The sequence below is a fragment of the Arachis hypogaea genome, chromosome 2 (genome assembly GCF_003086295.3).
Source record: "Arachis hypogaea cultivar Tifrunner chromosome 2, arahy.Tifrunner.gnm2.J5K5, whole genome shotgun sequence".
Classification (NCBI taxonomy): Eukaryota; Viridiplantae; Streptophyta; class Magnoliopsida; order Fabales; family Fabaceae; genus Arachis; species Arachis hypogaea.
In genome coordinates, this window is record NC_092037.1 from 94,976,928 (window position 1) to 95,049,016 (window position 72,089).

Sequence of the window (72,089 nt, forward strand, 5' to 3'; positions counted from 1 at the left end):
TATGGGGAATGGTATTAATTATTGGAAAAGAATAGATGAACCAGAAAATTTTTTAACAATGTTCCCCTAGCACCTAGCACTATCCTAATTAAATTACTCTGTTAATGTTATTATAATACATTGTTCAGCCGTTCTTAAACAAAAGTTGTAAATATGGGTTTATTTTTGTTAAGCTGTTGTTGTATACATTATTCCACGTGCAGCTAGTAGAATGTTAAAGTTTCGGGCACATACTTAGCCGTTTAATATATGAATAGTTAATCGTTAATTATTTATGTAATCTGCATAGTTTACGGTAGTTTAATATCACGTATTTGAACCTCGTGTTTTTGAAATTTGTTTTGTGTATCACATAGAGAGGAGATGATGCGACGCGTTTAATGAGAGATAAAAAAGCGTTCAACATTTGGTGGAGGGTGGGAAAAATGGTTAGGTCAGGTTAATGCATTTATTACCGAATTTAAAGCCCTGGGGAAGCGGTGTGACTGTCGAATGAGATAAGTGTGTATACATAATTGGATTGGAGAATGTGATGGGGCATGTCATATATAAATATAAATAAGTTTGATGTTTGAGATTACTTCGTTGTTGAGGAATTTGTTAATAAGATCGAAGGTTGTTATACATCCTTCAGTGAGTGAGTCGTTGTTCATTGGGTGGGAACAATGTGGAGCCCCAGCGTTGGTGATGCAAGTGGTTCTTCTGGAGGACCTGGCCCTAGCGACCCTCTCCGCGACGACGGTAGGCGGTTTCACATTATCTTCTTTCCCGGTTTTCCTTTATGTCTGCTCATTGTTATTGTTTTTTGTCATTTCGAATTCTAGAAGTTGTCCCCACCGTGAGTCCTGACCAGTTTGTGATCATGGAGGACCTTGAGCAGACGCTGCGGAGGGCATGCGACGCCCTTAAGATAGAGCCTCCAGTGTTTAAGCCCCGCGATTGCATATCTGTCCAGGGCGTCCGCTACTATGGGTTTGTGGTTCATGTGGTGGGCCCACCGGACGGAGTCAACTTTGTGGCCTACGGCAGGTTCTCCCGCGATCAACGCATGGCCAGGCAAGATGCCGCTTTATCATCCCTGCAAGCGGTTGTTGGAAGTCTGGGAAGGAGATCCTCGACTACAATTACTACGTGGCTCAGAGTTGCAGGGAACGTGTTGTGGAGTTGGAGCGGATATGTAGTCTGTCCGTCGACTCCCGTGTCGCTGAACTGGAGGCTGAGAACGCTCGCTTAAGGGAGCGTCTGGCTTCTTGGGAGACCTTGCACGGCCGTGGATAACGTTGGTTTGGTGTTGGGCATACCCTTAACTGTTTCTGGGGATTCGGGTTTGTTGGTTAGGGTTCGTGGTTGACAGTTTTAGGGTTTGTGGTCAAGGGTTTCTTATCCATGTTTTTGGTTCGTGACTCTAACATTTATCTCGTTATTACAATATTATGTAATACTTACAATCTATATGATATATTATTTTCAGTCCATATATAGTCATGAAGCTAGGCGTTATTTTGTTGTAGATTACAGTGCATTGCTTTCAAATGAAGTTAAATTTAAAGTCATTCCAGTCATGGTTGAAAGTTTTGTTAAGAAACGAAGTGTACCAATTAATACGGAGTAATTGAAGAGCATACAACTTATTATCATAAATGTGGAAGCCGAGACGGTAGAAAGTGTTTAGTTGAAGTTTGTGAAAACGGTTTATGGACAATTATTGTATTTATTATGGAATTGCAATAACTCCCTCGTGAACTGGTATCATTAGGCAGTTCCAATTGGAATGGAGACGGTTAGGACGTGGTCTGCAGTTTGCTGTTTGGTGTTTGGTGTTTATGTTGTCAACATATCCCTAGTTTTGTTATTAGTAATTTTATAAATTAAGTACTACGGTCGCTAATAACAATAAAATTGTTTTTAACACGTTGTCTACCTCACAATTTTGTAAACAGCTGCTGCACAAATATTTTGAAAGTTCAGATATTTTCCGCGTTTGATTTTTAATAATGTGAAATGTGTTAGCAACATGAAAATGATTAGGTTTGTTGAGTTTATTGTTATTTGATTTAAAATTTGTTTTAAGAGATGGATAGTAACGATGGTTGAAATTTTTTATCGATGAAAAAATAAAGTTAGAATTAGTATTCTTATTGCAGTGAGAAAACAGTATAACTATGATGCGAAATGGGTAAAGAACAATGGAAATAAATAATTAAAAATAACACGCAAACATTACGTAACGAACCTTAAATATTAAATATCGAAATTGGGTTGCATATTTTGATTTTTAAAATTTAAACTGTTACGATTTATGTAGATTACCTCAAATTTCAAAAATAACAACCTAAGAATAAAAACTAAAATTTAAAAATACCAACCTAAATAAAAAATGTCTATAATTTAAAACAATAAGTTGTAAGTAACTTAAAATTTAAAAAAGTTACAACGTAAGCCACTAACGCAAATCAATTTTAAGATTTTGTTGTCTATAAGCTTGCTAATAAAAAATCGATGGAATAAAAAAAATGTAAACGAATCCGTGATTATCGAGATTGTAGAAACTGAAAGAGTTAACTATATATTATAGGGTACTTAACGATCCAAAAAATACATGCATATCGCTACGTTTGCTTAAATCTATAGTAGTTATAATGTGAATTTAGTTTCGTATAAAACTATAATTTATTTCTCCCGTGTTTAAATAAATGGTGATTTATAACATAATAAGAGTAAAAAGAAATTCTAATTTATAAATAGTCCAAATTACCAACATAATGTCTTCATTTATTAGTAATTTTTTATTTAATTCAATAACATTACAAATTTTTAAACATAATAACCTAATAAAGCGTAATTTCAAATTAAAATTTTTTCATATATCCGAAAATAAATATTTTCCATTTAAAATATTTTGTTTTAATAAGTTTGAGTGGCAACTGGCAACACCTTAATTACTTCTTCTGTCCCATGAGGCAGGAAACCAATTGGCTTCTAGCAGAAGACTTCATCAAAAGCCGACGGCACATTCTTCTAGGTACTGCAATTCTCAATACATTACTTCCCTAATGAATTAGATAAGATCTCGACCTAATATCCGCCTGATTCATACGCTATCGACTCTGAACAGGTTCTTCTAACTCAGAATATCCCCTTCATCCACTGTGTTGGTGCCCTGACGAAGAAATGGCCGAAGCTCACGCCAAAGGTGACGCCCTTAGGGTTATCAAAGCGGCAGGAGAGATGTCGCGGCCGATGGTAGGTTGTCGACTCCGCTTGTTATTTTTGCGATTTTTTGTTACTCTAATCGCGGGATTTTGTTTTATCTCTTACTCGCACTCCTCATGTTCCCTTTTATGCAGCGTCTGCCTATACCGAATGGGCTCCTCCCCAAAGGTAGCAACCATCTGTACATTACGGTCGCCGATGGGTCAAACCATTCTTACAAGATTGCATGCACCCCCAAGGGGTGGAAAGAGATCGCTCTCGGCAGGGGATGGCAGAGGTTCTATCATGAATACAAGCTACAACCATCTAACATTCTGCTGTTCAAGCACAAGGGCAGAGACGACTTCAGCGTTCGCATATTTCAGTCGCCGGGTGTGGAAAGGACGTATGATACGTCCGGTGATGACTCCGGTGACGAAACACCCCCCCAGGCGCCCAGGAAATGCACAACCCCTACTCAAGCGCCCCGGCGTCGAATGGGATGTATCAATGTCCCCAGGAGCTCGGCTGCAGCTGAGGTGGAGCAGACATTTCAGTCCGAGCACCCCTTTTTCATCATGCACATCACAAAAAGGCTCTTGGGCATCCACTTCCTGGTAATGGCTTTGTCTCTACACTCTATATACACCTGTTTCTTTGTTTAAGTTTGGGAACCACATAATCTGTTTTATTCCCCTTAATTACATATGATTCTCCGTTATGGTTTGGCCAGCCAAATGTCCCGCACTTTGGAGACGACGTCAAGGATGATGCCATTGTAAATCTGAGAGCGGGGGAGATCTCCGTCCAGGCAGTCTACGGAAGATACGTCGGCAAAAGAAGGCGCAATTGTGGCAGCATTAGTCAAGGGTGGGGGTTTTCTTGAGGAAGTGCAACATAACTGTCCCCAAGCTAGCCGTCTTCGAGATCTCCCGTACCCAAGCTGAGGTGGAGCTGTTGGTCCAATTTGTTGATTTTGAATGAATCAACATGGGTTAAAGAGGATGTTGACTTTGTTATTTTGGATTGTCCTGTTTCATTTGTCAAAAACTTTTTCTCTTGGGTTGTGAATTGTGATGTATTGCAACAGCTACGCTTAACTCCTTTTGTTCCTTATAAAATGTTCTGTCCTTTAACTAAGTAGTTTTGACATAATCTGTGTGCCTTAGATTAGTGTACCATATCAATTTCTCCAGCGCGATGCAATCATGTCTTTAGTTATTGTATTTGACGTTACTCTCCATTTTCATGGACTGTGTGCACTTTTGTGGGGAAGAGCCAATTCTTCTGTTATGTTATCTTTTTGGCATTGAAACCTTTGTTAGCATTGGACAAGCGTTGCATATTTCTGAACTGTTTTGTCTTCGTGCTTCACTATTACTGTTTAACATGGGTAAAAGAGGAAGCTTTTCATCTTTCTCATCGGTTTTTGTTCTTTTACATTCGTGGAGGGTGCAGGTTCGGTTAATTGTTGTAATGGCGTCACCATTATTTGGTCTGGATTACAAGGCATGTGTTTTCTGATTAGTTTACTTGCATGCAAACAAACGGGTTCCTCGGTTGGAAGTAACCCATGTTTCTCTTATAATATCTATTGTTTATCGTTTTGCAGGTTTCACTTTATTATGCACAAATTCATCTCAGCTTAGTTGTTGTAGGTGTCAAACGTTGGGTTCAACACTACAATGTTTATTTGGCACACTTGCATAGTTGCATCTTGTCTTATTAGTTCATAGAGCATTAAGCAGCAGCAAATTCATGTTCTTTTTTTGCAACACAAGAGTTCAATGAACGATCTTTTAATCAGAAAATTTTTCGGGAGAAACTAATACACCAGTAATTACCGTTGCACACCATGATCGTTTCACAATCTAAGCACGGGAATTCATTATCAGATTAACCATAACATTAGGTGTTTCTCAATGCCATGCTTCAACAGGACATAGAAGATACACCATGATATACAAAATATCTCAAACAAAATAGTCTTAACAACCCTACCTAAACCTCCTCTTAGAGACACGGAAATAACAAAGTTTTAGGTAAGCAAGGGATTAGCAGGAATAAAGCAACCTTTATCTCTGGGTTGTTGCCATGATTTTAACTTCAATCTATGGGGTGATACAATCAAGTCTATTGTCGCAAATAGATTCAAGCATGTGTATCTTAGACTCCAGCCTCGTGATCTCTTCCCGAAGATCCGCGTTTTCCCTCTGCAGAGACTTAGCACGAAGATAGTTGAAGTCTCTGATGTCATTACCCGTGTATGCTAAAAGAACCCACAACATGCTGAACGCAGCGTCCTCCCTCGCGTCATCCTCTAGTACCGTGTAACGACCCTTTGCCCGTAGGTTTGGGCCAAACGGGTTTCCAGGGATTATAACATTGAATGCATAAATTGGTCCCAGATCCCGGTGGAATTTTTCCTCACGAAAGAAACACGGGCTGGGTATTTTAGTGTCGTAGCAATACATTGATAGCCAGAGCTCCATGCTGTTGCTAAGGGCGAAGTTATGCGACGCACACTCATCCGCTGGGATCATTGGTGCTCCTGTAAATGAAAAAAAAATAGCCTGAATATGGAATTGTTTGTCTCTCAACAAATGTATGCGTTGGTTGTTAATAAGCTAATTGTGAATATAGTGACATTCATGGAAAGGTCATTCTGCACTTTACCACCAACAACACAGGCAACGCGTCCTTCGAATGTTGGTAGGGTTCGGGGCGTCCGCATCGGTGATTCGACTGTGCCCGTCTCGGACATCATTTCCGCAGTTGCCTCCTTGTCCGCCTGCAGTGTTTCCATCCTTGATTCGTAGGCGTGAAGTGCCAGGACGTAACTATTGAACCCGGTGTACTCCGGTTCGGGGTGGCTGAGAATCTGCTTGTTGGCTTCTTCAAAGGAGATGTATACTCCCGTGTTGTGACCCTTCGTGACAACGAAAAACGTGAATTGCTTCATGGTCTCCTCCATTGGGTCAGGACAAGCTAAGGGTGGCTGATTTAGTTTTTGGGTTTTTACGGTGGGAGGATTTGGGGATTCAAATTTTGATTGGTTTTGCTTCCGCCCCCGTCATCAGAAATAATGTCTTTGTAGGGTTAAGCAGTCTTCCTGGGGAAGCTTTGAAATTGATATTTTGGGTAACAACACCCTCAAAAGCATGAAATCAACGCCTCCTCTCTTCAATCGCGTCACATCAAAATCTTTATCTGATTGATGTGTCACTGGTATCGACAGACGTACCCTTCCCGGATCATCTAACTTTTGGGCAAGTTGATACAAGAGTATGTGCTGACGTGTAATGAATTTTAATGCCTACTGCTCCTGCTCCCTTAAAAGTACCGGGTTGAGTTCAGGCCTTGGCCACTAGGTTGGTAAAGGCTTTCAGAGTTAATTTTCCTGAATGGAAGCTACGGTACGTGAGTGCAGACGATGTTTGCTTGCAAATCCATGCTTTTTGCTGGGCCACAGAGTCGTGCTAGGAGGAGGGATTTCGGTTCAAATCCGGTAAATGTATTGAAGGCAGGAGCCACTTCATCACGGGAAATATAAGAATGTGACACGATTAAAAAAAATTCCAGATTTATATACATTTATAGAAATAAATTATACAGAATTTCAAATGATTTTGTGACAACAAATTGCATATTGATATTTACTATGAGCAAAATGTAATGTATTCTTTAAATTGCAGTCTTTATTCAGGCTTGAAATAGAAAATATGTATTTCAGATAAAATTTACTTAAAAGACATCCGTAACTTGTAACTTGTAGGTAACGATGTTGGTAATTTATATTAATTCCCATTTCAAATACTAGATATTACTTTCTGTTTTCTGTTTGTCCTTCTTTAATAACTTAAACGTTATATCTACACTCAACAGAGATGACCACGAAAAGAAAAATTAATGGTTAGCAACGATTTTTTTTAAGTAATATTTTTTATTTTTAGATTGGTTCTTTGAATATTAATGGGTTTAATTTTATTAAAATGTTTCGCCGAAAAAGACATTTTTTTTCCAATTGTAACACATCTAAAGTAATGAAGCCGGAATTTAAATTTAAACCTAAAATAATCAGGATTTATAATTTGTATTCGAATAAAAACACAGGTTAAATTTTTTTATTTATTTTATTATCTATTTCTTTATTGCAGTGAATCATGAAGCCAAATTCGATAGATTTCATTCAATAAATGTATATCAAACATATTAGTTTTATAACGTATTTGTTTGACGGACTTTACATGTGTGTGTTAATATTTAAAACCCTTCAAATTTATTATTTGATTGTAAATTTTTTAGTTCCTTAATTTGACCTTCTTTTATTTTTTCCAAATGTGCTTTTCAAATGACAATCCGTTATTAATTAAAAATGGTAAAACTTAAATAGTTTTTTAAACCCTTGATTTTAAAGTTTTTGTCTGCGAATTTTAGTTTTATTTAGTCTGATTTTGGATGTATATATAAATTTAAAACGACATTAGATCTACTTGGATATGTTTCTTTTTGTTTCTGTGTAACTTTTTTAAAAAAATGGGTGATTAAAGTACAGCTTACAAATGAAACTTAATCGGACTGTATTTTTTAATAGGAGAATGTTGGCATTAACTGTGATGTTACGGTAACAAATGTTAATTTCGTTACTGTAACGAAATCAAATTTAAATTTTAACCTAAAAAAACCAGATAATGTAACCATGATATTAAAATGGTTATGATTGGAAATTTATTTATAACGAGGCCTGCAATATTATTTTTTTGGAAAGTGGCAAGGCTTCCGGCTAGGGAGCTGCAGCATGGCCTGTGTTTGGCCTGGCATGTTCCGGTCTGTTATAAAAAAGGTACTGGGCCCGACACTTTTAAACGCTTTAAAACGTTAATGGGCCAGACCCAGCACAAGTAACTGTATAACAAGCCAGACGTGTTAAGATCAATGTCTCGGCTGGCATCTTCATAATGTGGGCCGTAAATAGCGCTTCAACGTCGATAAAAACTACTGATCAAATACAACTTTTTTAATTTAAAGTATCACCTCTTTTATCTTACTATGTATAACAAGTAGAGTCAGCAAGGAACACAAAATTAAAAAATAATTTGAAGATGTTAAACACGACTTATGTTCAAAAGTAAAGTTCGCCAAACGTGAACAAACAATTAGTAACGTTTCGCTGTTAGTGTAGATATATGACATATATGATTACGGTTTTTGGCCGTTTAGAGTAAGATATTATCGGGTGATTCTGTTGGTTTGTAGCGTATTGCCCGCCAATTAAGGGTTAAATTTGAAAATAGCCCAACCGTACTGACAACCCGACTGAAATATTGATATGTGAATCGAGTCTCTTTTCTATAATGTTCCTCCCAAAGTTGCCAGAACCAAACCTGGTATCGAACCGGTCTGGTCACTGGGTCACTGGCTCACTGCTTAAAGCAGTTGTGTTATATAATATATATTAAATTATTTTCAAATAGAATCACAAAATAAAACCCCAACATGGTGGCGTAACTTATTCGAACCACCCAAGCAGAGCCGCGTTGAACAATGCGAGCATTCATTTTTTGAGATTGGAAACACCATAGCGCCGGCAGGTTTCATCGAGTTTGTCACGTGCTGCCAGAGTTTGAGCGGTATGAGTATTTATTATAATAAAAGAGGCAACCGAACCGAGGAGACCAAACGTGCTTTGGTGTTTTCTAGCCCAATAGGGCGATCCGGTCCAGTTATTACAAATGTTGTTTCATTTATGTCGTTGCGTTGATGAAATTATCTTTAATTAACTCTACAACCCTAAACCAATGACATGTATGCCGAATAATTTTAAGCTGTGCTTAGGGGTGGAAATAGGCAAGGCGGCCTGCCAGGGGCCTGCAGCCTGGCCTGTGTTTGGCCTGGTCTAGCCTGATAGGAAATAGGCCCAGGCTGAAGCTATTAAAAAAGTCTATATTCTTTAAACGGCCATGCCAAGTCATTTGAGATAGCCTCTTGGGCCTGTCATGCCGGCATGTGCCTGCAAATATATATAGAGACTTTTATTGTACTAGTTGAAATGCTACTAAAAAGATTTGATCTTGGGTTTGTTTTCTTATAATAATACCTTTGTCCAGTAAGCCATTTGTCTCTTTAATTATATATGTGTATTTTGCATCAATGTTATCCATATATTTATTATTTTATGTTCTATAATTTTAAACATTAAAATATTTTTTAAATTTAATTATGATAAAAAAAAACAGGCATATTGACATGCTTCAGGCCAGGCCAGATTTAATAACAGGACAGGCATAATATTCATAAAAAAAGCTGTACCAGGCTACAGGTCAGGCTATGGCCAATATACTCTAATACAGGCCTGGCCTGTTAAGAGTAAACCCTGACCTGAGCCCGGCCTGTTTCCACCCCTATGTGCTATTGATTTTATAGGCAGTTCGTGCATAGAGTTGTCACATTCAGTTAATTTTTCCACACATTTAGTTGCCGGTCGAACCAGTCCGCCCCGTTCGTCTAGATTGTATTCGCGTGGCTGCATGGGTTGGGAAGGGTTGGCCCACTAAGCCACTCCTTGTTAGCAGGGTTCTTAACTTCTCACTCGAGTTGTTGCTATCCTCTGCGAGAGCCAGGTTGGCGGAGGGAATAGGTGAATGACACACGTCCAGAGTTTAATTTCTTGTGAAATGTATATACTTTGTTCGGATAACAAAAGTTCAATAAAATTCAAAATATCAATTACAATTAACTTTTATTTGAAAATTTAATTATTTTAAGGATTGTTAGTGTTCAATACGAACCGAATCAAATTGTAGTATTTATCCACGCTTATATTGAATTTAGTACATTGAATAAAATGATAGGGATGTTTTTGTTAAATTATGACTTTGGATAAAATTAAATCCTTTGTTGAACTACTTAAGGTATTTAACCAAAAGGAAATATATATTTCAAATTATACATTTGTCTACGATGTTGCTGCACCTTCATCCATAAATTAATTATCGTTGCATGGAAAGCATCATAACATCTATCCAATACTCATTTATACAGAACTGCGTCAAAAATTCTCTTTATATCACTAATTGGCCCCAAATAACTTTCCAACAAAATCATTTTTTTCTTATTAATAGGTGAATAACCGATGAAATTCAATACAATGAAACTGCGAAAAGTTTATTTATTACTATAGTTAAAACCTTTGCTCGAAGGTGTTAAACTCAAAGCCGAGCCAAATGAAACCGCTATTCCAATTCCACCCAAACCAGAACCGATTTAAACCGAAATAGTTTAGATATGATCGGATTGGAATTTTTTACAAACGGCTGAATTGGAGCGCATTTCGGATCGACTATCCATAACAATTCCAATCCAATCGAAACCGAACAATGTCTGATTATGTTATTATGTTAACATTTTACTTAAGATTTTAATTATTAAATGTTTAGCTTAGTAAACCTGTGTTTGACATTATTCATATATAATAATTACTGAATTAAAATTTTATGTTAAAATTGTAATTTAATATTTAGTTTTACTGGAATATATTTTTGTTCTTATGTTATGTTATCGTTGGAAATGGCAACCTGTGGAAGCCAAGACTGTTCAATTTCTATACAAAATTGCAAGCGAATCAAGAAATATATTGTGAACATTGAGTGTTTCCACACAGATTGTCAAGGGGTGGGTAGCACAAAAATAGGTGGGTCAACTTGAAAGGGTCACATCAATCAATGTTGGCACCAACGCTTCAGTGATGGGATCTGTATAAAATCAAATCTTAGCTGAAGCAAGAGTGGAACACACAACCAAAAAGAAAGCCTAACCACGGTACTTCAGCCAATTACCAAAGGCAGACATTACCCTAAGCGAACAAATGGCGAGAATGGACGACGGGGAGAATCAGCCGGAGGAGTCCCAGGAGACTGAGACCAATGATGCGTAAGTTACATGTTGCTTCGTCTATGTTGCTTCTCCCCTGTGGGTCTTCAGAAGCTTACACCTTTTTCGGCCTAAAGGGTTTCTCAAAATAGTGTGTTTGTTCTTGTTTAAGCACTTTGTTTAATTTACTAACAATTTTGACCTTGTCTTCCAGAGTTGTTCCCGCGATAGATATGGGAACCCTTCGAAGGGTCTCGGTCGCAGATGGAACGTCGACCCTTAATCTAGAGCTAACGATGAACGTGGTACGACTAAACCGTCTCTCTAACATTGTTCTACCCTCTTACCTTTGTGCGAAACCGGAGTGTGTTATAATGTTTTTGTAACATGTTTTTTGGTACAGAGCCCTAATGGTGGTCAGGGAGAAAACCTAACTGAAGATCCCAAGACCCAACATGATGGACTACTGCTCCTCGCAGTGAAGCTGCTCGAGGTACGTGAGCCATTTTTTTTGTCTAAGTAATTTTAATCCAACTATGTTCGAAGAGATATTAATGAAATGTGCCTGGGTTTGGAACAAAGGCACCACCTTTCGTAACATATATTTCACATGCCCTGTTTTAATGAACATGTGGTGATCCATTTATCGTCCAAAATTTTTACTGTCTATTGTTTGACCCGAGCAAAAAAAATTTCCCACGTGACCATGTCTTACCAAGACCACATTTGACCCATTCTAACATGGTGGTTAGGTCCAAAATGGTATTCAAATGCGGTGTTATTTGATGTTTGTGTTTTTTGCTTTCTTGACTGTTAACACAGAAGATCGATGCGCGGACAGTTGCTTTGGAGGATCGCATCTCGGCACTGGAGCGACCAACGTACCAGACGGGGAAGTCCGTTACTGAGATCCATTCACTACTAACCACCCAAGGGGCGAGTCCAACTTCAGCAGCCGCTATACCATCCACAGATACGACCACAAAGCCAGCTGATGGTTACCCGGATATTGAACCCAACATAATAGGGCAAAGACAAAGTATAACAGCTGTTAGTAAGGATATTGGGTCACCAGCAGAACAACTGAAAAGCTTGGAGAAAGGAAAGGGGTTGGCCATGTCGACTGTTATTCCGTCGCTAGACATAATCGTGCCAAACTCTCCTGGTTTTGACGACGACGTCATCATAGACGAGGCACTTTCAACTCCTCGCCCTATTAAGGGCGTCGACAGTTCAGGAAAGCCAAAGCGACCACTTGCGCAGTACTGGTGCTCTGGTGTGCCTAAAAGGACCACCCACTCTGGCACCATTACACTCGACTCAGTTGACGGAGTCTGTGAAAAAGTTAGTAACACACTTGATAGCTTACCTAACAGCCTTTCTTTGTCTTATAAACAAACGACTAACAAATGACACCGGGGCTGTGCAGATTTACAGGGACCTACCGAGCATGTCTAAGCTTGAGTGCACAACAAAAGTATGTGAGATGTTCTCTCCCCCAGAAACATGCGACATTCCACTGAAAATTCCAAAACTGGAGCCAATCGATTCTAACCATATCGTTGGGGAAGCACAGCCTGACTGTAGGAAGCTCGCAACGACTCAGCAAAATAGCCAGGCGAATGTTAATGTTTCTTCTATAGGGGTTGGGAGTGCATTCAAACCGTATGGAATGATGAACGTAATGGAGTCTCCCGTTCTATTAATTCCACTGGCAAGAATCCCCACCGTTGAATGCTCAATATACTACTAATTACGCATTTAATTTATTAGAACCTCGTATCCTGTGGCTAACTAACATTATATTGCCTTTTCTTAAGGGATTCCAAATGGTTTTTAGGCCAACCGTTCACATGGACCTGACACTTGACGAATGCAAGATGGCCGCTTACATTTTTGGAAAAAATGATCAATATTTGTAGGGATAATCTGTGGTTATTAGAATCTTTATAATGTACCTAATATCTTTTTTGTAGATAACGTTGTAATGGAACTGAATCTTGTTTCCCAAATTTCAGGGAAATGCTGTTCAAGTTCTCAACATTGGAAGTTCCTAGAGCAGGATTCCACTCGTTATCGCAGGTTTATATGCCCAATGTTGATGTGAGTACAACCCGACGGCGCCGTTAATATTAGAAAAATGAGATAGATAAGAACGCTGACACAGTTGTTTTCCTTTGTGCACAGATTATGAACATAATCCTCATGAGCGCGTCCATGCGAGCCTGCTGCGTTCTGCCACCTCGTGTTTGGTACACACCTTCGGTGTTTGCCGATGACGTCATAGCTATGAGGCCATTCGAGGTCATTAGGAGAAAATACATGAACAGATGGATGCCGGCAACTAGTCGTCTCGAACACGTTGTTAACGTAACCTTTAACTCCAAATTTTACCATTTTTCATTCAACTTATAGCCTAGCATTCATTTTTTCTGTGTTGACAGGTTTTGGTCCCGGTGTGCGAAAAAACATACACCTGGTACCTCATGGTGGTGGACGTTAAGCATGGGAGGGTGTACTGCCTAGATGTGACAAGAGCTCCAGAGCACAAGGAGCGGAGGGAACGCAACATGCGAACCATTGTTAGTCTAATAGAATTTGCACAACATTCTACCTCACTGCAAATTTTCCATAACTTTTACAGACGTGAATGCGGTTATCATTCCGTGCCATGTGACAACTCTGCTTTTCTTGAATGCAGCTACTATTGCTCGCCCAGTTTTTCATGCTGGAATCTAACATGCTGAGCTTTTCCCATGTTAGTGCTGATCCGACCACTTGGGGACCAATTAAGTATCCCGATGGAGTCCCAAGTTACCAGGAATGGTAATGATTTCTTTTATAACCTGTCATCTCTACATGCCCGAGGGAATTCGTGATTGAAATGACATGTTCCGAATTTGCAGCGACGATTCATGTTTGTGGATTTTGAACTGGATCCAAACAGAAGGCAAATTCAAAGTTTCAAACCTTCCCTGGCAGGTTCGTCCTCCATTATCTAAGCATGTTGTGTCTCTACGAAGGAGTTCATGCATTTTTACCCTATATTTTCCTTACAAGCAGATGGACCCGTTGAAATTAAGGATGAAAACTGCAACAAAGATTGTCCTTTTGGATTGTAACGAGGTGAGGGCAACAGTGGTCTCCAAGGCAGATGCAGCGTGGAGGAAGGTTATTCGCATGAAGGACTGAAAAACTTTCCAAATCTGGTCGAAAGACAAATCACTACTGCATTTTGTTATAGATTAACGTTTGATTACAAGCAGGAAACTGTGATCTAAGTAGAAATCCTATTAGTTGTTTGGCTAACTTCTATTTCGTACTGTGTGGTATATGTATGTCTGCTTCTATATGTGTTTGATGGCTACTTTTGAGTGTGGATACTAGTGGTCCTGTCGACAGACTAGAGCACAACATCCACACCCCCCGAGGTACACCTACTGTTATTGAATGGGGATCTATGGCCAAAACGTATTTGTACGTAGGTTATGGCAATTTGCTTGCCCTTGATGTTATATATGGCTGCTGCCTGCTTTTGCTAGGAAAACTATGTGAACCGTATGGAGTTTATTAGTGACTGAAGTTATAGCTATTTTAGAAGTAATAGCAGCACCTGTGTCATTTTGCATTTGTTACATGCTAGTCGAACAAGAAAAGGGATCAAAATCTGTCAGTCGATTTTATTCCCCTTCATTAAGATAAGGTATAACGATGATATCTAATTGTTGCTATATCCACTCTGAAGCAATATTACGGTATGGTATGAAATGATAATCATAAAAATAGTTTTGGAATAAATTTTATATCTAATTAAAAAGACACAACACTCGTTCATCCATACGAGTATTGATTATATGAATAACATTTAGGAAACAATAAAGATTGGTTCACTATTAATAATCATAGCTATAATCTGTTTAGAGTAATAATAACGTAAATGCAAGCTGTGATAGATTAAAGGTTTTTTATTCTACTAAAGTTTTAATATTCTTACATTTCAATTTCATTGCTTTGAAACTGTAACCTATTATCATATTTAACAATAACAATCATCTCTTTTAGGCTAAAGCTTCATTATTTTTGAATGTTATAGATATACAATTTTTGAAGCCAATTAAAATAAAATTTCAGATTATATATGTTTGCAACAAGAAAAAATAAGCCATATTAGAATATCTGTATTTAATGAATTGTTCACATCATTTTTTTTCTAACTATAAGGGTATGAATGCATATAGTTAAAATACTGAATCTGGATCGGTGTACTCGTGGACCAATGAAACACCGATCATTAGGTAACTGGACAAACCCCATCTGAAACGGTTTACCGGATATGACGTTGAATATATAAATATTAATAACCCCAAATGGGTGAAAGGGCTTGACCTTCATGCACGATTTATGTCACTTTTGGGGCCATATGGGAACACATCACGGTTTACATTACCTAAATCAATACCTTCATGCATCAATCCTCAACGCAGAACGTCAAAATCATGGGTAATACAGCACATAAAATACAACTAATCCGCATAATCCCGTCGATTATGGAATTTATAATAAGAAACCACAACTGACCTAGTGTTCTTACGAATAAACGTCAGTACGAGCAGAATCTAACATTGTAGCCACCAAATAACATAGAAATTAGATTTACCAGTTTATTATTAACAATATCCTTATCTGCAAACATAAGAACTCAGATAATAATCGGTTTCAGGCTAACATGTCGTCCTTAACATCGTAGTTGGAATAACAGCTCACAACTAAGTCGACCGTCGTCATGGGTCTGCAAGCGAAAATTGTTCCCATATGTCGCTTCCAGCTTGACATGCATTTTCAGGCGGACAATTATCTGGGACAACGACGGGTACCTGTTGCATATTAACAAGCATGTCAAACCACATAGCTGTTAACACACTAATTATGCAATGATAAGGGAACGCCTTGCAGCATGAACATTGTAGTGGATAAATCATACTTATGCACACAATGATTAGCATGAACGATTTGTAAAGACGCTGCCTTAATAAAAAGCCCAGTAGTATCTTGTGAGTTTAATCTTATTAAAACGAGGACTGCCTCTTCACCATCGTCGGGCATTGCATATACCGGCAAAACAGGTAACATGTTAACACACAGTTCAGTGGGAATCAAAAAATTTACACATAGAGAATGGCCTGCGTGCATTAATCACTAACTGTATTTTATTTACACACACACTAATTATCTAAAATTTTTAGAAAAAATATGTGCAGGAACATAATAATGAAATAACTACTGCTGCTCCAAAAACACCGTTTAGTTGAGTTCAGAGATTTAAATGCCATTAATATTAAACCGTTCCATACAGTTAGTTTTATTGGTCACGTTGTATACTAAATAGACCATGCAGGAATAAGTTAGGTGGTAACCTTCGTTCGCTTGCGTTTATTTCTCCCAGCAAGTGATTCTTTGTTCCTCGTTGAAGGTTGCGCGGCTCCGTTGGGGCATCTAGTCCTCCGGTGCCCGAGCTTCCCGCATGTGCTGCACTTTCTTTTCGTTTTCGGCGCAGAACCGCCTGCTTGACTCATCCGAGCCGTGCCTTTTGTCCTGACACGAATGGGGTCCTTCAGCCCGCAATCATTTCCTGTTGTCATATTATCCGTTAATGGTCTTAAGCCGTACTTTATTTCAAGGAACAGAGCATCGCTCATAAGCTTGTTTGAGTAAAGCTTGAAGTCTTCATCGCTCATGCAAGCAACGCGCCCTAAACGCTTACACAGCTGGGAGAAAGCACCCAATCGTGTCCTATAGGTCACACTTGGTTCAGCAGTGTGTTGCTCACCACATTGGTTATGTATCTCCAATTTGGCTGCCCTAGACCACCTACGCAGCACCAGGCTTTCAGGGATTTCCACCAAGTCTAGCCTTACACAAACGGAAAGGATATGCACACAAGGAATGCCAAACGACTCCATACGCATGCAGCTGCAAGTAAATCTGTTCGAGATATGGTCCCTATAAACCTTCCAATTCATCTCAGGCCTCCGATACTTCTGAAGAGTATATGCATGAGGGTTGTCATTGTCATCAAATTCACATATTCTAACACGAACACACCGTTTCAGGCTATCCCGGTATCTGAGAAACATTTCGCGGGTGAACATAGTCCATCCAAACTTTTCCAGCTCAACGAACTCCGTTTGTAGCACAGGTGTTCCGTACCATGAACGAAAGTCTAGCTCATCCTCGGTGTCACGCAGAAAATCCACACACCTTTGAAAATTTCTGACAAATTCTAACACCCCGTACCTGCTCTCAACAAACCTCCCTAGTTTGGCGTGTAGTGACTCGCACCTAGAGGTTGTCTGTACTCCAGCAAAAAATCTACCACGAATGTATGCGGTTGCCCAAGCGTGCTTTTTGGTGTACAAGTCCTTAACCCACTCAACCTCCCTGACACCGCACTCATTGACCATTGACTCCCAATACGCTTCGAACTCTTCGATTTCCATATCTGCCAGCATGCAGTGTCTAAACATTTGTGTGAATCTCGGGTCACTTATGTTAGCAGTCGAGTTCCTCAGCAGATGCCAGGCACACAACCGATGATGTGCGTCAGGAAAAACGGTGCGGATTGCTATACGCATGGCCGGGTCGCCATTCGTGATGACTGATTGCGGTGCCTTACCTTGCATGCATTCCAGAAACTGGCGAAGAACCCAAATATATGACTCCTGCGATTCGCATGACACCATTGCTGTTCCGAATACGCATGTCTGGTTGTGGTGGTTTACTCCGGAAAATACTACAACAGGTAGGTTGTACTTGTTGCGGCCATAGGTAGCGTCGAATGCTAGCACATCGCCGAATATCCCATAATCTTCCTGACAACGACCATCGCTCCAAAACAAGTTGCATAGGTGTTGCCCTGATCCCAACTTGTACCGCCAAAACATTTTCCCATCCATGCGTGCCAGACCTTCCAAGTACCTAACAGCTGCACTTACGTCTCCGCCTTGCAGACCTCTCTGTTTCCGTATCTCATTATACATATCTTGCTTTGTGAATGTTACCAGGTTAAAACCCCCTAGTTGTGCTGCGAAGGACTCATAAATCTTAGGTATGCTAATCCCAATCTCTCTCATGCTTGTTAGCTGAGCAACTTCTACCTCAGATATCTTCCTGTGTGACCGCAGATAATCAACAAGCTTCCCATACGCAAGTTCGTGGTTATGCTCCTCGACAAAACGCGACACATACCACCTCCCACTACCCTCTTTCCTCTTTATCCTCATCTCCGCCATGCATCCACATCGGGTTACAGCCTTATGCTCCCTTTTGCGATCAACCTTTTCCAACCATTTCTTCTCTCGAAATCCTTGCCTATTACAAACAAACGTGTACCGCACTATCTCTCCGGCAGTGTTTCTAACCGTCTTGCCTCGCCTTGATGCAAAGCCCTTTAGTCGGCTGTAATTGTTATAGAAGCCGCTAGCCTCCTGAGGTGAAGAGAACTCCATTTCAAGAACATCTTCAGCTCGCAACCCATCCAAACCCAAAAAAACGGGCAACATTGAAGCCCCCTACCTTCCCAATCGGATGACTCAGCATCTTCCTCCACTCTGGTATCATACATTGTGTCCTGAAATAAGAAGACAAACATTATGCTACCAGCTGGCATTATGTGGAATGCGTTCTGTTTAAATATTGCATATCCATGCATATTAACACTAAATAACATCAAAGCCTTGCATTTTAAATTAGTCTCAATGTATATTTTGCAGATGCAATGTTCTACGCATCAGACTCGTCACTTCATAGTCACCACATAGAATATAACTTCTCACAGCATAACCCTCACACCTGCTAAGAGTAAAACCAACTCCATGGACAATACCACCCAGATGGTGTAACAGACCATTCCCATCCAACTCGATTCCACTCACACACTATACAGATTGGCACGTATACGCGTCGTACCTGTGGATTCGACACACCAGCATTGCCCTCCATCCAGTTGTCCACAAGAGGCTCATTCCACATACACGCATCCTTGCAAAAGTTGCTACTTGATGCCATTATTACCTGAAAGCCAAACATGTCAACCTATAACAAACAATAAACTAGGGATTGCACAAACTTCTTTGCCACAGTTACTATAATCAACTTGCCCGAATCAAAACTGACTCACCCTATCAACGAAAAATTATGACACTTACATACATCAAAAACCCTTACTTTACCACCACATCTACTATCCAACATGCTTCCAACATCCTCACAGCCTCCACTTGCCTACTACATACACAAACTTCCAAAAACACCACATGCATTACAACTACGACACAAAGAAGCAAACACGTTCACCGTTAACTCCTAACATTACTAACAATACAGGTAGGTACAAAGCAATTTGTAAAAAAATAAATACCAAAGGCTTTTTCATAAAAAAACAAAGTACAATAACGCATTCTTTGGAGCAGCAAATTCAAGGGTTTGTAACCGGATTAAGCAACAAAATCAATTACCTCAACTTTTTTCAGACGACAATTTTTGCTCAATCATCTCATTAGATCAAGAATGGGGTTAAAACAACATTAACACATCACACAAATTTTCAACAACATCATACAATATTTTTTCATAATTATCAAGAACAACAACAACATCAAATTAGAGTAGTAAAAACTCCATTATTTCAGAGACAGGTTAAACTTTCAGCAACAATGTCACAATGGAGAAATTAAATTGAAAACAAAACGGAAAATGGCAGAATGAGTTCCACACGTCGACGGACTTACACAGGGCGATCGGACCCACGCGTCGACGAACAAAATTGCGCGATGTCCACCGCCTTTAATTAACACGATCTGCGATCTATGGTGCGAACTCGTGCGATCGGGCGGGTGAGATAAACAAGGCCTCCGCTGCGATGACCATTTACTTAGATTCCAACCTCCGCCGTTATCACGGATCCACAAGTCGAAGGCCACAGTCACTTTAACTACATACACAAACAACACAAACGATGAGGGATGAAGACGACCTCCAAGCCTCCATGGGTGAGAGCACACTATCAGATTAGGACATCTGGGGTTTTCCAAAACGACAGCGTATTACAGCCCAATAACTCTAACTCGTAAACCGGCTTGCTGAGGGGCTACTCGGCTTCATTTTTCCTTTCAGCTGAGCACTTCTCCTCTCGTCATTTTTGTCTTTGTTCAGGGACAGAAACGTAATTTCACTTTTCGCTACAGGACAAATTAACAAAACGTGACCGGCCGTACATGGATCATCAGAGTTCCAAAAAAGTGGACTGGAGCATCTAAAAACTTTCCTAAAATATTATCATCAAACAGCACACTATCTTTCGTAATTTAAATTTATAATTTTTTTTTTTTTACAAAAGGATGAGGTTGTAAAGTGATCAAGTTTATATATAAACATTTAGTATTTATATACACCTAAAGTCTCGCTTGTACCGATTGACATTTATTATACTATATATTCTTTAGATTTTAGAACAACTCTCATTTCAATATATAATTTAATTGTTTGCCTTTTTCTGCTTGGTAAATTAAGTTCAATAATTATCCCTGTTAGTTGAAAAATATTTTCGATCAGGGTAAGTTAATTTGAAGTAGTGAAAAGGTCGATCGATTGAGGTATAAGTAGTTATTGAAAAGATGTACGTGCAGGTATTGGTTGGAGGTACTTAACGTGGATTCGATTTTAAAACACTTTATTAAATCGGACAGGTCTAGTTGAACAAATATTCGAAATAAGTAATCGAATAGCAGCAATTACGTAAGTGAAAAAGTTGAAGGCTTTTACCATGTGAGAGATTTATGAGTAAGCGTTTATCAGCTAAAGGACGAAAACGGTTACCAAGGAGTGCGCATACAAGACTGCACCTTGTAATTAATTATCAGTTACAGAAGTAGACTATAAATACTAGAAAGTTTTAGGGAATAAGGAGGGTTGGAACTTTAAGTCAGAAAACACTCAAGCACACTCACATTCTCTGCGAATTCCTGAGTCTGCGATCGAGTTTCTTTTCTGTAGGGTTCCTTCCATGTTTTATCTTTTTAATTTATCTTTCAAGCATTTTTTACTTTCAATGTCCAATTTATATTTCAGCATCTCTAAGTTCCATGCCAAAGTCCTTTGACCCAGTCGAGAGCACTTTACTGCTTTCTTTAAATTTCAACGCAACTTTTTCGATTTTAATACTGTTTCTTTTTGAAAACTTTATTTTTCAGTTTTTTTATTATTTTACAAATTTCAATTTATCTTTTATCTCAATATCCGTTAATAAAAAATATTTTGATACACTTATAAAAAATTAATACCTACAAAAAAAGAGTAAATTTCACTTCCAAACTATTAAAATTGAACCACTATCGATTTGCTAAAAATGGACAAAATAATCCCCATACAAACAAAATAATACATTTCCTTTTCTTGTAGCCGTATTTTGTCAAAGCGTATGCGAGTAGTTGGTAAACTATTTTTCCTTACTGAGGTCCCATCCTAGCTATAACGATTGTATATTATATTACATGTATGATGTATGATGTATTGTCTTAAATCTAATAACATCAATACAAGAAGACGAGGGAGCACAAGCCAAAAGTTTGACTGTTATACTCAAGATTCGAATAAACATCATGTAAAAGAATTTCTTTTGAATTTGCGAAAATTTTGTATAAATTTTTATTTTGTGGGTTATCTAAAACAAAGATGGTAAAAATGGGTCTAGATGTCATAATCCCAATGTCTTTAATTGAACATGTTTATGTCCACTCCTTAGACAATAGTGAAAAATATATGTAAAAAATTTTAATGCCTAAGTTAACAAAAATTTTAAATAGAGTCTGTATAAGTTGTACAAAAAATATTGGAAGTGGTAGTTATCATAAGATAAATCTCTTTTATTAGTAAGAGATAATATATTTTTTTAACTGTGAGAAAAGTTATGTCAGGCTTTGTTGATTATCACCTTTGATTATCATCTTTGTAGTGATAATTAAAGAAATAAAAAAAAATTTAACTTATTTTTTAAGTTGAATTGAGTCACGGGTCCTAAGAATAATTTTAATGGAGAATCTCTCTTTTATTTTTTTTGACACAAAAGGACTCTAACTATTGGAGAAAAGGATATGATAGTCCTCCCACAATTCTCAAAGAAGACGAGTTTACAAGGAAGGAGTCTATCCTACCAATGATTACTTGCCATAGTTATCTTTAAAATAATAATTAATTAAATAATTATAATAAATAATTAAATTATAATTAATTAATTAATTAATATATTTAATTAATTAATTATAATTTAATTATTTAATATAATTATTTAATTAATTATTATTTTAATAATTATATTAAATTATAGTTAATATTATTAAAATAATTAAATTATAATTAATCATAATAAATAATTATATTATTATTTAATTAATAATTTAAATTATAATTAAAATAATTATACTCAATTATAATTAATTAAATTTATTTACATAAAAAAGTAAATTTAATTTTTATATATTATAAAATAATTTTTAGTGAGTTATTTATTTTTATTTATAAAATTTAAATGTTAACCACATTACAAAATAATAGAGTTTAACTATATTTTTTATATTAAATAATTTTACAAATTAATATAATTTTGAATTATATATTGTGTATTATTTTTATATATGAATTTATTTAATATTAATATTTTTTGATAGTAAATTTTTTAAATTTAAAAATTTAAATTATATTATTGAAAAAATTAATTACATTAATTTTAAGAATTTTAATTAATTAATTAAGTGAGACCACAACAGGGACTACAGTTAGTTTCTTCTAATGGAGAAGGGAGAGATGCTTTGAGTTCTTAATTACTGTTTATGACGCAAAAGCTAATGTGGAGTTATTTTTTTATGATAGATGGACCATAAACAGAAAGTAGGATGGGTTCCTATTTGAGATAGTCTAAGACCCGAGTTAGTGTTCTTATTTGTTTGGTTTGGAAGTGAATGCTCCTTCATTGGAACAGGTTGCATGAAAATGGGTTTGGAGTTTGGACAAGGTTAATTTGAATCCATGTATGAATAATTTTCTTTCTCTGACTCTTTTATTTGTCTTATGTTAAAATATATTTTTTTGTCAATAAAAATCAAATTTTAAATTTTTTTATTACAAAAATTTTAATATTATATCATGAAATTATTTATTGTAAAAATTTAAATATTTAATTATTCTATTGGTTTCTATAATTTTTCTAATTTGTAATTAAGTCTTTATATTTTTTTTCTTTTCAATTAGGTCTTTATATTACTTTTAATTTTATAATTAGATCCTTCTTAGTATAAAAAATATTAGAGTTAATTGAATATTTCTTCGCAAATTGAAAATATTCATAATTAAAAACCTAATAAGATTTTGACTGTATTTATATTGAAAAGAATATTCTATTAATTTTAATGTTTTTGACATAAAAATGACCTACTTACAACAATTCAACAAGAGGGTTCAATGTGATTGATGACATCAAAGCCATGGTGGAGAAAGAATGCCCTGCGGTGGTGTCATGTGCTGATATTCTTGCATTGGCTACTAGAGACTCTGTAGTTTATGTAATGTACACCAATCAAATTTTAGTGATGAGTGTTATAAGTGAAATTGTGGGCTTAAAACATTGATAATTTTGCAGTTGGGAGGACCATCTTGGGAAGTAGGCTTACGAAGAAGAGATTCTACTACAGCAAGCAGACTCGATGCTAATAACTCCATTCCTGCACCCTCCTTCAGTCTAAGTACTCTCAAACAGAATTTCGCTAACCAAGGCGTTTCAGAGAAAGACTTGGTGGCCCTTTCAGGTAACTATTATTTGAAGATGGTTATTTCTATGAAGTCGTCTTCATGTGAAGATAGATGATATTGTAAATCGTTAGATGGTTTAGTAAAATATGTCAAATCATTTAATGTATTGCAAATTTATCTTCACATGAAGACGTTATTATGGAAGTAGTAACCTTACTTGAATAATGCCAGCAATTATATATAATAAAATTTCAATTAATAAGGGTAGATTTTCATAACAGGGGCACATACCATTGACCTAGCTCAATGCAGACTTTTCGGACCACATACCTACAATGACACCAACATTGATGCCTCTTATGCCAAATTCTTGCAGAGCAAGTGTCCCAGGACTGGAAACGACAAATTGCTCGAACTCCTCGACCGTCAAACTCCCTTCCCTTTCGATAACCTGTACTACAAGAATTTAGCTCAGAAGAAGGTTCTTCTTCATTCTGACCAGAAGCTGTACACCGGCGATTCTACCGACCATCTAGTGGGAAATATGCTACGGATAGAGTTGCAATTTTTTAATGACTTTTTCGAGGACATGGTGAAAATGAGAAGAATCAAGCCTCTCACAGGAGGGAAAAAAGGGAGATCAGACTCAATTGTGCTAAAGTCAACTAAACATCAACTACTTAAAATTATGTAATAATAGTTATTTTTCTTTCCAAAACTATGTCTGAATTTCGATAATTTGTTCTTGGTGTCAAGGAACCTGGTTTATTTCATAACAAACTTTCTTGAGTTTATATGAATGTGCACATGATTTTCCCAAGCTCTTCAGTTTCCCTGTAGACATATTTACATCAATGTAAGTTTAATTATTTATTACATCTATTTGGTTATAGTGATCTTGTAACTATAAATTTGTCATCAATGCAATAAAAGGAATCATAATATTTATTTAGCTTATGCATACAATTTGCATCACTGTGAAATCAGGAATTCATCATGATCAAAAGGTTTACAAGAATATTATATTTTGTTAGAGGGGTTGAAGCTATCTCGTTTAGAAAACTGGTATATCATTACTATACAACTAGCTAAACAAAAAACAACGTTCTAGCTGCTAGTTACACTTGGATCGCGTCTTTGCCACTTCATCCGGTTCATCATCTGTTTCAACTTCCTCTTCCATCAGTTCAAATTCATCAATCATTTTGAAGTAGGCTTTCTGTTTTTCAATGTAATCTTGCAGCTCGGAATCCTTCAGCGTATCTTCTGATGATGTGGTGCGCTGCTTCTGCAAAAAGCAAAAAAATGAACCCAAAAACTTCAGCATTGTATCTATTAGACATGATTCAATCAGGAATTCGAAATAATAACCATACAAAAAAATATGGCATATGTAGATAAGTACTTCAAAGATTTTAATCACATTCTACTTCAAACTGAACTATTTAAGACTTTTTGTAGAAGAATAAGTAATGACCAAAAGAGTTCTGACATTTTGTCAATCGCAAATTATGCAATTTACTCGAAACTTAAACACGACATACTTAAGAAATTTGAAAAACAACTAGAAAAGCATGAGTACTCTAACTTTAACTATTATACACACACTGTATGCAAAATTCTTATTGCAGTATTTTCAGAATGGACCATTTCAGGAAACAACAATAACTTGCAAACAATAACAATCAATCAATACACATATACATAGGAGTTTGACAGTCCAAATAAATCCATTGAAACAGAGTAATAATCAATCTATTTACCTTTCTCAAAGGACTTGTCAATGCCTTGGCTTTAGGTAGATTTGCACTTTTACCACCATCAGTCTTCGGGCTGCTTTTCATGACAACAGAACATACGTGACAAATAATTATATGGTATGCTTTCTAGGAAGCTGCCTCTATTAAGCCCATAGTTACTGTGGATGTCTATAACATATATATCAATATCAATAAGGAATTAAGGAAACGAACTTAGAGAATTTGACGGATTCTATTTGAAAGCTAAAACAGATGAAACAAAAAGGAGAAATCTTAATCATTAATAACTTCAATATAGCATCACAATAAACCATGATAGACTTTCCAAGTTTTCAATCAAGACCTACACGCCTAACTCAACCAATCCACGTAGCACACAACATTCATCAGAATATCTTAAGCAAAATTCTTCCAACTTGCAGGACGTGAAACTATCATGAGAAAAGCAGGACAAAAATTCTTCGTGTGGAACTATATCCCTATTTCTTATCTTTTTTTGCTTTAAAAATTTTCTTATCTCTTTGTTAACTATTTCCCTATTGAAGCACTTCATTCATACTTTACCAAAGTGATCAAATTATAAAGGTTTGCAGCATAATTTCTTTTCTATTTCTACTACTCCATGAACCTTACTCAGCCCAAGTACTAATTTCTTCAACCAATGTTAAACACACGGTTACACCTACATCCAAGTTCTAGAGCAACACTAACAGTGACTTAGTAAAACAGGAGGAAGAATTACCTTGTATCAGAAAGCTTCAAAATGGGTGTGCTGATGTCAGGAAATGCCAAAGCCTTCCTTTTATCCTTCCTTTTATTCGGAGCACCTCTTCGGCCGTAGGTTACTGAAATAGGCTCAAAATCCTCAAGATCAACAAAATTCCCTGAATTCAAAAGCAAATAAAATTGCACACTCAATAAATTACCCTAATCCACAATCAATTACTAACAATCACAGTTTATATATCATTGTAAATCTAGCGTTGCTCCCAAGCAACTTGAGCTTAACTCAAATTGAGCTAGAATCTATCCTAATTTGTAAAATCATTGCACTGCAAGCGAATAATCCTAAAAGGCGCAAATTATAGATAAAAGCTGAAATAATATTGGAAACAAATTCAAGAAATTGAGAGCAGAATAATTGAAGTACCGGGAGGAGACGAGGTTTTTGGCGACGAAGGCGGAGGAGGAGCAATGGTAGGGTTCGAAGAAGTGCTTTGGAGATTTGGGGAAGCGTTGGTAGAAGAGGCGCATGAAGAAGGTTTATTAAGGCGAGGTTTGGAAGAAGTAGAAGGAGGTTTGGATTTGGGTTTGGGTTTGATAGGGCTTATGGAAAGTGGAGAAGAAGAGTTAAGAGTGTTGGTGCAATCGGAGAGAGGGTTTCTGCGTTTAGTGGTTCGGAACATGAGTTGATCCATAAGCGCTATTCGCATCAACTGGAGAGTGTTGGGCATATTGTAACCAAGCTTCGATTTCTTCTAGCCTCATTCCAGGTTCAGATTGCTGAAGTAGTAACTTAACCATATTTCTCTAAACATTTTACTAGAAACTCATTGACGTGAAACAAATATAGGCAAACAAAGAATTTATAGTGCACATAAAAAAAAGTAAAATTGCAACTTCAAAAAATAACAAAACAATCAAGGTAGAGCTACACATGTTCATAAAGTGCAAAGAATGGAAAGTGAGAATTGTACCTTGCCATGACACTATTACTTTTGTTTTGACAAAATCTGCTTAGAAGCTTCAACCAAAAGTTTCAATCTGTTCAGAATAAACCAATTATGTTTAAAAACACAAACTAAACCAAAATGAAGCTTCTTTTCTGTAATAATGAACTCTAGAAGTCTGTATATAATTATCTTAGATACGACAAAATATATAGTCACTAAAATATATAGGATCATGAGCTATTCTCTGTTTTCTGAAGTACTGTTTCAATTCAGAAATTAAAAAAGAAGACCTACAGCTACATGATATGTTAGAAATCCCTGAATTCAAGGATGCTAAAGTTCAATTTGATGCTATTTCTAACAGGTTAATTGCATTTCACTAATACGTTTATTAGCATGGCATGAACTATTTTCTAATATATACAATATTCATATTTAACACAGATATACACATCTACTGATACAAATTGATGAAAACACAATTTCTTGATATTACAGGTATCTTGTAATAAGAAATCTACTGATACAAAACGAGACAAGAATAATGTCATAAGTAGAAGATTATAAGACAAGAATACTGTTTATCACAAAGCATGATGATCATCACAACTCATAAGAATTCAGAATTTTCCATAAAACTAGCTGGCAGCCAATGACAAACTCTGCATGGATAAGAATACTATCATCATTATTACCGACTAGAAAAGGCTATACTAACTATAATAAGTTATTGTGCAAACTCAAACATATAGTTAATTACTCAAATATGAAGTCCATAATTGAACTAATACACATAGTTGAAACTGAACTACAACAAAAACAATAGTAATAATCAATTTAATTTTATCAAGTGTTATGTATGAATTATATATTAGATGAAACTGAACTTATGAGTAACACAAAGCTAGCTAGCCTTTTATATTAATGGATGAACTTAATTTAACTGCTGTAATAACTGATGTATTAACTCAGATCTATATATACAAAAACTCTCAAGTCTGTCAAGTTGAAAGTTGAATAAAGAGTGGCAGAATGAGAAATAGAGGAAGAAAATGAAATAGAAGAGCGAGGAACAAAGTTGCATAAAAGGACAAAGAAGTTTCAATGAGGGATCTGTGTGAAACATATGATAAACATAATTTTGTTACTTATCTTTTCGAAAAATATTAATTCTGTTCTGTTCCACATTCTGTTTCATTTTTTCAAAAAACAAGAGCTTAAGATAATAAAGTGGAGTTTATTACAAGAAAAATTAAGCTAAATATACCATTATCATCAACCAAGTATTATAGGTCCATTCATTCAAAACTTTAGATCGGGAACTAATTAAGCTAAATACACCATTATCATCGACCAAATATATATAGTGAAAATTAGAAATCAGAAAAAATATGTATGTAGTATATATTTATGCTCTCAATGATACACTCGTACACTTTTCAGAAATCAGAAAATAGTATACGACCACATTATTTTTATCACATGAATGCTGAATCCAAAAACAAACAAAACCCAAAATTAGAAAACCTACAAACAACAAAATTAGAAATAAAAAAAACCCTAAAAATCCACAAACCTCTAGGTAGCATATCCAGTAGCTGAAATCCTAGTATATCCTTAGTATTCAGCTTCGACAAAAAAAAAAAAAAATACAACAACAACCACCACCACCATAAAATTCTAATTTCACTATGAAACCCTAAGATACACCAAAATTGACATTGAAAGAACAGGGCCGAAGGAAGCTCACCTCGGACCGACGGTGAAGGAAGCTGACCAACTGAACCAACAGTCGAAACAAGAAGACGAAGACCACCACCACCCGAGGGATCAGATGCTGGTTCCCTCTGCTTCTGCCGCCGGCGAAGCGAGCGCAGGGGAGGCGTCGAGAGGTGAGAGAGTGACGAGAGAACAGTGAGTGCGAGAGCGACGAGAGAACAGTGAGTGCGAGAGTGACGAGAGGTGAGAGCGACCGCAACGACGAGTGAGTGCGACGACAGGTGAGAAGTGAGTGCGAGAGTGACGAGAAGTGAGAGAAGAGAGACGAGGCGCTGGAGTTGGATACGACGCCATTTTCGTTTTCTTTATGTTTTTTAAATAAGCATGAGAGATTATATATGAATTAAAAAATACAATCCAACTATATATTTAAGTGTTTTTGACAATTAAATTTAATTAAATAATCCAAACTCAATAAAAATCACTTTTATCATGCCATCGTATATTACCCGCACGTTTCAACAACACATCTGGACTTCGTCGGGTGCTGCAGCTTATCACTACTATGAGAAACGAAGCAGCGACATTGCTATGGCTAATAATAATAAACCAAATATCACAAAGTTATTTATGGAACAAAAATATTATATGAGAAATATTATAAATTGTTAAATTATTCAGTTAAATATGTTAAATTATTTAATAATTTATAAATTTATCTTCACACTAAGATGTTATCATAAAAGTAGTAACTTTATTTGAATAATACTGCTAAATTATATATAATAAAATTTCAATTAATAAAGGTAGATTTTCATAACAGCGGCACATACCATTGGCCTAGCTCAATGCAGACTTTTCAATCACAAAATCATATATCTACAATGACACCAACATTAATGCTTTCTATGCCAAATTCTTGCAGAGCAAGTGCCTCAGAACTGAAAACGACAGATTGCTTGAACTCTTCGACCGTCAAACTTCCTTCCATTTCGGTAACCTATACTATAAGAATTTAGTTCAGAAGAAGGTTCTTCTTCATTCCAACTATAGGAGCTGTACATCGGCCATTCTACCAACCATCAGGGGAGAAAATATGCTGGAATTGCATTCTTTAGGATGTGTATGGTTTAAGGATTAGTTTTCATTATTAAGAATATTATTTCGAGAGTCACCTGAAACATTGATTTAGATTTGGACGTGAGGTCCAGATTCGTAGTGTTTGATCTCTTTGGTTCCAAAGTATCGCTTGTCCGAATTTTTCGTGAGGAGGTGATGGGTGATACCTGCAAGAGATTCCGATACTTAACTTAGCAAGGAATTTAGTCAGGTTTTTAGTAGATTAGAACGTGAGTTATATCTGAGGGTTCTAGTGTATTTATAGTAGAGCTGCTAATCACTTTTGTTGGAGTAGTTATATCTTTTTTGATAGATAACTATTCCTTTTATCTTGGGAGTCTGTTAAGATCTCCCTTCTAAATGTAGCGAAGAAATATCCAAAGCCATTTACTCGTTAGATCAAGTAGAGCTAGTCCTCTTTGTTGATGTCCAACCTTTTTAAGAGGTCGGGCTTTATTGCAAAGTGCCATTTTATTAGTGGGCTTTTTGTCTTATTGGGCCTGACTTTTATTTATTGGGCCAAGATATGAACAGTGCCCTCTGCTTGAGCCCAAATATTTTTATCAAGTGGGGTCAAGCATTTTGTGACTTCTGTTGTGGACGTCGGGTACTAACACTTCAGTTTACCCAACGTGTTTGAAATTTTAAATGTTGATTCTTTAATGATGGGCAAACGTTGCGCGGCAGTTTTTTCTCGAAATTCGCACACGTTTGCAGAGAAATAAAGGTTCCGTTTGCTTTCGGTCTCTTATAAAAGACATTTCAGCTCTACTTCCCCTTTTTCCGTTATTTCTGAAAAAGTGCTTTGCTTTTCCTTCTCAAAAAACTTCTCTGCCATTTCGGTCGCTTCTGTTTCTTCCAAGATTTTTTTTATCTTGGTCTTTAAATAATTTTTCTTTTGCCATCGTGAAAAGGATCATCCATGGTGTTTGCTGTTTAGACGTGCTTTCCCTCTTTAACGCTGTCTTCCTCGAGGTTGGTATCTTGTCTTCTTTCTTTTCTTGTGTTCTTACTCTTGCTTAGGATTATTTTTTTGTTTCCATTTATGTCGTCATCGTCTTTTTTCCTTTTGTTTGAAAAAAGGTTTGCTTTTGATTCTCTAGCACTTTTTGTTTGAAAAATGTTTACTTCTAAAAAGATTCTGAAGATTCTGTTTTATCTGAAAGAGCCTTTGTGTGTTGGCATAGGTATGTTTTACTGTTTGTGTGTTGTGTTATCCCTAATGGTACTGCTTTGATATGACATCATTGTATAAGAGAAGCACTATTTGGTTATGCTGTAGGAGAAGTTTTGAAAAGAGCATCTTTCTTTTTGGTTTTGATGTTTTACCCGACTTACATTGGATAAGCTCTGACTTCTTTTAGTAACGACCTTCTTTACCTTTGCGTTTGTAGGTGTAGTATTTATGTCTCGCTGTATTATCTTGAATATGTCGACTAGGGTCCCTCCTGCTCTTCGGGTTTGGGTAGATAGTACTTTTTTAGTTGTGTCTCGGTGACCGATAAAGAGTACTGTGATGAGTTCCGTAGGCACCATAGTATATGCGAAAATCGGGGGATGAGAGAAGCTATGTTTTAGAACCGCCCGACCCAGAGGAGACAGTGTGTTTCCCCCCTTTAGAGGAATCTGAACAACCTTTCTTTTATGTCTATGATTGTTTCTTTACTAGGCTAGGTGTCCGACTTACTTTTACAGATTTTTGAAATGGAAGTGATGTGGTCTTCCAACCTTACTCCTTCTCAATCACACCTGAACTCTTGGGCTTTTATGAAAATGTACCAGCTTTTATGTCGGAAGTTAGATGTTCGACCTACTTTAAACGTCTTCTTTTACTTCTTTGTTGCCATGAAACCTTATAGTTTCACTAAGAAGTCGGGGTGGATATCCTTCTTTCTTTCTATCTTTGATTATTCTTTCCATGATTTCAAAAATCAGTTTTTTAAGGTCCGGGGTGCTGTGGGTGTCCGATTTTTTTTTTTGCCCGAGAACTAATAACCTCCTATTTCGGATATTGGCAAGATACCCTTAATACCGTTAGGTGTGATCTAGCCGAGTTAGACGACCTAGAGAGGGGTGATGTAGATTTTTTGTTGGGTACATGGGGCCAAGCTCCCCATTTGGATACAAAAAGATATTTGGAAGATTCCAACCTTCTGAAGTCCGATCTCGGTAGTTCTTTCTTCCTTTACTTGTTGAATTCTATTATTTGTAAGTGTTATTTCTGAGTATGTTTGTTTTGTTTTGCAGAAAGTATGGCTCTGAAATCTACTATAAAATTTCTTCGAGATACCAAGAAGACAGTCGTTGCTAAGAATCTCCAATGGCAAAAAGAGGTCGAGGTCGGATCTTCTGTCTGATCTTCCCCTAGGAAGTGGGATTGGGTCCATCTGAGAAAAAGGTCGTCATCCCTACTCCTCTCTCTAGGTTTATCCCTTCTGAGCCTTCTCCCCCATCTCCTTCTTCTACCGATCCTCCCTTCAAGAAACAGAAGGTGGATGACGATGAGAGCATTTACTCGAAGAGCTTTGACGCCTTGGCTTGAGGGGAGAAGAATGTTCTCCCTTACCACCACCTAAGCACGGAGGATGTGACTCTTCAAAATCACCTCCAGCACTTGGCACATGGAGGGCTTCGTTCGATTGGGGTATCTACTACTCTAGCCAGGGAGTTCAGGAACTCTCCCGTTCAAGCGACGGCTAGTGCTTTGGTGTCGGCCCGTGTTGATGTGGAAAGGCTGAATGGGCTGAAGAAGGAAAGAGCTACCAAGTCGGAGGCTGCTGCTGCTTTGACCGAGGGGAAGGCCAAGAAATTCCAGGAGAGCTATACTCATGTATTTGGGGAGAAATTGGCCCTAGTGTAAGACCCCTAAATTTTTAAAAGTTATTAATAAATTATTATGATGTATTATATTTATTTAAGATTACATTTTAGATATTTTTATATAAAAATTGAGTAAACTATTATTTATTATTTAGAATTTTTATAATTGAAAAATAATGAGTAATTTATATGCCTTAATTTTAACATATAGATTTTAACCTTATTTTATAAATAAAGGAGGATTAATTTACTTATCTCTAATTTTCACTAAATTGGTATTTAATTGAAAATTATTTAAAGATTATTAATTAGAAGATATTTTTAAAGATAGATATTTTATGTTTACTTTGATTTTTATTATTATCCTATTTTTTATTTATTTTATAAAATTACACTACTATACCTAAATTTTAATAAAAATATCTAACCTAATCCTAATTTTATCTAAACCTAATTTTACCCTAATTTTTATCCTAACCCTCACTTTTGCCCTCCTTACCACCGCCACTCATATACTCACTTCAGGAACAGAAAAGAAAAGAAAGGGAAGAGAGAAAGAGGGGAAGACGATTGGGGAAGAGGGGGAGAGAGTGAGACCCGAGAAAAAGATAGAGCTGAACGGAAGAGAAAGGGAGATCCAGGGGAGGCGCCGCTGGGAGGGTCCTTGCTGCTGCCGCCTGGTGCGCGAAATTGTGATCAATACTTTTCACAAATCAAATAATCCCCGGTAATGAATCCAAAAACTTGGTGTTCAATACCATGGCATAAACACAACTTCGCACAACTAACCAGCAAGTGTACTGGGTCGTCCAAGTAATAAACCTTACGCGAGTAAGGGTCGATCCCACAGAGATTGTTGGTATGAAGCAAGCTATGGTCACCTTGTAAATCTTAGTCAGGCAAACTCAAATGGGTATGGTGATAAACGCATAAAACATAAAGATAAAGATAGAGATACTTATGTAATTCATTGGTAGGAATTTCAGATAAGCGTATGAAGATGCCTTCCCTTCCGTCTCTCTGCTTTCCTACTGTCTTCATCCAATCCTTCTTCTTCCTTTCCATGGCAAGCTTAAGCAAGGGTTTCACCGTTGTCAGTGGCTACCTCCCATCCTCTCAGTGGAAATGTTCAACGCACCCTGTCACAGCACGGCTATCCATCTGTCGGTTCTCGATCAGGCCGGAATAGAATCCAGTGATTCTTTTGCGTCTGTCACTAACGCCCCGCCCTCATGAGTTTGAAGCACGTCACAGTCATTCAATCATTGAATCCTACTCAGAATACCACAGACAAGGTTAGACCTTCCGGATTCTCTTGAATGCCGCCATCAGTTCTAGCCTATACCACGAAGACTCTGATCTCACGGAATGGCTGGCTCGTTTGTCAGGCGAGCACTCGGTTGTCAGGCGATCAACCATGCATCGTGTATCCGGAATCCAAGAGATATTCACCCAGTCGAAGGTAGAACGGATGTGGTTGTCAGTCACACGTTCATAGGTGAGAATGATGATGAGTGTCACGGATCATCACATTCATCAAGTTGAAGAACAAGTGATATCTTAGAACAAGAACAAGCGGAATTGAATAGAAGAACAATAGTAATTGCATTAATACTCGAGGTACAGCAGAGCTCCACACCTTAATCTATGGTGTGTAGAAACTCCACCGTTAAAAATACATAAGAACAAGAGTGATCATTGGCTTCGGTCCCAGAGAGGGAACCAGAAGAACCAAGATTCCAAATACAATAGTATAATGTCCTACTTATAGATAACTAGTAGCCTAGGGTGTACAGAGATGAGTAAATGACATAAAAGTCCACTTCCAGGCCCACTTGGTGTGTGCTTGGGCTGAGAAATGAAGCATTTTCGTGTAGAGACTCCTCTTGGAGTTAAACGCCAGCTTTGGTGCCAGTTTGGGCGTTTAACTCCCATTCTTGTGCCAGTTCCGGCGTTTAACGCTGGAATTCCTGAGGGTGACTTTGAACGCCGGTTTGGGCCATCAAATCTTGGGCAAAGTATGGACTATCATATATTGATGGAAAGCCCAGGATGTCTACTTTCCAACGCCATTGAGAGCGCGCCAATTGGGCTTCTGTAGCTCCAGAAAATCCACTTCGAGTGCAGGGAGGTCAGAATCCAACAGCATCTGCAGTCCTTTTCAGTCTCTGAATCAGATTTTTGCTCAGGTCCCTCAATTTCAGCCAGAAAATACCTGAAATCACAGAAAAACACACAAACTCATAGTAAAGTCCAGAAAAGTGAATTTTAACTAAAAACTAATAAAAATATACTAAAAATTAACTAGATCATACTAAAAACATACTAAAAACAATGCCAAAAAGCGTACAAATTATCCGCTCATCACAACACCAAACTTAAATTGTTGCTTGTCCTCAAGCAACTGAAAATCAAATAAGATAAAAAGAAGAGAATATGCAATGAATTCCAAAAACATCTATGAAGATCAGTATTAATTAGATGAGCGGGGCTTTTAGCTTTTTGCCTCTGAACAGTTTTGGCATCTCACTCTATCCTTTGAAATTCAGAATGGTTGGCTTCTTTAGGAACTCAGAATCCAGATAGTGTTATTGATTCTCCTAGTTAAGTATGATGATTCTTGAGCAAAGCTACTTATTGAGTCTTGGCCGTGGCCCAAAGCACTCTGTCTTCCAGTATTACCACCGGATATATACATGCCACAGACACATAATTGGGTGAACCTTTTCAGATTGTGACTCAGCTTTGCTAGAGTCCCCAATTAGAGGTGTCCAGGGTTCTTAAGCACACTCTTTTTACCTTGGATCACAACTTTATTTATTTCTTTTTCTCTTTCTTTTATTTTTTTTTTCTTTTTTTCTTCTTTTTTTTCGAAATTTTCTCTCTTTTTCTTTTTTATATTCACTGCTTTTTCTTGCTTCAAGAATCATTTTTATGATTTTTCAGATCCTCAGTAACATGTCTCCTTTTTCATCATTCTTTCAAGAGCCAACATTCATGAACCACAAATTCAAAAGACATATGCACTGTTTAAGCATACATTCAGAAGACAAAAGTAATGCCACCACATCAAAATAATTAAACTGTTATAAAATTCAAAATTCATGCAATTCTTCTCTTTTTCAATTAAGAACATTTTTCATTTAAGAAAGGTGATGGATTCATAGGACATTCATAACTTTAAGGCATAGACACTAAGACACTAATGATCACAAGACACAAACATGGACAGACATAAGCATTAATTTTCGAAAAACAGGAAAATAAAGAACAAGAAAATTAAAGAACGAGTCCACCTTAGTGATGGCGGCTCTTTCTTCCTCTTGAAGATCCTATGGAGTGCTTGAGCTCCTCAATATCTCTTCCTTGTCTTTGTTGCTCCTCTCTCATGATTCTTTGATCTTCTCTAATTTCATGGAGGATGATGGAGTGTTCTTGATGCTCCACCCTTAGTTGTCCCATGTTGGAACTCAATTCTCCTAGGGAGGTGTTTAGTTGCTCCCAATAGTTTTGTGGAGGAAAGTGCATCCCTTGAGGTATCTCAGGGATCTCATGATGAGTGGGGTCTCTTGTGTGCTCCATCCTCTTCTTAGTGATGGGCTTGTCCTCATCAATAGGGGTGTCTCCCTCTATGTCAACTCCAACTGAATAACAGAGGTGACAAATGAGATGAGGAAAGGCTAACCTTGCCAAGGTAGAGGACTTGTCCGCCACCTTATAGAGTTCTTGGGCTATAACCTCATGAACTTCTATTTCTTCTCCAATCATGATGCTATGAATCATGATAGCCCGGTCTATGGTAACTTCGGACCGGTTGCTAGTGGGAATGATTGAGCGTTGTATAAACTCTAACCATCCTCTAGCCACGGGTTTGAGGTCATGCCTTCTCAATTGAACCGGCTTCCCTCTTGAATCTCTCTTCCATTGGGCGCCCTCTTCACATATGACTGTGAGGACTTGGTCCAACCTTTGATCAAAGTTGACCCTTCTAGTGTAAGGGTGTTCATCTCCTTGCATCATGGGCAAATTGAATGCCAACCTTACACTTTCCGGACTAAAATCCAAGTATTTCCCCCGAACCATAGTAAGATAATTCTTTGGATCCGGGTTCACACTTTGATCATGGTTCTTGGTGATCCATGCATTGGCATAGAACTCTTGAACCATTAAGATTCCGACTTGTTGAATGGGGTTGGTAAGAACTTCCCAACCTCTTCTTCGGATCTCATGTCGGATCTCCGGATATTCACTCTTTTTGAGTGAAAAAGGGACCTCGGGGATCACCTTCTTCAAGGCCACAACTTCATAGAAGTGGTCTTGATGCACCCTTGAGATGAATATTTCCATCTCCCATGACTCGGAGGTGGAAGCTTTTGCCTTCCCTTTCCTCTTTCTAGAGGTTTCTCCGGCCTTGGATGCCATAAATGGTTATGGAAAAACAAAAAGCAATGCTTTTACCACACCAAACTTAAAAGGTTTGCTCGTCCTCGAGCAAATTAAAAAAGAAGAGAGTAGAAGAAGAAGAAATGAAGGAGATGGGAATGGCTTTTGTTTTCGGCCAAGAAGGGGAAGAAGTGGTGTTTAGGTTGTGTGAAAATGAAAGAGTGAAGATGGGTTTATATAGGAGAGGGGGAAGGGTAAGGTTCGGTCAAGTGAGGGTGGGTTTGGGTGGGAAAGTGGTTTGAATTTGAATGGTGAGGTAGGTGGGGTTTTATGAAGGATGGATGTGACTGGTGAAGAGAAAGAAGGGATTTGATAGGTGAAGGGTTTTTGGGGAAAAGGTGTTGAGGTGATTGGTGAAGACGAGAGAGGGTGGTGGGGTAGGTGGGGATCCTGTGGGGTCCACAGATCCTGAGGTGTCAAGGAAAAGTCATCCCTGCACCAAATGGCAAGCAAAATTGCGTTTTTAGCCAATTCTGGCGTTAAACGCCGAGCTGGTGCCCATTTCTGGCGTTTAACACCAGCTTCTTGCCCTTTTCTGGCGTTTAACGCCAGTCTGGTGCCCCTTTCTGGCGTTAAACGCCCAGAATGGTGCCAGACTGGGCGTTAAACGCCCAACAGCTAGCCTCATTGGCGTTTAAATGCCAGTGGGTTCTTCCTCCAGGGTGTGCTGTTTTTCTTTCTGTTTTTGCTTTTTTCATTGATTTTGTGACTTCTCATGATCATCAACCTACAAAAGACATAAAATAACAAAGGAAAATAGTCAAAATATAATATTGGGTTGCCTCCCAACAAGCGCTTCTTTAATGTCAGTAGCTTGACAGTGGGCTCTCATGGAGCCTCAGAAATGCTCAGAGCCATGTTGGAACCTCCCAACACCAAACTTAGAGTTTGAATGTGGGGGTTCAACACCAAACTTAGAGTTTGGTTGTGGCCTCCCAACACCAAACTTAGAGTTTGACTGTGGGGGCTCTGTTTGGCTCTGTTTTGAGAGAAGCTCTTCATGCTTCCTCTCCATGGTGACAGAGGGATATCCTTGAGCCTTAAACACCAAGGATTCTTCATTCACTTGAATGATCAACTCTCCTCTATCAACATCAATCACAGCCCTTGCTGTGGCTAGGAAGGGTCTGCCAAGGATGATGGATTCATCCATGCACTTCCCAGTCTCTAGGACTATGAAATCAGTAGGGATGTAATGGTCTTCAACTTTAACCAGAACATCCTCTACAAGTCCATAGGCTTGTTTTCTTGAATTGTCTGCCATCTCTAGTGAGATTTTTGCAGCTTGCACCTCAGAGATCCCTAACTTCTCCATTACAGAGAGAGGCATGAGGTTTACACTTGACCCTAAGTCACACAAGGCCTTCTTGAAGGTCATGGTGCCTATGGTACAAGGTATTGAAAACTTCCCAGGATCCTGTCTCTTTTGAGGCAGTTTCTGCCTAGACAAGTCATCTAGTTCCTTGGTGAGCAAAGGGGGTTCATCCTCCCAAATCTCATTTCCAAATAACTTGTCATTTAGCTTCATGATTGCTCCAAGGTATTTAGCAACTTGCTCTTCAGTGACATACTCATCCTCTTCAGAGGAAGAATACTCATCAGAGCTCATGAATGGCAGAAGTAAGTCCAATGGAATCTCTATGGTCTCATTTTAAGCCTCAGATTCCCATGGTTCCTCTTGGGGAAACTCATTGGAGGCCAGTGGACGTCCATTGAGGTCTTCCTCAGTGGCATTCACTACCTCTCCTCCCAAAATTCGGCCATGTTGATGGCCTTGCACTCTCCTTTTGGATTTTCTTCTGTATTGCTTGGGAGAGTACTAGGGGGGAGTTCAGTAATTTTCTTGCTCAGCTGACCCACTTGTCCCTCCAAATTTCTAATGGAAGACCTAGTTTCAGTCATGAAACTTTGAGTGGTTTTGATTAGATCAGAGACCATGGTTGCTAAGTTAGAGGTATTCTGCTTAGAACTCTCTGTCTGTTGCTGAGAAGATGATGGAAAAGGCTTGCTATTGCTAAACCTGTTTCTTCCACCATTATTGTTGTTGAAACCTTGTTGAGGTCTCTGTTGATCCTTCCATGAGAGATTTGGATGATTTCTCCATGAAGGGTTATAGGTGTTTCCATAGGGTTCTCCCATGTAATTTACCTCTTCTATTGAAGGGTTCTCAAGATCATAAGCTTCTTCCTCAGATGAAGCTTCCTTAGTACTGCTTGGTGCATTTTGCATTCCAGACAGACTTTGAGAAATCATATTGACTTGTTGGGTCAATATTTTGTTCTGAGCCAATATGGCATTCAGAGTGTCAATCTCAAGAACTCCTTTCTTGTGACTAGTCCCATTGTTCACAGGATTTCTTTCAGAAGTGTACATGAATTGGTTATTTGCAACCATTTCAATTAGCTCTTGAGCTTCTGTAGGCGTCTTCTTCAGATGAAGAGATCCTCCAGCAGAGCTATCCAAAGACATCTTGGACAGTTCAGAGAGACCATCATAGAAAATACCTATGATGCTCCATTCAGAAAGCATATCAGAAGGACACTTTCTGATTAATTGTTTGTATCTTTCCCAAGCTTCATAGAGGGATTCTCCTTCCTTCTGTCTGAAGGTTTGGACTTCCACTCTAAGCTTACTCAATTTTTGAGGTGGAAAGAACTTTGCCAAGAAGGCATTGACTAGCTTTTTCCAAGAGTCCAGGCTTTCTTTAGGTTGTGAGTCCAACCATGTCCTAGCTCTGTCTCTTACAGCAAAAGGGAATAGCATAAGTCTGTAGACCTCAGGGTCAACCCCATTAGTCTTGACAGTGTCACAGATTTGCAAGAACTCAGCTAAAAATTGATGAGGATCTTCCAATGGAAGTCCATGGAACTTGCAATTCTGTTGCATTAGAGAAACTAATTGAGGCTTAAGCTCAAAGTTGTTTGCTCCAATGGCAGGGATAGAGATGCTTCTCCCATAAAAGTCGGGAGTAGGTGCAGTAAAGTCACCCAGCACCTTCCTTGCATTGTTGGCATTGTTGTTGTTTTCGGCTGTCATTTGTTCTTCTTCTTTGAAGATTTCTGTTAGGTCCTCCACAGAGAGTTGTGCTTTGGCTTCTCTTAGCTTTTGCTTCAAGGTCCTTTCAGATTCAGGATCAGCCTCAACAAGAATGCTTTTGTCTTTGCTCCTGCTCATAAGAAAGAGAAGAAAACAAGAAAATATGGAATCCTCTATGTCACAGTATAGAGATTCCTTGAGGTGTCAGAGGAAAAGAAAAATGGAAGGCAAAAGTAGAAAATTCGAACTTATCAAAGAAGATGGAGTTCGAATTTTGCATCAAGGAATAGTGTTAGTCCATAAACAGAAGGATGTGAGAAGAAGGGAAGTAATTTTCGAAAATTAAGTAAAAGATTTTGAAGACATTTTGAAAAAAACTAATTGATTTTCAAAAATCATGATTGAGAAAGAAGTGAAGTGATTTTTGAAAAAGATTTTGAAATTAGAAATCAAAAAGATTTGATTGAAAGCTATTTTGAAAAAGATGTGGTTAAGAAAATATGATTAGTTTAAAAAAGATGTGATTGAGAAGATATGATTTGAAAAAACATTTTAAAAGGATTTGATTTTGAAAATTAATGACTTGGCTATCAAGAAAAGATATGATTCAAACATTAAACCTTTCTTCAACAGAAAAGGCAACATACTTGAAATGTTGAATCAAATCATTAATTGGTAGCAAGTATCTTTGAAAAAAGAAAGAAATTGATTTTGAAAAAGATTTGATTGAAAAGATATGATTTGAAAAAGATTTGATTTTGAAAAATTTTGAAAACTTGAAAAAAAAAAATTTGCATTGAAAACAAAATCTTCCCTCTTGTGCCATCCTGGCGTTAAACGCCCAGAATGGTGCACATTCTGGCGTTTAACGCCCAAAACTCTACCCTTTTGGGCGTTAAACGCCCAACCAGGCACCCTGGCTGGCGTTTAAACGCCAGTCTGTCCTTCTTCACTGGGCGTTTTGAACGCCCAGCTTTTTCTGTGCAATTCCTCTGCTGAATGTTCTGAATCTTCAATTCTCTGTATTATTGACTTGAGAAGACACAAATTAAAAATATTTTTGGATTTTTAATAGTGAGGAATAATCAAAATGCAACTAAAATCAAATAACAATGCATGCAAGACACCAAACTTAGCAGTTTGTATACTACTGACACTAATGAGAATGCATATGAGACACATAAACACTCAAGTCGAGAGAATTCAAAGATCAGAGTAAGAAATCATCAAGAACAACTTGAAAATTAATGAAGACACATGCATGAGTGCAAGAAGAACAAAAACATGCAATTGACACCAAACTTAAAATGAGACTCTAGACTCAAACAAGAAATTTTTGGATTTTATGATTTTGTAATTTTTTTGTGCTTTTTCGAAAATTAAGTGGAAAAGAAAATAAAGGTATCAAAATTCTTAATGAGAATTCCAGGAATCATGCAATGTTTAGTCTAAGACTCCGGTCCAGGAATTAGACATGGCTTCTCAGCCAGCCAAGCTTTCAAAGAAAGCTTCGGTCCAAAACACTAGACATGGCCAAAGGCCAGCCAAGCCTTAGCAGATCACTGCTCCAATAGCAAGATTGATAGAAATCAACAAGCTCTTGTGATGATAAGTTGAAACCTCGGTCCAATGAAATTAGACATGGCTTCACAGCCAGCCAGACTTCAACAGATCATCATGAAACTCTAGAATTCATCTTCAAGAATTCTGAAAAAAAAATACCTAATCTAAGCAACAAGATGAACCGTCAGTTGTCCATACTCGAACAATCCCCGGCAACGGCGCCAAAAACTTGGTGCGCAAAATTGTGATCAATACTTTTCACAAATCAAATAATCCCCGGTAATGAATCCAAAAACTTGGTGTTCAATACCATGGCATAAACACAACTTCGCACAACTAACCAGCAAGTGTACTGGGTCGTCCAAGTAATAAACCTTACGCGAGTAAGGGTCGATCCCACAGAGATTGTTGGTATGAAGCAAGCTATGGTCACCTTGTAAATCTTAGTCAGGAAAACTCAAATGGGTATGGTGATAAACGCATAAAACATAAAGATAAAGATAGAGATACTTATGTAATTCATTGGTAGGAATTTTAGATAAGCGTATGAAGATGCCTTCCCTTCCGTCTCTCTGCTTTCCTACTGTCTTCATCCAATCCTTCTTCTTCCTTTCCATGGCAAGTTTAAGCAAGGGTTTCACCGTTGTCAGTGGCTACCTCCCATCCTCTCAGTGGAAATGTTCAACGCACCCTGTCACGGCACGGCTATCCATCTGTCGGTTCTCGATCAGGCCGGAATAGAATCCAGTGATTCTTTTGCGTCTGTCACTAACGCCCCGCCCTCAGGAGTTTGAAGCACGTCACAGTCATTCAATCATTGAATCCTACTCAGAATACCACAGACAAGGTTAGACCTTCCGGATTCTCTTGAATGCCACCATCAGTTCTAGCCTATACCACGAAGACTCTGATCTCACGGAATGGCTGGCTCGTTTGTCAGGCGAGCACTCGGTTGTCAGGCGATCAACCATGCATCGTGTATCAGGAATCCAAGAGATATTCACCCAGTCGAAGGTAGAACGGATCATAGGTGAGAATGATGATGAGTGTCACGGATCATCACATTCATCAAGTTGAAGAACAAGTGATATCTTAGAACAAGAACAAGCGGAATTGAATAGAAGAACAATAGTAATTGCATTAATACTCGAGGTACAGCAGAGCTCCACACCTTAATCTATGGTGTGTAGAAACTCCACCGTTGAAAATACATAAGAACAAGAGTGATCATTGGCTTCGGTCCCAGAGAGGGAACCAGAAGAACCAAGATTACAAATACAATAGTATAATGTCCTACTTATAGATAACTAGTAGCCTAGGGTGTACAGAGATGAGTAAATGACATAAAAATCCACTTCCGGGCCCACTTAGTGTGTGCTTGGGCTGAGCAATGAAGCATTTTTGTGTAGAGACTCCTCTTGGAGTTAAACGCCAGCTTTGGTGCCAGTTTGGGCGTTTAACTCCCATTCTTGTGCCAGTTCCGGCGTTTAACGCTGGAATTCCTGAGGGTGACTTTGAACGCCGGTTTGGGCCATCAAATCTTGAGCAAAGTATGGACTATCATATATTTCTGGAAAGCCCAGGATGTCTACTTTCCAACGCCGTTGAGAGCGCGCCAATTGGGCTTCTGTAGCTCCAGAAAATCCACTTCGAGTGCAGGGAGGTCAGAATCCAACAGCATCTGCAGTCCTTTTCAGTCTCTGAATCAGATTTTTGCTCAGGTCCCTCAATTTCAGCCAGAAAATACCTGAAATCACAGAAAAACACACAAACTCATAGTAAAGTCCAGAAAAGTGAATTTTAACTAAAAACTAATAAAAATATACTAAAAACTAACTAGATCATACTAAAAACATACTAAAAATAATGCCAAAAAGCGTACAAATTATCCGCTCATCACCGCCATAGCCATGCAGCCGTCGTCTAGTCGTCATCGTCGTCGTGCTCACCAAAACCGAGGCAGAGAGCAGCGTCGAGAGGAAGCCCGTCAACCCAATCGCCGCCGTTTGTCCTTACTACTGCCAGCTGCGCCGTCGCAAAGGAGAGACACGCGAGAGAAGGGTCAATTCTGTAACCACCGCCGTGCCGTGCTCCACGCCGTCGTCGCCATTCACACCGTCAATCTTACGTAGAGCAACCATGGCCGTCAAGGGTCCATCCATGTCGTTGCTGAAGCTTGAACGCTGTTGTAACCAGCAACCATCGTGTGCCATCGTCTTCAGATCTGCTGCCATTGGAGCGGAGCTCGGCCGTCCTCGCTGCAGGAATTTGTCGTCAGAGGAGGGAAGGTGACGGTGGTGGAAGTTGCTGTTCTGCCCTGCTCACTGAACGACGCTGGAAAATTGCGGCTACAGCCGCTAGAGGATGCCCCTACAGCTGCCAAACCCTATTCCACTTCAATTTGGGTTCTGGCTCTGGTTTGTCTATGCCAGGTTTTGTTCTCCCGAATCTCGAAGTCGCCATCCTCTTGGTAAGCATTTTTTATTTCCAGAATCTTTGAAATTAGCAATCTGGTATAAGTTGTTAGAGATTCTGAGCTACTGGTATCGTAGGGTTGAGTTCTGATGACTTCATGTCAAAATTAAGGTTGTTGCTGAACCATCAGAGCTTCCGGCCGCTATCAGAGCGGCTGTCCGGTCGACTTAGAAACTACTTCTGTGTCGTTCTATTCTGTTTATCGTGGTGAGATTATTCGGTTCCGTTCTTATTTATTGCAATACTCTATTATCAATTATGTTCTAATATCGCTATCCATTCCATGTTAATTCTAAATTATATCATATATGTGATTATCGGGATTTCTGCGGTTGCTGCCGATTAACATGAGAATAAGGATTTAATGGGTTTAATTATGCAACTTGCGACTAATCGAGGTATGGGTTTTCTTAAAATCTATTTTACATTACAGAGTTGTGATAAATAGATATTGACGCAGAAGAAAGATATTCTTCTGTGATTATATTTGTCTTGTGGATGTGATGGTTTGCTGGATTGGAATATGGGGTGCTTGATTGCGTGAGTGGTGTATGGTTGTTGATAAGAAATGAGTTTGAAAAGTTATTTACTTGGTTATTATGAAAAGTGGGTTTTCTTAGCTTGGAGATAAAGAGGTTTGATTTTGAGTCGGTCTGATTTTATGAATGATTTCATACTTGAGCTGGTTTGATTTTAAAAATTGGAATTGGTGTGATTTGAAAATAATTTGATATTGGAACTGGTTGAATTTTGGAAAGTGATTGAGATGTGGTAATGGTTGAGAAAGGGTTTGAGAAATGTTTGGATGGACCCGAAAAGGGTGGCAGCGTCCGAGTTTTAGAGGAGATGCTGCCGAAATTTTATAAAATTGGAAGTTTTATTTGAATTAATTAAAAAGTTTTGTTTTTAAACATTATATGTTTTAAGATTGACTTATTTATCAAAGAAAGAATTATGTTTTGAATTGGGATTGTTAATGAACAGAATGTAAAGAAGGATGATGAGGATCTTTTTTGAAACATGGTTTTTGAATGAATTTGGAAATGAGATTTCGATTGATGAATGTTGATGATGTTGAGAATGATGAGAATGTTGAGATATGGATTGAGAATGTTGAAATATGATCTTTGAATTGTTCATATGGCTTATGAATTTGAAATATCTGAGATACGAGGTTCCCTGGATTAAGTGTCGTGGCTTGCCACCACGTGTACCAGGTTGAAAACTTGATACTCTGTTGACCCTACGACGTAAGTGGGAATGTTACCCCCATTGAGTAATATTTATTATTTGAGAAAAAGCTATGCATAGACTCTTGGGGATGCACGTCGGGGGACAGTCTAAGGACAATTCAGACTTGTCGGGTTGGCTGGATAACCGACAGATGAGCCTCATCAGCCATAGGACAGGCATGCATCATATGCATTTGTATGTTTTGCTTGGGTTTGAACTTGTTTTGGTTTGCCTAATTGCTAAACTGTTCTTAACTCCTACTTGAACTGTTTGCTGTAACTGCTACCTACTTGTGCTTTCTTTGTCTGTCTTGCCTGTGTTTGTCTTGGCATGCTACATTTGAGAATGAACTTTGGTGCTGAATTAATGATTGTGTTGTTTGATTGCGTGGTTGGTTTCTGATTGAGATTTTTCTTATAAGAAGGGAAAGATTTCAGATTTCTGAAAGATTAAATATTGTTTCTTCGAAAAGGTTTGAACGATTTCCTATTGGTTTTTAAAAGATTCATAAGGCAATGAAAATCACTGAGCTTGAAAATAGTTTGCTTATTAAATATCTTTTTATGACAACTTTAAAATTCCGTGGTGAGACCGTGTGGTTAGGTTCTCACCCCCCTACAGCTTTAACTTTTCAGGAACCGGATGAAGAAGCATTAAGAAGAATTATACTACATTTGGTTTATATGTTATCGTATTAATTAGTTTATTTTCTTCCCTCGTTTTTGTTATTAGAAATTTGTAAGAGGGATAGGAATTGTATGTTTTATATGTATATATTATTATGAGTTAGTATGTAAAGAGTCTTGTATATGAATCTATGCCTGCTTGGATTTTTCTTAAGATAAGGTATTAATTTCCGGTTTTCAAAGAAATCAGTGATACAGTGTCGAGTCACAGGCTCCTATTTTAGTATTTAGTATGTATAGTAGTCGTAATACTTCTTGCTATCAGAGTAGCGCAGACAGAAGCGTGACTTTTGATAGTGAGGGTGTTACACCTGGAGGAGGAGTTACGGAAACTAAAAGAGGAGTTTACTGAGTCTCAGGAGTTGGCAGCTTTGGGGATGGACGAGATGTTCGAGAACTTGGAAGCCCAGGTTAAGGTCTTGGCTCCCGACCTTGACCTTGACCTTTCCCTCTTCAGTGTGGACAACATTGTAGTTGATAGTAAGATAGTTCCGGCACCCGAAAAGGATGATGAGGAATAGCCTCCAGTGGATTCAAAGACCTCAAGGCCTCAGGTCGGACAGACCTCCACCTCAGGAACCAAACCTGAAGCCGCTACTGTGGAGACCTCTCCTCCGACCTCTGTTGTCGTGTCAACCGAGCCAGTCTCTGTGCTCCCTTCTTCTCCTGGAAAAGATGATGTTACTGGCGAGAACCTCACTCCTCTTTAGGCCTTTTTATATTTTTTGGTTCATATAACTCGTATGGCCCGGCTTGTGGGCTTATAACACTTTTGATTCCTTGTAATAGTTTATAGTTTTTTGAACACTTTACCTTTTAGTTGTTTGTTCACAACTTTTATGAAGTAATATTCAAAACTTTATCAAAGTTGCAAAGTACCCTTTTCATAGTAAGGTACAATTTATTTTGTCTTTTGAGTCGTAACAAATTTGAAAGTTTATTAATTTCCTTACATAGGTCTGACTTCGCGTAATTGGCCTTTACTAAGTTACTTTTACAACTCATTTTTTATCTATCCTGTTTGAGATCGCTTTGTATGAGTTGTTTGTATAACGTCTGACATTAACTTGTACCTCATGGCTTCATCTTTGCCGACCACTTTTAGGTTGGACAATGATTTTCTGCAGTTGATCAAGTTTAAATTAATGCGTTTGAGATAGTAAACCTTTGAAGAAAGAAATGGAATAGGAATTTTATTAATATTTAAGAAATTCCTTTACAAAAAGCATACTAAGGACGGGAATGTCCCTAGCCCTCGTGTTGGTGCCTCGTTAAAAAAACCTTTGAGATCGGAAAAAATAGTGCACCAATAAAACGAGGTTTACTACTTTAGCTGTAATATTTCTTCAAGTTACAAGCGTGCCACGATCTCGGGAGCTCCTGCCTTTGGAGGTCGGACACCTTGTAAGAATCTTTACCTAAGATCTCTATTATCTTGTATGGTCCTTTCCAATTTGCAGCCAACTTTTCTTCTCCTGACTTCTGTATTTCGATGCCATTTCGGATCAGGATGAGGTCGTTGGTTGTGAAGTTTCTCTTGATTACCTTTTGATTGTATCTTAGAGCCATCCTTTATTTTAGAGCTTCCTCTCTAATCCAAGCTCTTTCTCGGACCTCAGAAAGGAGGTCAAGCTCTTCCTTTTAAGCCTGGGTGTTAGCTCTTTCGTTGTAAAATAGGACTCTAGGTGATTCTTTAGCTACTTCTATGGGGACCATTGCTGGCATTCTTTAAGCAAGTCGGAACGGTGATTCTTCTGTTATGAATGTGGAGTGGTCCGATATCCCAACAAGACTTGAGGAAGCTCATCTACCCAAGCTTCATTCGCGTCTTGCAATCAGCGCTTTAACCCGACTAATATGACTTTGTTGGCAGCTTTAGCTTGTCCATTGGCCTGGGAGTGTTCTACGGATGTGAATTGATGTTTTATTTTTAGGTCGGCCACCAAGTTCCTAAAGGTTGAGTCGGTGAATTGAGTCCCATTGTCTGTGGTGATGGAGTATGAAACTCCAAACCTTGTGACAATGTTCTTATACAAAAATTTCTAACTTCTTTGATCAGCAATAGTTGTTAAGGGCTCTGCCTCAATCTATTTAGTGAAATAGTCAATCCTACTATGAGGTATTTGACTTGGCCTGGTGCTTGTGAAAAGGGTCCGAGTAGGCCAAGGCCCCATTTCGCAAATGACCATGGTGAGGTAACACTGATGAGCTCTTTAGGAGAGGCCACATAAAAGTTAGCATGTTTCTGGCAAAGTGGGTATGTCTTAACAAATTCGGATTCCTCCTTCTATAAGGTTGACCAGAAAAAATCAGCTTAGATCACTTTTTTGGCTAGTGACCGAGCTCCTAAATGATTTCCACATAGCCACTATGTACGTCTTCCAAGACTTTCCTTGTGTTGGAGGTCAGGATGCTTTTTAAGAGGGGTGTTGAAATTCCTTTTTTGTATAAAATATTGTGGACTAATGTATAATTTTGTCCCTCCTTTACGAGCTTTCTGGCTTCCTTTTCTTCCTTAGGAAGTATGTCGAATTTGAGGTAGTTGACTATGGGAGTCATCCACCCTAGATGTTGATTAGATATGGTCAGTACTTCTTCTTTCTTTGATATGGATGGTGATTGCAGAGTCTCTTGGATGAGACTTCTATTGTTGCCCCCTGGCTTGGTGCTAGCTAACTTTGAGAAGGCATAAGCTCGGGCATTGGATTCCCAATCTATATGTTGATCTCACTTTCTGAAAAGTGTGTTAGTTATTCTCGGGTCTTATCCAAGTACTTCTTCATAGTGGGGTCTTTAGTTTGATAAGTGCCGTTAATTTTCAAAGTTACTACTTGAGAGTTGTAAAACCCGGTTAATTAACGGTTAATTAACCCATAAATGAGAATTTATTCTAGAAAGCCTAAAATGTGATTTTTATGGCTAAATGTGATAGAGGAGATTGAGACGAGAATTTCGATACCAATTTTATAGAATTCGGACCAAGATTGGACCGAACGGGCCAAACCGGGCCAATTGGACCCAAAGTGGGCCCTTGGCCCAACATAACTTAACCAAAACCCTAGTTTTCAGCACTCTCTCTCCTCATTTGTTACACACACAAGCTGAAATTAGAGAGAAAGGGAGGAAGAACACTCTCTCAAGTTCTCTCCCTTGGTTGATCTTCAAACCACCATAACTTTGATCTAGAGCTCCGATTGCCGCCCCGTTTGCGGCCACGCGTTCACCACGGAGAGCTCTACAAAACCCATACAACCAATCTTGAGGTAAGCCACGTGTTGCTATTCGAAATCTCAGCCCTTATTTTCGAGTTTCTTGGGTGAAATGTTGAGATTTTGGGTTCTTTGATGTTATAGGACCCAACTCTCTTGAAGGAGAAGGTTAATCTTGTCTCCTTGGACCTTGGGTGTGGTAAGATTCTCAACCCTAGTGTGATTTGTGATTTTATGATGTTTGGGTTTTGAGATGTTGTGTATGGGTATGATGGTTGTGGCTTAGGTTTTGTATGTGTGGATATTGGAGCTTGATTGGTGATTTTGAAAAGCTTGGAAAGGGCTTGGTGGTGAAAAATCTGTTCTTGGAGGTATTGAGGCCTTGAGAGCTTGTGGATAAGTGGTTTGGAAGTGCTCCGGGTGAGCTTGGGAAAATCGGCTAAGGTATGGTTTCGGTTTCCCGTATCTAATATGTAATGTAGTAGGAAATACTTAGGCTAGAGGCCCTAAGATAGGCATTGAATGGTTGATGTTGTTGAATGATTGAGATATATGATGTGGTCATATATGTGATGATGATTATTGATGCCTTGGTGGTATGATGTATGAGAAATATGCATGTTGTGATATATGCTTGATGATTAGTTATGGTTGAATTGTGGGTTGAACCATGTTGATGGTGAGTATGATGTTGATTGTGTACAATAATGATTTATTGGAATTGGTGTTGTTGAGAATTGGCATGAGGGGTAGTACATGATATGTCAATATGTTTGAGCTTGAGCCACTTGGGTGAAGTGGGTTAAAATGATGGGATAGTGATTTTGTATCTTGTGGTAAAGTGTCAATGTGTGAGTTGAGGAGGCTTGATGTTGAAATTGATGTATTTTGATTGATTTCAAAGGAAAGGGATGAAAATGGCATGTTTTGATTGATTTTGAAAAGAGTTGGAAAGGACTTGTTTTGAAAATGGCACTTTGTGGTTTTTATGAAAAATATGGTTTTTGGGCATACTTTGGTGGGACATAACTTGGACTACGGATCTCTGTTTTGTACCAAATCTTTTTAGAAATGAAATTGGATCCGGGATGTCCGAACCGTTCGAAGAACGGGTGAAAAATGATTTAAAATGAGGAAGTTATGTCCGTCGGAAGATTGGGGTCTAAATCTGTGAATTCTGCAGATTTTAACTTAGAAAATTTTTAGCAGAATGACCCCTTGCGCGTGGGCGCACCTGGCGCGTACACGCCGATCTTCCAGAAAGCGTCACCCACGCAAGCGCGTGATGTGCGCGGGCGCGCCGATGGTGCTGCACCCAATGCCCAGCCATTTTCCAGAGAGTCATGCTAGAACTGTGCTAGTGTTGTGCCTGGGGCACGAGAACACCCACGCGTACGCGTGGTTGACGCGTACGCGTGGTTGACGCGTACGCGTGGTTGACGCGTACGCGTCGATTGGCAAATTTTTAATCCACGCGTCAGCGTGCTTGACGCTTGCGCGTCGATGAAGTTTTTGAGGCTATCCGCGCGTGCGCGTGGAGTGCGCGTACGCGTGGCCCTGTTTTCATCCCAAAGTTGATTTTTGAGTTTTAAAAGCCAAATCTCATACTTCTAAGCCTCCGATCTCACCACTTATATCTTAAATCATTATGATATGCCTAGCTATTAGAAAAGGGCTAGTGAATGAGGTAACTTGCGAGTGAAGCAAGGGGAAGATGAATAATCAATGAGGATTTTTGATGATTATGTGAGATGTGGAGGATGGTGGTGGAAGTGCTTGTTATGCCATTGGCCGAAGGGCCGTAATTGTTTATATATTGGCTGGTTCTGGATTGAACCGTGAGCCGGAATAGCTGTGTATGCTATGAATATTGGCTGGTTATGGATTTAACTGTGAGCCGGAATGGCTGATATGGATGTTGATCCATGGATGAGAATTCATGCATGTTTATGCTGAATTATTGATAATTGTGATTTGCACTTCCACTATCTGAGATACGAGTTTCCCTGGGTAGTAGCAGTGGCTAGCCACTACGTGCTCCAGTTCGAGACTTGATACTCTGCTGACCCTATGTCGTAAGTGTGGCCGGGCACTGTGAAAGACCCGGATGAGCTCGCCCCCGTTTATATTCACCAGTGAGGGTGATGGATATAGATCATGATTATGATAAAGTTTATGACGAGTATAACTCGAGTTGGGGATGCATGACAGAGGGACAGTCCAATGGTTAGCGACCAGGACTTGTCGGGTTGGCTCTATAACCGACAAGATGATATCATCAGCCACTAGGGACAGGCATTCATCATATGCATATTATGTGAATTGTTTGAGATTGCCTATTTGACTGCATATTACTTGCTAATTGTCTAAATGCCTTACTTGTTCCTAATTGTATAATTTCTTGCTTGATATAACTGTGTTTGCTACTTTATACTCTTGCTGGTGGTTGGGAGGTCTGAAGGAATTGGAAAGGGAAGTATTAGTTAGACTGAAGAATCTTTAGTCAGTTGCCTTGTAAGGTTTAGCTTGTTTATAAGCTTGGATATTATCTGGAGGAAGTTCTAGGATTGCCTTCGGCTTTCCTCTATTATTATGTATTATATATGTGGAAGCTGTTACCATGCTGGGGACCTTTGGTTCTCACCCATGCGGATTTTGTGGTTTTCAGATGCAGGACGTGAGGTTTCCCGCTGAGGCATGCTGGAGACTTCTATTATTGCGAAGATCCTTTGTTCTCGGGGCTATGTTTTGGTTTATATGTTTTGCTTAGATACTTTTATCTCCATTAAATAATACAAACTGTGATGACTCCTCTTATGGGAGATTTTGGAGAATAGGTTTTATGTATTTGTGTCCCTTTGGGTTTCCTTGGGGTTTTCCTTATTTTTATCATATGTATATATTGCTATGCTCGGACCGGTTATCTTCGCAGCCGGATCTTGAGTATTGATATTCCTGTTTTTGACACTCCTTTGTATATATATAATCTCGCGTTGGTTTATCCTTATTCGTTACGTTGTCGATCGGAGTGTTGCGCTTTAGAGTTGCGATGGTTTTTGTTTACCCCTTTTCTACAAAGGCTCCTAGTTATAATCAATCATTCATACTACTATATGTACTAAATTTTTATATTAGAGGTCGTAATACCTTGCCATCTTTGAATTATGACTTAAGCATAAGACTCTGTATGGTAGGGTGTTACATTATGGTATCAGAGCAGTTCGTTCCTGTAGAGCCTGAGGGATGGACTGATTATGCTTCTGTGCATTCTCTGTGTGTGTGTTATGTGCTATTAGTATATCTGCTTGATATAATTGGCATAAACGTTCATGAGCATGCATTTGGGACTTTGAAGTACTAGACTTCCGATATTGAGACTGATCAACTTAATATCGATTGTTTGGTATGTATAGGAACCAGATGGCGCCTCGTGGACGCGATAGAGGTAGTGCGAGAGGTCGTACGAATGCTCGTGCGCCAGAGAATAACCCTAATGACCCGGTGAACTTTATGACTGCGTTGGAGAACATGGCTGCTGCTATGCAAGCCACTGCTGAGGCTCTTGGCCAACAGATGAACAACCATGGTAATAATGGAGGTGGAGTTCAGGGCCCGATGACACTGGCAAACTTTTTGAAGGTTAATCCACCTAAGTTCAAGGGAACGACTAGTCTGACTGAGGCTGATACAAGGTTTCAGGCTATAGAGCGAGCATTGCAAGCACAAGTGGTACCTGAAGGGCAGCCTGTCGAGTTTGCTACCTATATGCTTGTCGGTGAAGCGTCGCATTGGTGGCAAGGTATCCGACGTCTACTGCAGCAGGGTGATGACTATATCACTTTGAATGTCTTCCAAGAGGAGTTCTATAAGAAGTATTTTCCGACTTCTGCTAGGATGGCTAAGGAACTTGAATTGTTACAGCTGAAACAGGGTACTATGTCCATATCAGAGTATACTGACAAGTTTGAGGAGCTGTTCAGATTCTCTCGTATGTGCCAAGGGACTCCAGTGGAATATGAGGAATGGAAGTGTGTTAAGTATGAAGGAGGACTCCGGAGTGATATTTTCAGTTCAGTGGGACCAATGGAGATTAGGACCTTCTTCGAGTTGGTAAACAAGTGTAGGGTTGCTGAAGAGTGTGAAGAGGGCAACCGCTGAGAAAGGGAGTCAAAAGGGATCATTCCCACAGAACCGAGGGAAGAGCTTTGCACCTAGAGGTCCGTCTTTCAAGAGAGGAAGCTCTTTCAGGAGGCCCAACAACAACAACAACTCCCAAGGGAGGAAGTTTGGGAAGCAGCCTCAAAATGATCAAGCTTGTACTAGATGTGGGAGTCACCATCCGGGAGCACCATGCAAGGCCGGATGGGGTTTGTGCTACACTTGTGGAAAGGCGGGGCATAAAGCCGCAAATTGTCCTGAGAGGCAGAAACAAGGTGCTGGAAAGGCACAACAGACTGGTCGGGTGTTCACCACTTCAGCTGTAGGAGCTGAGGGATCTGAGACACTTATTCGAGGTAACTGTGAAATGGCTGGACAAACTCTAAATGCTTTATTTGATTCGGGAGCATCACATTCATTCATTGCATTTGAGAAAGCCCATGAGTTAGGATTGAAGATTGTAACTTTAGGTTATGATCTAAGAGTGTACAATGCTACCCATGAAGCCATGGTAACTAGGCTAGGATGTCCGAAAGTTTCCTTTAGGTTCAAGCAGTGTGATTTTGTTTATAATTTAATCTGCTTGCCGATGATTGGTCTTGATCTTATCTTGGGATTGGACTGGTTATCTAGGAACCATGTCCTGCTTGATTGTTCTACAAAGTCGGTGTACTTTATGCCGGAAGATACAGAAGGGCTGGTCGTGGTAAATAATTATTACTTGAATTCGATGATGGTGAACTGTTCCGGAACCGAATGTCAGGGTATCATGTTGTTAGCCGTGGGTGTTTCGGGTGATGATCAAAGGTTGGAGCAGATTCCGGTTGTGTGTGAGTTTCCGGAAGTGTTTCCTGATGATATTGATGAGTTTCCACCTAACCGAGAGGTTGAGTTTGCTATTGAATTGGTGCCCGGAGCGGGACCAATCTCAAGTGCTCCTTACAGGATGTCACCGTTAGAGATGAACGAGCTAAAGTCTCAGTTAGAGGATCTGTTGGGAAAGAATTTTATACGACCAAGTGTCTCTCCGTGGGGTGCTCCAGTGTTACTGGTGAAGAAGAAGGATGGGAGTATGCGGCTCTGTGTGGATTACAGGCAGCTGAACAAGGTTACAATAAAGAATAAGTACTCATTGCCGAGGATTGATGATCTCATGGATCAGTTACAAGGAGCTGGAGTTTTCTCCAAGATCGACTTGCGATCTGGTTATCATCAGATAAGGGTGAGGGATGAGGATATCCCTAAGACCGCTTTCAGGACTCGTTATGGTCATTACGAGTACACTGTAATGTCCTTTGGATTGACGAACGCTCCTGCAGTGTTTATGGATTACATGAATAGAGTTTTCCGTCCGTTTTTGGATAAATTCGTTGTTGTCTTCATTGATGACATACTGATTTATTCCAAGACTGAAGAAGAGCATGCGGAACACTTGAGGACCGTGTTGCAGATTCTAAAGGAGAAGAAACTCTATGCAAAACTGTCTAAGTGTGAGTTTTGGAAGAGTGAGGTGAAGTTTTTGGGTCATGTGGTGAGTAAGAAGGGAATAGCCGTAGATCCAACTAAGGTGGAGGCTGTGATGGATTGGAAGCAACCAACCACCGTAACAGAGATAAGGAGTTTTCTGGGTTTAGCTGGCTATTACCGAAGGTTCATCTAGGGCTTTTCACAGATAGCCTTGCCAATGACAAAGTTAACCCGCAAAGACACTCCGTTTGTTTGGACTCCTGAGTGCGAGGAGAGCTTTCAGACATTGAAGGAAAATTTGACCACTGCACCTGTGTTAGTGTTACCTGAGCCGAACGAGCCATTTGAGGTGTATTGTGATGCCTCATTAAAGGGTCTAGGGTGCGTGCTGATGCAGCATCATAATGTGGTGGCGTATGCCTCACGACAGTTGAGACCTCATGAAGTTAGTTACCCTACGCACGATTTGGAACTCACTGCAGTTGTGTTTGCCTTGAAAGTGTGGAGGCATTACCTCTATGGGGTTAAGTTCCAAGTTTTCTCTGATCATAAGAGCTTGAAGTACCTCTTTGATCAGAAAGAGCTTAATATGAGGCAGAGAAGGTGGATGGAATTGTTGAAGGACTACGACTTTGAATTGCATTACCATCCGGGAAAGGCGAACGTAGTGGCGGATGCGTTAAGTCGGAAGTCATTATATGCGGCTTGGATGATGCTTCAAGAGGAGAAGTTGCTCAAGGGATTCGAGAGTCTGAAAATTGGTGCTCGAGAAGTATCCGAAACTTTGTGTTTGAGCCGATTAGAGATCTCAAGTGATTTTAAGTCCGAACTCCTAAAGGCTCATCAAAATGATGAAGCGTTATGGAAGGTGTTACCGGCTATTGAGCAAGGAAAACGGTGGAGAGTATCGGAAGAAAAAGATGGGTTATGGAGATTCAAAGGTAGGATCATTGTGCCGGATGTTGGCACTTTGAGACAAGATATTCTAAAGGAGGCACACAAAAGCGGATTCTCCATTCACCCGGGAAGTACTAAGATGTACCATGATTTAAAGGCAATGTTCTGGTGGCCGGGAATGAAGAATGATGTGGCGGAATATGTTTCAAAGTGCTTAACTTGTCAAAAGGTAAAGATTGAACATCAAAGACCTTCCGGGATGTTGCAACCTTTAGAGATTCCACAATGGAAGTGGGAAAGTATTGCAATGGATTTTGTGTCGGGATTGCCAAGGACTAGGGCTGGTTTTGATGCTATTTGGGTGATTGTGGACCGATTGACGAAGTCAGCTCACTTTTTGCCCATTCGTATGACTTACACCCTTGAGGAGCTAGCACGGTTATACATAAAGGAGATTGTGAGACTTCATGGTGTACCTGCTACTATAATCTCTGATAGAGATCCTCGTTTCACTTCAAGGTTTTGGGGCGCATTTCAGAAAGCTTTTGGAACCCAATTAAGCTTGAGCACGGCTTACCATCCTCAAACAGATGGTCAATCCGAGAGGACAATCCAAACACTAGAGGATATGTTGAGAGCTTGCGTTTTGGACCAACCGGCGAGTTGGGATCGGTATATGCCATTAGTGGAGTTTGCATACAATAATAGTTATCATGCGAGCATCGGAATGGCTCCGTATGAGGCCTTGTATGGGAGGAAATGTCAATCTCTGCTATGTTGGTATGAAGCTGGAGAGAAAAGCTTGTTGGGGCCGGAGATGATAGCTGAGACTACTGAACAAGTTAAGAAAATCCGTGATAGGATGCTTACGGCGCAGAGTCGTCAAAAGAGTTACGCCGATCAGAGGCGAAAGCCCTTAGAGTTTGAGGAAGGAGACCATGTTTTCCTTAAGGTTACTCCGACTACGAGAGTAGGTAGGGCAATTAAGGCAAAGAAGTTGAATCCTCGATACATTGGTCCATTTCAAATCCTGGAGAGGATTGGACCGGTGGCGTATCGGATGGCTCTACCACCTCATCTTTCGAACATGCACGACGTGTTTCACGTGTCGCAGCTTCGGAAGTACACTCCTGATGCTAGCCATGTGTTGGAACCTGAATCGGTTCAGTTGAGGGAAGATTTGACGCTTCCAGTGGCTCCGGTCAGAATTGATGATACTAGTATCAAACGGTTGCGTGGAAAAGAGGTTTCATTAGTCAAAGTAGCTTGGGGTCGAGGCGGTGTTGAGGAACACACTTGGGAACTTGAGTCGGAGATGCGAACGGATTATCCGCATTTATTCTCAGGTAATTGCATTTGAATTTTGTGGGCAAAATTCCCAATTAGGTGGGTAGAATGTAAAACCCGGTTAATTAACCCATAAATGAGAATTTATTCTAGAAAGCCTAAAATGTGATTTTTATGGCTAAATGTGATAGAGGAGATTGAGACGAGAATTTCGATACCAATTTTATAGAATTCGGACCAAGATTGGACCGAACGGGCCAAACCGGGCCAATTGGACCCAAAGTGGGCCCTTGGCCCAACATAACTTAACCAAAACCCTAGTTTTCAGCACTCTCTCTCCTCATTTGTTACACACACAAGCTGAAATTAGAGAGAAAGGGAGGAAGAACACTCTCTCAAGTTCTCTCCCTTGGTTGATCTTCAAACCACCATAACTTTTGATCTAGAGTTCTGATTGCCGCCCCATTTGCGGCCACGCGTTCACCGCGGAGAGCTCTACAAAACCCATACAACCAATCCTGAGGTAAGCCACGTGTTGCTGTTCGAAATCTCAGCCCTTATTTTCGAGTTTCTTGGGTGAAATGTTGAGATTTTTGGTTCTTTGATGTTATAGGACCCAACTCTCTTGAAGGAGAAGGTTAATCTTGTCTCCTTGGACCTTGGGTGTGGTAAGATTCTCAACCCTAGTGTGATTTGTGATTTTATGATGTTTGGGTTTTGAGATGTTGTGTATGGGTATGATGGTTGTGGCTTAGGTTTTGTATGTGTGGATATTGGAGCTTGATTGGTGATTTTGAAAAGCTTGGAAAGGGCTTGGTGGTGAAAAATCTGTTCTTGGAGGTATTGAGGCCTTGAGAGCTTGTGGATAAGTGGTTTGGAAGTGCTCCGGGTGAGCTTGGGAAAATCGGCTAAGGTATGGTTTCGGTTTCCCGTATCTAATATGTAATGTGGTAGGAAATACTTAGGCTAGAGGCCCTAAGATAGGCATTGAATGGTTGATGTTGTTGAATGATTGAGATATATGATGTGGTCATATATGTGATGATGATTATTGATGCCTTGGTGGTATGATGTATGAGAAATATGCATGTTGTGATATATGCTTGATGATTAGTTATGGTTGAATTGTGGGTTGAACCATGTTGATGGTGAGTATGATGTTGATTGTGTACAATAATGATTTATTGGAATTGGTGTTGTTGAGAATTGGCATGAGGGGTAGTACATGATATGTCAATATGTTTGAGCTTGAGCCACTTGGGTGAAGTGGGTTAAAATGATGGGATAGTGATTTTGTATCTTGTGGTAAAGTGTCAATGTGTGAGTTGAGGAGGCTTGATGTTGAAATTGATGTATTTTGATTGATTTCAAAGGAAAGGGATGAAAATGGCATGTTTTGATTGATTTTGAAAAGAGTTGGAAAGGACTTGTTTTGAAAATGGCACTTTGTGGTTTTTATGAAAAACATGGTTTTTGGGCATACTTTGGTGGGACATAACTTGGACTACGGATCTCTGTTTTGTACCAAATCTTTTTAGAAATGAAATTGGATCCGGGATGTCCGAACCGTTCGAAGAACGGGTGAAAAATGATTTAAAATGAGGAAGTTATGTCCGTCGGAAGATTGGGGTCTAAATCTGTGAATTCTGCAGATTTTAACTTAGAAAATTTTTAGCAGAATGACCCCTTGCGCGTGGGCGCACCTGGCGCGTACGCGCCGATCTTCCAGAAAGCGTCACCCACGCAAGCGCGTGATGTGCGCGGGCGCGCCGATGGTGCTGCACCCAATGCCCAGCCATTTTCCAGAGAGTCATGCTAGAACTGTGCCAGTGTTGTGCCTGGGGCACGAGAACACCCACGCGTACGCGTGGTTGACGCGTACGCGTCGATTGGCAAATTTTTAATCCACGCGTCAGCGTGCTTGACGCTTGCGCGTCGATGAAGTTTTTGAGGCTATCCGCGCGTGCGCGTGGAGTGCGCGTACGCGTGGCCCTGTTTTCATCCCAAAGTTGATTTTTGAGTTTTAAAAGCCAAATCTCATACTTCTAAGCCTCCGATCTCACCACTTATATCTTAAATCATTATGATATGCCTAGCTATTAGAAAAGGGCTAGTGAATGAGGTAACTTGCGAGTGAAGCAAGGGGAAGATGAATAATCAATGAGGATTTTTTATGATTATGTGAGATGTGGAGGATGGTGGTGGAAGTGCTTGTTATGCCATTGGCCGAAGGGCCGTAATTGTTTATATATTGGCTGGTTCTGGATTGAACCGTGAGCCGGAATAGCTGTATATGCTATGAATATTGGCTGGTTATGGATTTAACCGTGAGCCGGAATGGCTGATATGGATGTTGATCCATGGATGAGAATTCATGCATGTTTATGCTGAATTATTGATAATTGTGATTTGCACTTCCACTATCTGAGATACGAGTTTCCCTGGGTAGTAGCAGTGGCTAGCCACCACGTGCTCCAGGTCGAGACTTGATACTCTGCTGACCCTATGTCGTAAGTGTGGCCGGGCACTGTGAAAGACCCGGATGAGCTCGCCCCCGTTTATATTCACCAGTGAGGGTGATGGATATAGATCATGATTATGATCAAGTTTATGACGAGTATAACTCGAGTTGGGGATGCATGACAGAGGGACAGTCCAATGGTTAGCGACCAGGACTTGTCGGGTTGGCTCTATAACCGACAAGATGATATCATCAGCCACTAGGGACAGGCATTCATCATATGCATATTATGTGAATTGTTTGAGATTGCCTATTTGACTGCTTATTACTTGCTGATTGTCTAAATGCCTTACTTGTTCCTAATTGTATAATTTCTTGCTTGATATAACTGTGTTTGCTACTTTATACTCTTGCTGGTGGTTGGGAGGTCTGAAGGAATTGGAAAGGGAAGTATTAGTTAGACTGAAGAATCTTTAGTCAGTTGCCTTGTATGGTTTAGCTTGTTTATAAGCTTGGATATTATCTGGAGGAAGTTCTAGGATTGCCTTCGGCTTTCCTCTATTATTATGTATTATATATGTGGAAGCTGTTACCATGCTGGGGACCTTTGGTTCTCACCCATGCGGATTTTGTGGTTTTCAGATGCAGGACGTGAGGTTTCCCGCTGAGGCATGCTGGAGACTTCTATTATTGCGAAGATCCTTTGTTCTCGGGGCTATGTTTTGGTTTATATGTTTTGCTTAGATACTTTTATCTCCATTAAATAATACAAACTGTGATGACTCCTCTTATGGGAGATTTTGGAGAATAGGTTTTATGTATTTGTGTCCCTTTGGGTTTCCTTGGGGTTTTCCTTATTTTTATCATATGTATATATTGCTATGCTCGGACCGGTTATCTTCGCAGCCGGATCTTGAGTCTTGATATTCCTGTTTTTGACACTCCTTTGTATATATATAATCTCGTGTTGGTTTATCCTTATTCGTTACGTTGTCGATTGGAGTGTTGCGCTTTAGAGTTGCGATGGTTTTTGTTTACCCCTTTTCTACAAAGGCTCCTAGTTATAATCAATCATTCATACTACTATATGTACTAAATTTTTATATTAGAGGTCGTAATACCTTGCCATCTTTGAATTATGACTTAAGCATAAGACTCTGTATGGTAGGGTGTTACAAGAGTCACTGAACACCACCACTTTTTCTGCCTCTGCTTCTTTAGCCAGCTTCAAGCCAGTAAGTAGGGCCTCATACTCTGCTTGATTGTTGGAAGTAGGGAATTCAAACCTTAAAAATAGCTCTATTTGAGTCCCCTGGTCGCTTTCTAGGATAACACCGGCTCCACTTCCAACCTTATTTGATGACCCGTCTACATACAAACTCCATATAACTGGGTTTTCTGGAATTTCGGTGTATTCGGCAAAGAAGTTAGCAAGGTATTGAGATTTAATGGTTGTCCGAACTTGGACAACTCTACCATCCATTGTAGCATCCGACCTGCTAAGTCCGTCTTTTGTAGGATGTGTTTCATTGGTTGATTAGTGCGGACTTTGATGGTACGAGCATGAAAGTAATGCCAGAGCCTTCGAGATGTGAGGATAAGGACATAAGCAAACTTCTCTATCTTTTGATAGTTCAACTCTCCCCCTTGTAAGGTTTTGTTGATGAAGTAGATAGATTGCTACCCCTTTTCGTCTTCTTGGATCAGGGCTGAAGCTATAGCCCGGCTTCCAACTAACAGATATAGTACGAGCTCTTTTCCTTTTTTGGGTCGGGTAATTAAGTATGGGTGGTTGCCCCAAGAATGCCTTAAAGTCTTGAAAGGCTTGTTCACATTATGGGGTTCATTCAAATTGCTTCCCTTTTCTTAGGATTGAGTAGAGGGAAAGTGATTTCAGAGCTGACCCGGCTAAGAATCTGGATAAGGCAGCCAACCTTCCATTCAGTTGTTGGACCTCTTTGACACAATCAAGTCGGGCTCTTCATGTTGAGTATAGCCTGGCATTTGTCTGAGTTTGCTTATATTCCTCTTTGGGTTAACATGAACCCTAGGAACTTTCCAGCCACTACTACAAAAGTGCATTTTGAGAGATTTAACCTCATTTCATGATTCCTTATAATAGAAAATATAGGGTGTACACGGATCGGATTGCAGTGGTAGTGCAAATCCAAATTGGTGGCGAGGCGACGCAAATTCCAATGGAGCCTCCATGAATTTGGAGAAAAACATTGCTAGGTTTGGTTTTCATGGAAAAAGGGTTCTGCTAGGATTTAGTTTTCCGATGGAATGAGAAAGAAAAATCTGAAGAGGAAGAGTTAGAGTTAGGTTAGTAAGGGTAATTTAGTTTAAAGAAAAGGACAAAGAGGTTCTTGACTTTTTGGTCCGCAGACATTTAAGTTTCCGAGAATTCAAAAATACATTTAAGTTCTTGACTTTCTTAAAATCTAGACAAATTGATCTCTACTGTTTATTTGAGTTTGTTAGACTCAACGGAAAAATCAAACGTGACTTTCATTATACTGACCTGGTCGATACGAATGTCCACGTGGAAGAATTTTTAAAATGGAACAAATTAGATACAGGGATCGATGTGTCCATATTTTGAATAGGGACTTAAATATTTAGGCATGGCAAAAATCCCCCGCAGGGCAGGTACCCGCAGAAATTTATCCGTCGGAGAGCAGGTATGGGGCCCCGTATAATAAATGGGGCGGGGACGAGAGTAGAGATCCCTGCCCCATGGGGACCCGTTAATTTCTCGTTTGTATGAAAAGACAAAAATGCCCTGATAATCAGCCATTATTCTAGCCCCTCACATTCCCCTGCTTCAGAGAATCATAGATCGAGAACTGAACTGAGACTCTCCATTCCTCCTCAAACCCTCAGCCCTTCCTGGCTCCTTCCTGTTGACCGCCGACCGCCGACCGTCCCCCACTGCCTTCCACCCTATGGTCCCTTAGCGTCACCTCCCACCCCAGACCCCTTGAGTGGCTCGGTTTGCTCCCTGAAGGTGTCGAGGCAGTCAAGCTCACCGTCGCGGGCTCCGGCAACGTCGTCTTCTTCTCTTTGCATCGCCGGTCTTCACTGGTTATCCTTTTCCTTTTCTCCGTCAGGTTCAGGTAAGTTAGTTATGGTCTTCGCTGATCTTTCATCTCCTTTTCTGAATTTAGATTTTTGAATTAGAGTAAAAAATTTCTGTGTTTTGAATTAATGAGATTTCAATTAAGCTAAATTTCTGTGTTTTGAATTTCTAGATTTTTGAGGTTTGAATTTGTGAATTTCTAACTAGATTAATGAATTTCTGATTAGGTTAACTAATTCATATGTTCGTTGCATAATCAAGAGGCTGATACATGAAAGTATTAGTACCTTTATCTTAAGAAATTGTGGCTGCTAATTAGGTCTTGCTGTCTTACAGCCCTTTTCATTTTACAACTTTGATTATATATATATATATATATATATATATATATATATATATATATATATATATATATATATATATATATATATATATATATTGATTAAATCAAACATACAAATATATTCGTTGTCTCATCTGCTGAGTTACTATTTGCTTATGTATTTTATTGGTTAATAATGGATTTTAACAATTAATGATTGTTTTTTCGCAAAGAATTCCATTTGCAAAAGCCTGGATTGTAATTTGTACCGTTTCTCTTACTGGATTATTTTGTAGTGCCAAAAAATAGTTCATGACAAGACAGTATTGCACTAATTGATAAACTTGTTTGTGAAATTGTCCCTCTATATTTTTTTATTATTTCTTAGTTTGATTAATTTATCTATTATCATGCATAACATTATGATCATCACACTAATATTGTAATCAAATTTTATTTTTCTGTGTGTTCTATTTACTGATAATGTATTAGCTAGGTTCCTTGTCAATGTGAGGCTGCTAAAATAAGTTTATCATAACAATTTAATTGTTATTTACTGATAATGTATTGGTATTTAATTGTGTATATAAGACTCTTAAGTTAGTGAGTAATTAAGTCAAACAATTATGCTGATAATGTATTTGTATTTAATTGTGTATATATTTTATGATTTATAGAATGTCTTCTTCGGATGTATTGAGTAATACTCTTGAGAAGAGTATTCCATCCGAAGAACCTATAGGCACTAATATTCAAACTACACAAGAGACTCCTCAATCTTAACCTCAAGAACCCCAAACGGATACCACAACTACTAATGAGGGAACGACAAACTCTACAAGTAGTGTTTGAAAGAGAAAGTTAACCTCCGAAATGTGGAATCACTTCAAGATTGTGGAAATCAAGAAAAAATTAAATGCTGAATGCAATTATTGCAAATCGAAGCTACTTGGTGACCCAAAATAAGGCACTTCGCACTTATGTGATCACTTCAAAAGCTGCAAGCTCCACACCACTAGAGATATAAGACAACGTATGATGAAGACAACTCCAACAACTAGTGAAAAAACAGTTGTGGTTGGTGCATATACCTTTGACCAAGAAAATTCAAGGAAAGAGTTAGCAGTTATGGTTTGTCTTCACGAGTATCCGCTATCTATTGTGGACCACATTCAGTTTCGACAATTTTGCAATGCTTTGCAACCTCTCTTCAAGGTGATTACTTGCAACACTTTAAAGAGTGACATCTCGAAGCTCTACAATGATGAGAGATCGAAGAAAATGAATGTGCTTGAGCGTAATAAAAGTCGAGTTGCAATTACGACTGATATGTGGACAGCAAGCAACCAAAACAAAGGTTATATGACTATCACGGCTCATTACATTGATGATTCTTAGAAATTGCAAAGCCGTCTTGTGAGGTAATAATATTATCATTATAGGTTCTTTCGAATGTTTATATAATTGCAAAGCTGTCTTGTTTATATAATTGCGATATGTTCTTGTGTACAATTGTAAAGTTGTCTTGTTTATAATTGTACTAATTAAATTATCATTACAGGTTCATATATGTGCCGGCTCCCCACACGGCTGAGGTACTTTAGAAGTTCTTGTGGATTGTTTAATGGATTGGAATCTTGATAGGAAGGATCCACTTTGACTGTTGATAATTGCAATACTAATGACTTATGATTGAGAATATTTTGACTAAAATGTCACATAGAAACTTTATCTTGAGTGGTAAATTATTTCACATGCGATGTTATGCGCATATATTAAATTTGATTGTCAAGGATGGGTTATAATTTATTTCACATGCTATTGAAAGGGTGAGAGATAGTGTTCATTATTGGACTGCAACACCTAAAAGAGAAGAAAAATTTAAGAAAACATGTGCGCAACTTAAAATATCCTACACAAAAAATCTTTGTCTTGATTGTAAAACTAGGTGGAATTCAACATTTTTATGCTTGAAGTTGCAATTATGTATAGAGATGTATTTGAAAGATTGTCATTGCGTGAGAGTCAATATAAATCTTTGTCTAGTGAGAAGAATTGGGATATGGGGGATGAGATTTTTCAAAGATTGAAGGTATTTTTTGATGTGGCTAAATTGTTTTCTGGAACAACTTATCATACATCAAATCTTTATTTTTCCAAGGTTTGTGTGATTGAGTTGCCTTTGATGGAGTGAAAAAATTGTGAAAATGAGATAATTGAAATGATGGCTACTAGTATGATAACTAACTTTGAAAAGTATTGGGGTGTGATTAATACAGTTATGGCTATTGGGACTCTTTTGGATCCTAGGTACGAGATATATTTATTGAATTTCTTTTTTCATAAAATATATGGTGAGACGGAGGCATGTGTTATAATTGGTCAAGTGAAAAGGGTAGTGCATTGCAAGATTTAGTTTTAGAATATGCAACAAAGGGAAGAGAGAGAGACCAAGCTGCCCAATTAGATATGCCGCCACCACCATCAATTTCTTCAAGTTCAAAGGGGAGAAAGTTCAGTCATGAAGATTGGCAAGCTGAGTTTGCTGCACATGTAAGTGGGGAATCCGCATTTATTGATACAAAGAGTGAGTTGGATTATTATCTTGAAGAGAGACCGGTACCACAAACTGAACATGATTTTGATATATTAAATTGGTGGAAGTCAAATGGAGCGAAATTTCCTACTTTGCAAGCTATTGCTAGGAATTTTTTGGTGATTCCTATTTCTACTGTTGCCTCTGAATCTTTATTTAGTACGGGTGGTTGATTTGTTACGCCACATCGTAGTAGGTTGCGTCCGGACACATTAGAGGCTCTAATGTGTAATTAAGATTGACTTTGGAATGAACTTGGCACCACAACTAACATTGAATTTGAGTGTTACACAATTCATAACATTGAAGGAGATGTTGACGTAAGTAAACTATTAAATTACACATAACACAATATGCTTTTATATTATTGACTTATTGAGTTATTATATGATTTTAACTTTAAATTATTTTTTTGTTACTGTAGGATTCAAGTAAGTCGAAATCTACCATCACTACCATTATGGAATGAAAGGAAGATTGAGATGGTGGAATTATGTTTTTATGATGTCACGAACTTTATTTGGTTGTTTATGAATATGGTTGGTTGTTTATGTAATATTTAGTTGTTTATGGATATATTGGATGTTTGTGTTTGTTGTTATTACTATTTAAGTCTTTAAAGACTATAGATATTATGTTTGTAATGACAATAGAAGATAATCTTTGATTTTCTCTAATTTTTTTTATTTTTTATTTTTTATTAATTTTATAAAAATTCGCAGAAATTCAAATTTCCGGTGGATATGGGATACCCGTTACCCGTCATAGAGATAGGACGAAGACGACGGAGACAAATATTCAAGGCGGGGGCGGGGGCGGGGGTATATTCCCGCCTCCATAAGGATCCGTTGTCATTCCTATAAATATTCATAGATTAAAAAATCAGAAATTAATTTATCCTTTATAAATATATTTTTTTTTCTCCCTTCACGACGTGATAACCCTTTTTGACGTGATACGTAATTCAAAATATTAATATAATAAAAAGAATCATCGAAGTAATTGGTTTTGTCATTTGGCGGCTACGATTAAATGCTCAGCCGCAATTGACCATATTGACCATATGATGTAACTATTTCATTTTCATGTTTTGTAATATGGTTTAAATAAAAAGTATATATTTTAGCAATGATGCTAAAGAGAAAAAAAATAATTAATAAATATTAAATAAAATAAATTTTAATTATTTTTAATTAATTTATTTTAATTATTAAGTATTTTTGATATTTTAGATTATACAATAAAAAATGTTTTGTAATTATGATATCGGATTTTTAGGTTTAGAGTTTTGATAAGTTTCACTTTTTCTATTTTTTTTGGAGTCATATCATTTCTATCATGAACTCTTCATTAATTGTGTTATTTGGACTTTTTCAATGGAAGTTTTATTATATTAATAGTGAATTTTTTTAATTATTTGTAAAAGTTTTGTAAATGGTCACAAATAAAATACACTGTGAAAACTTTGAAAAATCCTTACTAAAATCTCTCACAAATAAGTATAAGTCTTTTAGTAAGCCAAGTAAATTTACCCGCTCATTACTATTTTTTATTTTTTAAAACCATTTTTCTCTTCTATTTCACTTCTTTTTCTTCTCTTATACCATTATAATTTGACTTGTCACACCACTGTTAGCTGGCTACCCGTTAAAACTTTTAACACTAAATTTTAAATTTTAAATTTTAAATTCTAAATTTATTTTATTTTATTTTATTTTATTTTTATTTTTTTTACTTGAATTTTGGATATTTTTATTTTTCTTAGTTTCAGGTTTTTTTTATATTTTTTTTCTTTTTAATTGTTGGCTGATTTTTAAATTAGTCGGCTTTAAGTTTCCTAGAGTTTTTTTCTGTTCAAATTTTACGAGTTTATTATTAAGAATCATAATGCAAACTTATATTTTGATACAAATGAGTGAGATTAAATTACTTGCAACACAAGGTAATGAAAATATGTAGCAATTCATAAAATCAAATTAAAGTACGTAGTTATCTAGAACATGTTTGTTGTTCAACAATAAAATAGTAGATAAGAATAAGGAATATTAATTCTTTTCATCAGTTAATTATTCTTGTACCAAATTAAATTAAGAGGTTTAGGACTTATATTTCGATCAAATTCGGTGTCTTAGAAAATTTGAGAAGCATATATATTAGAGGTATAAACAAGTGGCCTTCATTTCTAGTGACCAATAACTAACGTACAACAAAGAAGCTAAGAACATATCATATATTCTCTCTAAGATGCAAGGCCAAAGAAAGATAATAGATAGAATACAATTCAAATTGCAACTGGAAAGTGGAAAGTTACGAAGAAAATTCAGAGAACGAACCATGCATGCATATGTATTATAGCATTATAATTCTGACTATATGCAAATGGGAAATTAAAATTGAACAAATAAATATAAGTGTATAAAATAAAGCTTTTGGCACGTGGTCAAGCATCAACGTAACTATTGATGGTCTTAATCCATGCATGGAGGTCATGTCTCTCTATTTGTCGTTATAAGCCCAATTTCAAGTTTCATATATGATTTTTATCATACTTTCCCTTAAATTAATTATATAAAATATACATGATAATTTTCTATGATAGGTTTTCATTCGATTTTTTCTTCCTTCAAAATTTTCAAAAGTGGTAGTTACATTTTTTATGTTACTGATCATACTATTATTACGCAATTCCTATTCCACCGCCGAAGTATATATATGACCAATGCAGTCCAACTTTTGGAATATGTGACACAAGTGTGATGACTAATTAAATAAAGTTTGATATTTGTTGTACACAATTTATCAGCAACTTATAAAAGGAATTATCCAAAGCATTTTATTAAATATTTTAAATTTCATATTATTAAGTGCATAGCTAGTGTTTATATATATATATATATATATATATATATATATATATATATATATATATATATAATAAGAGCAACTATAAACAACCAACTTGTTTTTTGTAAGTTATTAATATTCAGTCAATCGGTAAAATAAATTTTTAATTATTTATGATATTTTTTAATTTGATAATCTATCACAAATTTAAATTTTATTTAAAAATTTATTATTAATTAATAAATTATTATATACATAATACAAAATATAAATTATTAATATTTATTTAAATAATAAATAAATTAATCACATTACGAACTAAATCAATTCAATCAGTAGAATAGGTAAACATATGTTTTATTGGTGAAATAAATAAAGCATGAGAATATATAGTTCTCTATATTATTTGATATTCCATGGCCATAATAATGCCAAATCAGCACTAATAATATACCCTACACAACGCATTCTTAGCCACTTGTACGTGCGTGGTGAAGCGTCAAATCAATCTCCACAATATTGACAAGTTCTAATTGGCTGCTTATGGGACAGCCTTCAAAAATTAAAGTCAAACGAGACCTCCCATATTTCCATGGTTTAGCTCATCAAATCAACAAAATAATACTTTATTATTATTATTAAATGATATGATTCTAACTTGTGAACCAATTAGAAAAGTATTACAAATAGTGACTTTGAAATATCAACACGTAAATTGCATGCTTTACAGTTATAAGTTCCAACAACCAATATCTCCTTCTTCGCTCTATATAAAGAAGCTACGTTTAGGACATCAAACACAACATTTTCAAATCAACCTCTAAACATATACATTAAACCTCATCAAATACGTCTTAGATCTTAACATTATTGGGCATAAAAGTTCAATGGCAGCAATGCGTTTGCTCTTCAATTTTCTCATTGTTCCCTTCTTTCTATCAACTTTTGTTTATGCCTATTCTTCAAATGATGTTAAACATTGGTGTAGCCAAACCCCAAACCCTCAACCATGTGAGTATTTCTTGACCAACAACCCTAATCACCAAACCAAACCTATTAACCAAAAAACTGACTTTCTCAAGATTTCATTACAACTTGCTCAAGAGAGAGCACTCATAGGCCATGCAAATACTCTTTCACTTGGCACAAAGTGCCGCAACCAACTTGAAAGAGTTGCATGGAATGATTGTGTTGACCTCTATCAACAAACCATTCAAAAGCTCAACAAAACCCTAGATCCTAACACCAAATGCTCCCAAGTTGATGCCCAAACATGGCTTAGCACTGCTCTCACAAACCTTGAGACATGCAAAGCTGGCTTCTATGAACTTGGTGTTCAAGACTATGTCCTTCCTCTAATGTCCAACAATGTTACTAAGTTGCTAAGCAACACTTTGGCTCTTAACAACAATGGTGAATCTCATCAACAGCCAAGTTACAAAGATGGATTCCCAACATGGGTCAAGCCTGGTGATAGAAAATTGTTACAAGCATCTTCTCCGGCATCTCAAGCGAATGTAGTGGTGGCCAAAGACGGATCCGGAAAATACACAACAGTTATGGCAGCCATAAACGCAGCACCAAAGAGTAACAGTGGAAGGTATGTGATATATGTGAAGGGCGGGATTTACAACGAGCAAGTAGAGATAAAGGCAAATAATATAATGTTGGTGGGAGATGGCATTGGAAAAACCATAATCACTGGCAGCCAAAGTGTGGGAGGAGGCACCACAACCTTCCGTTCCGCCACCGTTGGTAAGTAGAAGAAAATCCTTCAAATCATCTTTGTTTTTCTTTCCTTTACTTTGAACAATACTAAACTTTGTGAGTTTTTATTTTTCTTTTAATTTTGACAGCTGTTACTGGAGATGGATTTATTGGTCAAGGCATGACATTTAGGAACACAGCAGGTGCAGGAAATCATCAAGCTGTTGTATTGCGTTCTGGATCTGACTTATCAGTTTTCTATCAATGCAGTTTCGAAGGTTATCAAGACACATTATATGTTTATTCTGATAGACAATTCTACAAACAATGTGATATTTATGGTACTGTTGACTTTATCTTTGGTAATGCTGCTGTGGTGTTCCAAAACTGTAATCTATATGCAAGAAACCCTCCAAACAAAATTAACACCATCACTGCACAAGGAAGAACCGATCCAAACCAAAACACTGGAATTTCCATTCACAATTGTGTGGTTACAGCTGCATCAGATTTGAAAGCAGTTCAAAGCTCCGTTAAAACTTATCTTGGAAGGCCATGGCAACAATATTCAAGAACCGTGTTCATGAAGAGTTCTCTTGACAGTTTGATTGATCCAGCAGGTTGGTTGGAATGGAATGGTAACTTTGCATTAACCACATTGTATTATGGAGAGTACATGAACACAGGACTTGGATCTTCAACTGCAAACAGAGTTAAATGGGGAGGTTATCATGTCATAACCAATGCTGCTGAAGCTTCAAAATTCAGCGTTGCAAACTTCATTGCTGGCAACTCATGGCTACCATCCACCCGTGTTCCTTTCACTGCTGGTCTTTAAATATTTTTCTTTTTCTTATATATCTCTTCATTATTTTATTATTTTTTATTGTTTCGTTAATATACATTGATTTCTAAATGTTGTACAAGCAAATACACTAGGAAATACTTTCATTTCATTGTAATTGTTTTCATTATTTGTTATAGATTTTGTTTCAGAGTATACACACAAGTAATTCCTTGTGTAAAGTTGTATGAAGTTTCTATGGAGCTTTCGAGATTGAATCGTAATAATATTTTTTAATTAATTTATGCTTTTTAATTTGTTCACAATAAGTACATTGAACATTTATACTATTAGAATCATAATTGTGAAAACCGAATCGAGATTGTTAATTTATTGGATCAACTGGTTAAATTGATAAAATTGATCTTACGTAAATAAAAAATAAAAAATATTTTAAAATTTAAAATATATATATTCACTAATATTTTATAATCAATCAAGTTTTAATAAATTATAATCAACAAATTAAAATTTAATTAATAAATAAGTATATAAAATTTTAATATTTTTTATATTAAAATTTTTTTATTTTATTTTTACATTAAAATAAATATTTTTTATATTAATAACTAATTAATTAATTTATTTTTATTATATTATTATATACTATACATATTTTTTAAAAAATAATATTAATAAATATCATATAATCATAAAAAATAATTATATTGTAATTAATAAAAATATTTGATATTCTTTATTTATATATTTAATTATATTTATATTAATAATTATAAATAATACAAAATATAATTAATTTGAAAATAATTGAATATAAAATTAAAATAATATTTAAAAAAATTATTATACGTTTTTATTATATAATTAA

At 38.0% G+C, this 72,089-nt stretch overlaps 4 protein-coding genes and 1 non-coding gene across 18 annotated transcripts; 4 read left to right on the forward strand and 1 right to left on the reverse strand.

The window, feature by feature from the left end:
• Positions 1-13,054: 13,054 nt before the first annotated feature.
• LOC112752324 (uncharacterized) lies at positions 13,055-14,661 on the forward strand. The gene is made up of 6 exons (XM_025801535.2): positions 13,055-13,164; positions 13,249-13,422; positions 13,506-13,643; positions 13,763-13,887; positions 13,968-14,043; positions 14,125-14,661. Exons 1-6 carry the CDS (start codon positions 13,084-13,086, stop codon positions 14,251-14,253), a joined length of 723 nt encoding a protein of 240 aa, XP_025657320.1. The 5' UTR covers positions 13,055-13,083; the 3' UTR covers positions 14,254-14,661.
• Positions 14,662-23,582: 8,921 nt separating this feature from the next.
• On the forward strand, positions 23,583-24,811 carry LOC112728645 (peroxidase 4-like). Its single transcript, XM_029292966.2, has 3 exons — positions 23,583-23,672; positions 23,750-23,915; positions 24,141-24,811. Exons 1-3 carry the CDS (start codon positions 23,595-23,597, stop codon positions 24,551-24,553), a joined length of 657 nt encoding a protein of 218 aa, XP_029148799.1. The 5' UTR covers positions 23,583-23,594; the 3' UTR covers positions 24,554-24,811.
• On the reverse strand, positions 24,787-29,611 carry LOC112752340 (uncharacterized). 14 transcript variants are annotated; one of them, XM_025801537.3, is made up of 6 exons: positions 29,043-29,611; positions 27,317-27,383; positions 26,770-27,149; positions 26,362-26,503; positions 25,623-25,695; positions 24,787-25,147 (listed from the first exon to the last, which is right to left on the reverse strand). In XM_025801537.3, exons 3-6 carry the CDS (start codon positions 27,071-27,073, stop codon positions 24,974-24,976), a joined length of 693 nt encoding a protein of 230 aa, XP_025657322.1. In that variant the 5' UTR covers positions 27,074-27,149; positions 27,317-27,383; positions 29,043-29,611; the 3' UTR covers positions 24,787-24,973. The 14 variants fall into 14 exon arrangements, with proteins under 14 accessions (XP_025657322.1, XP_072076883.1, XP_072076887.1 ...); XM_072220782.1 differs by having other exon boundaries at positions 25,623-25,692; positions 29,043-29,590; XM_072220786.1 differs by having other exon boundaries at positions 25,623-25,692; positions 26,770-27,134; positions 29,043-29,585.
• A 10,305-nt stretch (positions 29,612-39,916) lies between these two features.
• LOC112766836 (small nucleolar RNA R71) lies at positions 39,917-40,024 on the forward strand. Its single transcript, XR_003184575.1, has one exon. It is a non-coding gene; the product is annotated as a small nucleolar RNA R71 (small nucleolar RNA).
• Positions 40,025-69,494: 29,470 nt separating this feature from the next.
• On the forward strand, positions 69,495-71,515 carry LOC112752417 (pectinesterase 2-like). Its single transcript, XM_025801544.3, has 2 exons — positions 69,495-70,464; positions 70,566-71,515. Exons 1-2 carry the CDS (start codon positions 69,597-69,599, stop codon positions 71,252-71,254), a joined length of 1,557 nt encoding a protein of 518 aa, XP_025657329.1. The 5' UTR covers positions 69,495-69,596; the 3' UTR covers positions 71,255-71,515.
• Positions 71,516-72,089: the final 574 nt, after the last annotated feature.

What these genes read in the sequence shown, in the direction of transcription:
- LOC112752324 (XM_025801535.2), top strand. Translation starts at nt 13,084, where the DNA reads ATGCTGTTCAAGTTCTCAACATTGGAAGTTCCTAGAGCAGGATTCCAC. An exon ending in CAACTAGTCGTCTCGAACAC is followed by an intron (nt 13,423 to 13,505) that starts GTTGTTAACGTA and finishes CTGTGTTGACAG; the next exon opens with GTTTTGGTCCCGGTGTGCGA. An exon ending in AACGCAACATGCGAACCATT is followed by an intron (nt 13,644 to 13,762) that starts GTTAGTCTAATA and finishes TCTTGAATGCAG; the next exon opens with CTACTATTGCTCGCCCAGTT.
- LOC112728645 (XM_029292966.2), top strand. Translation starts at nt 23,595, where the DNA reads ATGGTGGAGAAAGAATGCCCTGCGGTGGTGTCATGTGCTGATATTCTT. An exon ending in CTAGAGACTCTGTAGTTTAT is followed by an intron (nt 23,673 to 23,749) that starts GTAATGTACACC and finishes ATAATTTTGCAG; the next exon opens with TTGGGAGGACCATCTTGGGA. An exon ending in AGACTTGGTGGCCCTTTCAG is followed by an intron (nt 23,916 to 24,140) that starts GTAACTATTATT and finishes TTTTCATAACAG; the next exon opens with GGGCACATACCATTGACCTA.
- LOC112752340 (XM_025801537.3), bottom strand. Translation starts at nt 27,073, where the DNA reads ATGCCCAACACTCTCCAGTTGATGCGAATAGCGCTTATGGATCAACTC. An exon ending in AAAAACCTCGTCTCCTCCCG is followed by an intron (nt 26,504 to 26,769) that starts GTACTTCAATTA and finishes TTTTGAATTCAG; the next exon opens with GGAATTTTGTTGATCTTGAG. An exon ending in TGACAAGTCCTTTGAGAAAG is followed by an intron (nt 25,148 to 25,622) that starts GTAAATAGATTG and finishes TGCTTTTTGCAG; the next exon opens with AAGCAGCGCACCACATCATC.
- LOC112752417 (XM_025801544.3), top strand. Translation starts at nt 69,597, where the DNA reads ATGGCAGCAATGCGTTTGCTCTTCAATTTTCTCATTGTTCCCTTCTTT. An exon ending in CTTCCGTTCCGCCACCGTTG is followed by an intron (nt 70,465 to 70,565) that starts GTAAGTAGAAGA and finishes TAATTTTGACAG; the next exon opens with CTGTTACTGGAGATGGATTT.